Below are 72,089 nucleotides of genomic sequence, written 5' to 3' on the forward strand. Positions count from 1 at the left end.
AGATGACTCAACATAAGATATGACAATAATTGAATATTGAGTCATTTTACTCAAGAGATTGCCTAAATATAAGCAAGCACATGTCACTTGAACTAAAGAGATAGTTTCATTAACCAAGATGGTTCAAGAACAAGCATGTGAGGCAATAGGAAGATTCATCAAGGTCAAATCAATTTCTTGTTTTCAGAATCAATTTAGCTTAGATTCTATTTGCTTAAGATAATTATCAATAAGACGTGCTAGCTAAGTTTTAATCAAATTATCTTAAATAGTTGTTTCTATCAAAATTCAGATTGTTACATATGACTCCTCATCATGTGTATTCCGAACCACTTTTCGAAAGTTTTTTCGTTTTCTCTAGTTTCCGTAATTCGCGAAACTCGTGAATCAAAATGATAAACTATATTCTCAATAAAGGATCTAGTTTTAATAAGAATAGTATGAATTATATTTCTATAACTAGTATCTTTTCATTGAATATTCTATATGCATTGCTTGAATAGTAATATCCAAAGAAACACTGTTTTATCAGATTTGGCATATCTTTCATTGTTGAGAGCATAACATGTACAATTGAAAAACATGAAAGTGTGCAACATTTGATTTTCCTTTTTTTTTTTTGAGTTCACAAGGGATTTTCTTCAAACATAGATCAAATAGAAACCTTATAATATGACAAACTGTGATGATAGCATTAATTAAAAGTTACTATCACAAAGCATTGTTATTACACAAATTTTCAAAGGGTTCTATTTTTATGTTTTTATAACCCTATATGCAATGGTGTTCTTGGTGCAAGCACAATTGTATTCAATACCATTTTCTATATAAAACTTATCAACAACTTGGTTTTCAAAGCTGTGCCATGAATTTTCACAGTTTGCAAACCTTTTTCATTTGAAACCTTTTGTAAGTTTGTGCCAAAGCAGAAAATATTTCAATTTAAGTGCCAAGAATAAAACCAACGTTAGCTTTGAGAAATCATCCATAATTACAAAGTCAAGAAGCTTATCTCCTAGGCTCACTATCCTAGAGAACCAAATAAGTTCTTATGGAGAATTTTCAAAGACTAAGAGGTGGAAACAATGTTTTCATATTTCGAAATGATTCTAGTTTGTTTTTCTAGATGACATGCATAGCAAATTTTGACCTTGTAGAAATTAATTTAAGTAAGCCAATGACAAGGTCTTTTGAGATTAAGTACATACTAGTATGAGTTGATTTTATATGCCAAAAGTGGTTTCTTTAATCTTGGTATTCATAGTGCATATATTTAAAGGCATACCAAGTATACATTCTCATGTCTATGATCAATAAAAGATAATACCATTGATAAAAACTCTCCATCAAGCATATAGAGAATTCATAGAGTTATTCTTAATAAATTGATTAATCATTTAGCAACTTATCCAACAGTAAGTAAAGCATATTATAAAATGAAGTCATTTGATTATATTTTTTAAAATATTGCCTATATCACAAAATTGATTAATACCTGCAATTCATGTTTTAATTAGATACTAAGGCAAAGAGAATGATGAGATGCAAGGATTACTAATTTCATTATTCTTTTCATTTTAATTACTTTTCTTAAGTATATTTTAAGTTTCATTCTTTAATATATGTCTAGAGCACCCAATGTCTAAATTAACATCTTTTGTTGGAGCCTTGAGCGCTAGACACACCTGCAGAAAATATTCAGATTTTCAACTTAGGAACCCAAGCTCTTTTGGGTCCTTGTAGGTTAGCTATTATTGTTCCTTTTGAAACCCATATTTTCTTAATAGCTATTTTGTCCATAGGCTTGCAGATTTTAGGATTACAAGGAGTGTATTTCTGCATCCTCTTGTTAAATTTAACAAACATAGATTTAACATGAGTAGTAGATAAACTTACAATTTTCTGTTTTTGCCTATTAGGTTCATCAGAAAAATTAGAATCTATTTTAGGATAGATAGTGGAGGATTTAACACATATGTCATTAAGGAATTTTTGTGTGTACCAAGATTGATATCCTAATTCAGCCTTTTCAAATTCAGCTCTTTGATTATTTATCATTAAGTTCAGCTTTTCAGAGCTGATAGTAAATTTTTCAACTATAGGCTTAAATTTGTTAAATTCTTTAGTTAACCTTTCATTATCTTCTGAAAGCAATTTATTATTTTTCTGAATTATATCATAGCTTTCAGCAAGAGATAGATTTTTCTGATTTAGCTTTTTATTCTTTAAACTAAGCTTCTTATATTTTAAGTATAGATCAAAAAAAGCATTATGAAGTTCATCAAATGTAAAATCAGATTGAGCTTCAGTATGTACTTGATTTTTGAATGAGAAATCACTTCGTATTCGAGTACATACCTCATCTTCATGTGCCACAAAGCATAGATTTTCAATTTCAATTTGCTGCTCTTCTTCTTCGGAGCTAGTTTCAAATTCACTAGAAATGTTAGTGCATTTATATTTAACTTCAAGCATACTCCATATTTTCTTAGCAGTTATGTAAAAAGATATGTTATTAAGTTCACTATCATCCAATGCACAATATAGAATATTCATGGCTTTTGCATTTTGCTGAGCTATTTTCTTATCATGATTAGTATTTGTGTGTAGCCCATTGACTATGATACTCCATAAATCGTAGTCATGTGCTTGAATGAAAATGCGCATGCGTGCTTTCCAATGTGTGTAGTTTATACCATTAAATAGTGGAGGTCTATCAATTAATTGTCCCTCTCTTAGAAAACTATCTATTTGAGTTGTCATGATCTTTGGCTCTTTGACGGTTAGGTCAAAGTCACAAAGCAAGAAATTATAGAGCACCTGCTCTGATACCACTTGTTGCCCAAGGTGACAACCCAAGAGGGGGGGGGTGAATTGGGTTATTCTAAATTTTTGGTGTTTTAAAAGTTTTCTTAGTTAAGTGCGGTGGATGCTTTCTTAAATTATTTGAATGAATTAAACTAGAGCAAAGATGAAAGATAATGCAAGAATAAGCATAAGAACGTGCACAACACAAACACAACGATATATAGTGGTTCGGTGCACCCCAAGGCACCTACGTCCACTCCCCAAGCGTTTCCTTAGAAATTTTACTATAACCCCTCGGATTACAGTAGGATTGTTTTCCGGGCTCACAATCCAACACCTTTACAATTGGTTTTTCGGGATCACCAACAAACCTAACTATTGGTTTTACGGGCTCACCAACAACCTACGTTGGTTTTACGGGCTTACCAACAACCTACGTTGGTTTTACGGGCTTACCAACAACCTACAATGTTGGTTTTACGGGCTTACCAACAAACCTTACAACAAGAATAAATAACAAGGAACTAAAGCTCCTAAATGAGCAAATAAAACAATTATGAGCTACAAAGAAGAGTTTAGAATATAGTTATCCCTTTAATAAGGCTCTTCTCTTTTTTGTTAAGATTGCTTCACTCTTCAAGGGTTGGTGGAGCTCTTAATGTCTCTTGGAATCTGCTCAACCACTTTCTTTTCGCTCTTTGAATGAAGCAATTGAATGAAGCTTGCCTTGCTAGGATTTTCTCTTGAATGCACTTAATGTCTTTTCCAAAGCCTCCTTCCTCTGATGAATACTCCCTCTTAAATACTTCTCCAACCTCCAAATAGTCCTTCCTGACCGTTGGATTGAAGAAACTAGCCGTTTATAGCCATTGGAAGTCCAAAAAGCACTTCTGCACAACTAGCCGTTATGCTTCTGCCCGTGCTTGGGTCAACCCAAACTTTTCTGGGGTCGACCCAAACCACTGTTCATCAGACTTGGGTCAGCTCAAGCTTTTCTTGGGTCGGCCCTCTCAGAAAATACAGAACCTTGTATTTCAGCCTTCCTTCACTTGGGTCGACTCAACTCTTTTTGGGTCGACTCAAGGTTGGGTCGACTCAAGTTACATTTGGGTCGACCCTCTCAGGGATTCCAGAGAACCAGTTTTTGAATGACACAGCCTTTGGGTCGACTCAAGTTCAATTTGGGTCGACTCAAGGATGGGGTCGAGTCAACTTTTACTTGGGTCGACCCAAGTACTGTTCATCCGTGCCATTTCTGCAGAAGTGTGCCAGATGGTTCTTTGAAGTGCCGGGGTCGACTCCACCAATCTTGGGGTTGACTCTTTCCACTCTTTGCTGCAACTTAGAGTTAGATTCATCCATATAATTAATGAAATATACTCCAAGCAATTTTGCATATATATCATGGTAGTGCTACATACTCTTAACAATGAAAATTACTATCATCTCCTTGAGAGTACGTTTAACTTGAAACTTTGCCGAATTAGAATTTAGAATTCACTATCCCTTTTCTATCGCAAATTTTATCTCATTATTAATCATGAAAATATATCTTGATCACATTCTCCTAATGTATCATGAGTGTATCGAGGGTGTGCCATTTATCAATGATGTATCGAGTTAATTTGCATTTCTAATTTGATATGGCCTCAATGGTTGTGTTAATCATCAAAATAACATTATCATCCTTAGTCTTCAAACTCTCTTTTAAGCAAAAACCTCCAAAATCCTAGAAAGCCTTTCTGAGGTCGTGATTGATCTTCCAATGGTGAGAAGGAAGCAACTTACATCCGGATCAAAGAGGAAGAATATCACTCCACTAACAGAGAGGAGAACAAAGGCTAGGGCAGAGATAGAAATGAATCCACAATGGAAAGAAACGCCGCCACCTCAACCCATTACGGCCCCTCTATCACCTCCGTCCTCAGTTTCAAAACAAGGTCCCCTCTCCATAAGGAATGTCTTTACCGGAAGAAAAGTGGATTTCGAGTTATTAGAAAAAAAAACTTTCCATTAGGGCATAATCTAAAGAAGATGGGTTGGGAATATCTATGCTCACTGAATGTGCCAATCTACCCAGACCTGGTACGAGAATTCTACTATAATGCAAGATTTGGACAAGGACAAATCTCGTCCAAGGTAAAAGACATCCTTATCTTGATTATAGAAGAAACTTTAAGAAATGCACTTCGGATTTCAAATGATGGAGAAAATGGAGATCACCTAGAGAATAGGAACGAAGGGATTAGTACCATTCTCAATAGAAAAATCATAGAAGATTGGACTGAAATCAGTGTCAATCAACTGAATGCTGAGATGCAACTGCTGCATCACATGATCAACAAAATGTTCTTTCCGAAGATAGAAAAATTTGATCATGTCTCAGAAAGGGATATACTAGTAATGCATCATATTATACAAGGACTCTCACTGAACCTACCCTGCTTAATGATTAGATACATGGAAGCTCAAGGACAAAGAAAAGGAGCTTCACTTTCTTATGGTATGGTCTTAACTCAAGTCTTCAATTACTTCAATGTGAATCTAGAAGGGGAGACCAAGAAGGAATTACTGTACTCAGATGTATACAATGACAAATCACTGAAGAGAATAGGAATTGTCAAAACTGAGGGCAAATGGACTCATAAATGGAAAGAAATTCAAGATGAAAGTGGTCAAGACACTCCAACACCACTCAAAGGCAAAAGAATTCCTACTCAAGCACCTCCAACAGAGCCTTCAGTCAGTCAACCTCCTCCACTACAAAGGCCATCAGATCCTCCACTCAGACTTGAGAAGTGGCAGTTAAAGTCTATTGGAGATAACATTATAACAGCACTGATTAATTCTGGAGTCTGTTTTAGCAAAGTCCAACATCTCACTAACTTGACCCAAAAAGTAAAAGCTGAACTACAAGGTTTAAAGCAACTTGCAGCTAATCAACAAAGAAGAATGATAGCAATTGAAGAGCAACTAAGGACTCAAAGAACTTCTGTTCAAGGCTCTATCCAAGAACTAAAGGAAGAACATACTCAGTTTACTAACTCTATCTCTGCACTAAACAACAAGATTGAGAAGATGATAGAAGAGCCAAAGAAAGATTAGTCTGGACCTTCATCTTCAAAATCTTGAACCTAGACTGAACTTAGATTAAACCTAACCTAAGCTTAGACTGAAACCCATGTTTTCAAAACATAACCTTGTACTAAGCTAAGTTTCATATCCTTTTGGCACACTTGTATACTGATTAATACCAATTGTACCTTTTTGACTTTTCAAGTATCCTTCATTATCAATTGCAATGAATACTTACCTTTCTTGAAAAATATGTTTTCTTGGATTGAATGCTGCTCTGATAAATATGCTGAAAAGTCTGATACCCTCTCTCCTTAACACAACTATTAATGATTAAGCTAACAAAAAGAGGAAAATTGAAATCATTTTTTCTTCCTTTTGTTGATGACAAAAAGGGGGAGAAAGTTAATTGTGAAAAGAATTCCAATATGAGAAAGTTAAATAATTCCAATCTGAGAAATGAGAAATATGAAAAGCATTCAGAATTCCAATCTATACACTAAAGATAATATATAGGAAAAGATTTAAATTATAATATACAGATATGGAATGGTCTGCACTATGGTCTGCACTATTAAAAAAACTTAAGAAAAGAAGAAGGAAAAGGACTCTGCATAATTTAAATGTTTGTAACTGATAGGAGAAGATTTTTTTCTCTTTAATTTGTTGAAATTATGCATATATCTCTGAATGTTATATTTGCTCAGAACTTTATTATAAAATTCTTATAATTGCTGTGAAATTTATTGCAAAATTCTTTTAAACTCAATGGTTTTGTCATCATCAAAAAGGGAGAGATTGTCAACCCTAAAGGATGAATTTTGATGATTACAAAATACTTGAGATGATGTTATGTACTAATGATGTTGGCTTAATTGTGAAGTTTTATAAGTCAAGAAAAATCAAAAGAAATGAAGCACTGCAAAATCATTAGTTCTTCACAAACACTTCATTGGATATGTTCTAAAAGAAAAATGATCTTAAACTAATCCATGGAGATCAAAGCTGAAGTCTAAAGTTTTTTGTTTGAAAAACTTGAGTCAACTCCTAAGCAAAAAGAACAAGTTTGAGTTGACTCTCGCATGTTTTCATCAAGTGGCCCAGTCAATGAGTCGACCCTCGTATTGCAAGAGTCGACCCTTGTGTAGTTCAAATTAAACAGAAAGCTTTTACCGCCTGAGACAAAATTTGAAGAGTCGACCATTGTTCAAAATGAGTCGACCCCTATACTGTTGGGACCACAACAGGAAGCTTGCAACAACTTCTGTTTTCTTTTATAACAGAAAAGATTCCCATCAAAACGGAAAGAAAGAAATTCAAATCCTGCTGAGGAATTCGCCTATAAATTCGAGGGAACGTTAGAAGGAAAATAACAAGGATAGAGAGAAAAATTATGTCAAGTAAGAAAAGTTTCCACAGAAGAAAGGAGAAAAAAAAAAGCTAAACTGTTCATCATCCTCACTGGCACTCATTTGAATCTTATTCCTGTGAGAAAATCAGTCGAAGCTTCTCATTGCACCAAGAAGAGTTGCTGCTCAAGCATTGGGACATTCTTCCATAGCCATCTTCTTCATCGGCTTCAGCTTTATTTTTATTGATTCATTCTATATATTCTGAAGTTTTAAGTTTTCTGATTACAGCTTTCATTTATTTGGATTATCTGTTGCTGGAATAGTTTTACTCATTTGAAACGTTTAAAGGCTCTTCCAAGCCTTGGTTGGAAGTTGCTGAATTGGTAATATTCAGCAAGAAAAATAGTTTTTGGTTGGTTTATCTAAAAACCAACTGGGTTGTTTGTGAGCCTGGAAAAACAAACGGTGTAAAGTTTTTGGTTGGTTTTTCTGAAAACCAACTGGATTGTTTGTGAGCTCGGAAAACAAACGGAGATAGATTTTCGGTTGGTTGCCTGGAAAAACCAACTGAATTTTTGATTGTGAGCCCGAAAAACAATCAGGCTGTAATCTGCTGGATTATAGTGAAATATTAAGCTAGGCTTGAGGAGTGGACGTAGGTGCTGAGAGTGCACCGAACCACTATAAATCTTGGTGTTTGTGTGTGTGGTTTATCTCTCTTCCTCCACTGCTTATTTCTGATTGCTTTCCTCATCTTATTTACTGCTTCATTTGTACAATCCTATTTCCGCCGCTAAAACTGCAAGTTATCGAAAGATAACAATAACTTATATTCTTCTTACGTTTAATTTTAAAAGACCTAATTCACCCCCCCCCCCCCCCCTCTTGGGCTGCACCTCTGGGCAACAGATTGTGATAAGCTATTCTAAATACTTGCAATTAACTAGTAAGCTTTCTATGGGTATGCTGCTATTTGATGGACATAGGTCAGGATGCCTCTATGTCAGATGAGAAAGTGCTCTTGGAGCTACTGATGAGGCACCAAACCAACAAGATAGTGGCACACCCTAATAGGTCGATTGCATCTCTCAGCAAGAGGGAGTTGTTGATCCTACCAGCGATACTCAGATGGGACAATAAGAACCAAACTTAGGCTAGGTTATGCAAACCTAGTTGGTATGATGCAGATGCAACAGCTAGTGCAGCAGTAGTTGCTTCAACAGCAGCATGTGCAACAATAGCAAACGCAGCTGCACCATGCGCAACAACAACAAGAATGAGGGGAGCAGCGTGAGCAACATAATAATATAGCTAAGTGCAAGAAGCTGGCTCCTCCAGCTTTCAAGGAGACTATGGAATCTTTGGAAGTTAACAATTGGCTTATAGATGAAAAAAGCGTTCGCTATTCAAAGATGTTGGGACGATGAAAAGAGTCTATATGCATCATACATGTTGCAAAAAGAAGCATTCAACTGGTGGCGGATGCTAAAACATCAATTTGAGCAAGATGGAGAACCTCTCACCTGGGATAGATTTCGAAGAACATTCTATGATGAATACTTTCCTCGGTGTGTGATATTGCAGAAAGAGCAAGAATTTATTTATTTGGAGCAAAAAATATGTGAGTGGCCGAATATAAAGCTAAATTTATAGAGTTAGCCAAATTTGTTTCGAGATTGGTTGAGTATGAGCAAAATCAAGTGCACAAATTCGTGATGGGATTGAAAACTAAAATTAGAAGGAAAGTGGTACCCTATGAGTTGATTACCTACGCAATTGTGGTGAATAAAGCATTAATAATAGAAAGAAAAGTTAACGACACTTTTGCTAAAAGAGAAAGAAGTCAAAAGAAAAGAAATAGATTTGGTGAATCTAAAGGATGGAATAAGAAGTATAAGGATCCAGCTAAGAAGCCAGACAGTGATAATGACTGCAAAATTGAGAGTGAAAAATGTTCAAGATGTGGTCAAGATCATGAAGTTACAAACTGTCCCTACGTTATTAGTTCTTGTTTTGGTTCTGGTCAGAAAGGTCATAGAAAAGTAGACTGCCCATAAAGAAATGAGAATAAATCTACTTAGTCTAAGGAGGGAAGCCAAAAGCCAAAATCTCAAGGAAGAGTTTATTATTTGCTTAAACAACAAGATGCATAGGCTTCTAATAATAGGTATTATTGTTGTATCTGCTATTTATGCTTATGTCTTATTTGATCATGGTGCCACCCATTCATTCATATCCTCAGCCTTCGTAAAAAAATATGATATGTTTTGTGAACCTGTGACAACTAAGTTATATGTTGAGACACTAGTAGGAGGCATGTTCAGCACTGATATTATATGCAAGTCACGTAGAGTCAGAATAGGAGGAAGGGAGCTACTTGCTGATCTGGCCATATTTGATATGCAGGATTTTAATGTCATCCTGGGGATGAATTGGCTTGCTGCTTATCATGCCTTAGTAGACCATTATAGCAAAAGTGCAAACTTCTAGCAACTGGTGAACCAAAATTTAGTTTCATGGGAAACAAGGGAATTACCCCTCCACGTATCATCTCGGCTTTGCAAGAGGGGCAAATGTTAAAGAAAGGATGCAGAGGTTATGTGGCATTAGTAACTAACATGCGACAAGATGAATTAAAGATAGAGGATATTCTTATAGTGAATGAATTTTTGGATGTCTTTTCAAGGATTTACTAGAATTTCCATCGAACGGAAAAATTGAATTTATTATTAATCTAGTACCTGATTCGAGTCTAATTTCTAAAGCCCCTTATTGAATGGCCCCAGTTGAGTTGAAAGAATTGAAAGACCAATTGCAAGATTTACTGGATAAACATTTTATATGAACTAGTGTATCACTTTGGAGAGCTTTGGTACTATTTGTGAAAAAGATTTATGGAAGCATGAGACTCTGCATTCATTATAGAAGCATGAGACTTTGCATTCATTATAGAGAATTGAATAAGATCACTGTAAGGAACAATACCCTTCCTGAATAGATGATTTATTTGATTAGCTGCAAGGTGCACAGATTTTCTCTAAGATTGATCTTCGCTTAGGATACCATTAGCTGAAGATCAAAACAAAGGATGTACCTAAGGCTGCATTCAGAACTCGTTGTATTCGGAACTCATTATGAGCATTATGAATTCCTATTGATGACTTTTGGATTAACAAATGCCCTAGCAGTAGGGCTGGAAGTGGGCCGGCCGGGCCGGGCCACACCCCTACCCAAGCCCGGCCCGAAATTTTTTTCCGGGCTTCGGGCCGGGCCGAGGCCCGAACAATTTTACAGGAACGAGGCCCGAGCCCGGCCCGAGCCCATTTGGGCCAGCCCGTTTGGGCTTTTCTTTCATTTGACCTCTGAAGGGCTTTTTGAACCTTGTGTCATTTATTTTTCTCACATGACTTTTAGTTCAGTAATAAGGGACCCCTTAAGGTTTATCTGAGTGCATTTACCAAGATTCTCTCTGATTTAGTATCTGGAAGTTCTTTGCTTTGATGAGTTTACTTCGAATGTCATGCCCTTCTATTTCATATCCTTTATCATCTCAGCAACTTTTTTTTTTCAGTCCAATACATTTTTTCCCTGTCGCGTTGGTTAGATAGCTTATTGAATGGTTAATACATGCATCAAGTTATATGGTGCATCCCCTGGTTCTTGCCATAGCTTATATTGCTCTTAGACAGTTAATGTTTCTTCTTATTATTAGTCTACAGCTGCTGTCATTTCCATTTCTAACTAGCAACTTCTTGTGGTTGCAAGGTTTCATTGTTTTGTTGAACCTCGTTGTAACAGGAACTCCACCTGAAAATGAAAAAGGGGCAACAAAGAAGGAAACTAAGGAAGTACTGAAGCTAGCTGATGACAGGTTACTTGAGCTTTTTTAATGCTGCATCGAGTCAACCTTTGCGATGAAATTGCTAACTTCATCCTATTTGCTGTTGTAGCTTACAATACTTTCTGTTTGTGATGATGGCTTATGATCCATCTTATTTGCTGAGTAAACTGATTGAGCCTATGGAGCATGGAAACACTGAGTTTAAGTGCAGATGCACACACGAGGTTCTAGGCATATTTGCAGCAAGGCTGGGGCACACAAGTGGTCATTTTGTAATTATATGAGTATTTCCTATGAGTGAAACAAATATATGTTATGACGGAGGGTCCTTCTTCTGCACGTTCAACATTAAGGATTTTACTGTAGCCAAGATCCCTTTGCAGAAGAGAGGTTTTCAGCATGCTATGTTGTTCTAGAAATATATTTGAAGTTTCTTTATTTCAGGAAGGTTGGAAAACGCAAGGCTGCTATTAAGGCAGATAAGAGTAGCAAAAGACAGACCAAGAAGGAAAAAAAGGCCGAAAAAGATCCTCACAAACCGTTTGGGCCAGCCCGTTTGGGCCGTGATTTTATTTCGGTTCGGGCTGGCATTGGGCTCGAGCTTGGTCCAGGCCCGGGCCGGGCCAATGGGAAACCCGAGCCCGGCCCGAAATAAAATTGGGCTTAAGTTTGCAGCCCGAGCCCGGCCCAAAAATCATTGGGTCTAGCCCATGGCCCGGCCCGCAAGCGGCCCGACCCGATGGGTTTCGGGCCGGCCCGAGCCCACTTCCAACCCTACCTAGCAGCTTTTATGGACTTAATGAACAGAACATTTAAATCCTTTCTAGATCTATTTGTTGTGGTATTCATTGATGATATCTTAGTCTATTCAAAAGGTAAAGAAGAACATGAGGAACATTTGCGAAGCATACTTCGAATCTTAAGGAATGAGAAACTCTATAATAAATTGAAGAAGTGTGTGTTTTGGTTGGATAACATAGCATTCTTGAGGCATATCATATCCAAAGATAGAATTTCTATAAATCCAATAAAAGTAGAAGCTGTGGTACAATAGAACAGGCCAACCAATATTTCTGGAGTTCGTAGCTTTTTGAGAATGGTAGGTTATTATAGGTGATTTGTAGAAGGATTTTCCTATATAGCTGTAGCTTTGACTCGTTTAACTCAAAAAGGAGTTAAGTTTGAATAGACTAAAGATTGTGAACCAAGTTTTCAGGAATTAAAAGGACGATTAGTTACATCACCTATTCTTACTATAACCCTAGGTGATGAAGGATTCATAATCTATAGCAATGCTTCCAGGAAGGGACTTGGTTGTGTTTTGATGCAACATGGTAAAGTGGTGGCCCATGCTTCTATACAATTGAAATCCTATGAGCAAAATTATCCTACTCATGATATGGAGTTAGGGGCTATGATTTCACTCTTAAGATTTAGAGACCCAATCTTTGTGTTGTACAGTACGAGGTATTTACAGATCACAAGAGTTTAAAATACATATTCACCCAGAAGGAACTGAATATGAGACCAAGAAAATGGCTGGAATTATTGAAGGATTATGTTCTAACCATTAATTATCATCTTGGGAAAGCTAATGTTGTTGCGGATGCTTTAAGTAGAAAATCAATAGGAAATATAGCCACCTTAATTACTAATCAACGACATATTTTGGAAGATGTGAGGAGACTTGAATTAGAGATTCAAGTATGTGGCTCAGGGATTCAATTGGCTCATATGCAAGTTTAGCTGACACTTATAGAAAAGATTAAAGTTGCCCAAGGTAATGATTAGCAATTATTGAAGATTCGAGAATCAGTTGAATCATGGGATCAATCTAAATTCAGAATACATGAGGATGGATCTTTGAGATTTTAGAATAGAATTTGTATACTTATGTATCTAGAAATTAAGTAGGAAATTCTTAAAGAAGCTCAACAGTCTGTATATATAGTACATTTAGGAGGAACTAAGATGTATGTGGCACAATATTTAGTATGTCAATAGGTTAAAGCTGAATGCTGAGACTAGTAGGACTTCTTCAGCCTCTTGATATCCCAATATGGAAGTGGCAACAAATTACCATGGATTTTGTAACAGGGCTTCCGAAGACTCACAGTGCTAATGATGTAGTTTGGGTGATCATGGATAGATTAAGCATATAGATGTTACCTTATGAAGCATTATATGGAAGAAAATGTCGTTCAACAATTTGTTGGGATGTTATTGGTGAGCAAAGATTTTTAGGGCTTAAACTTGTACAATAGACAGTTGAGAAAATTCAGTTAATCAAAGAACAACTTTGAATTGCACAAAGTAGATAGAAAGGTTGTGCAGATAATAGAAGAGAATCAAAATTTCAAGCTGATGATTATGTATTCCTTAAAATATATCTTACAAAAGCAATTTCAAGATTTGGTATTCAAGGCAAGTTGAATCCCAGTTGGTTCGTTCGAGATTTTTGAAATAATTGGTAAGGTGGCTTGTAGACTTGCCTTACCACCTTCACTCTCCGATGTATACAATATTTTCTATATCCCCATGTTGAACAAATATATATCAGACCCAAGTTATGTTACAGAGCTTGAGCCTTTACTCATTATCGAAGATCTAACATATGCGGAACATCTAGTACGGATAGTGGACTATAAAGATCAAGTTTTGAGATGTTGTGTGATTCCTTATGTCAAGGTGCAAAGGAGTCGTCATTCAGAAAGAGAAGCTACCTGAGAATTGGAAGATGAGATGAAGCAGAAATACCACAACTCTTCAAAACTACAGGAGCAAAAATTTTGTGGACGATTTTTTTTAAGGGGAGAATTTGAAACCCAGGGACTGTGCCTAGTCCACTTGACTGGCTTAGACATTTTGAACTTGGTCTGCATGTGCGATGCACATGAGGGCAATCGGGATGAAAACTCCAATGGAGTCTTCTTCCACCCAGATTGTGATGCAGATTGAAAGTTCATCGCGATCTAGAGACCGTATGGATAAGGCTGGTATCATCTATTTAAAGATCTCCTTCTCCTCCTTCGAGTTCACTTGAGGCCGAGCTGCCGATCCCAAACTCCTCTTTCGGTTCTTCTTCTTCATCGATCAGTCACCGAAGGGAGCCAACGGACCACCTCTCTAGATGGAGGTATGTTCTCCTCTTCTTCTTCTTCTATCTTTCCTAACATTGTAGCTTGGATTTGCCTTATTTTGGGCCGGCAAATTACTGGGAAACTGCTCAAAACGTGGGAGCTCTATTTCGGTTTGTTTTCCCATGCCATCGGCTACTGGCCACTGGCTCTTGCCCACCGTTGGTCACCATCCCCAGTGGGCAGTCGTGGGTTCTTTGACCCCAAGCACCACCACAATCATGCTTTCCCACTTCCTTCTTCTTCCCTTGGCTAGAGAGAGAGACCTTCAGTACAGAAAAAGTTGGCTATCTTGACATTTACATGCCGACGCTAGGTAGAAGAGATGGTAATTTTGTCTCCAGCACCAAAATTTGCCGACACTTTAAAATAACGTCGGCGGTCATGACATTATAACGATGCTAGATAGCATCGTGAAAAACACGATGCTTACTAGCATCATCAAAGACCAAATGAAAAAGAGAAAAGTGATTAGACGACGTTTAAAAGCATCATCGGAATCTAAATAAACCCCCCCAATGACTCTTTCTCTAAAGCGTCATTGGAGTACAAATGAACCCCAACCCCAGCCCCACGATGCTTTCTCTAAAGTGTCATCGGAGGCCCATTTTTCCCCCACACCCACCCACATAAATCCCCCCTCCTTATCCCTAAACCCTCCAGCCTCCCCCCCTCTCGATCCCTAACCCCTCTAGCCAAACCCCCCCTCCTGTTCCCTAACCCCTCCAGTGCTATGGCCATGGTCTGCCTAGGGGGAGGAGATTATCTCCCATCAACTTCTTGTAAGGAAAGCTCCTCTCGGCTAGATCTCATGAGCCTTAAACTCTCCTCCCGATCTCGTTTTATTTTGTCCCATTTTGAAGATATCTTGTGTTTGAGTGGAAATTTCCATGATGGCGGTGACGATGCGTGCCAAGATCAATCGGAGGAACCACGGTAAGCTAGACATCATCATAATCTAGTGAGCTTCTCCTCCTCCTAATCGACTGCTCCACATCATTCGAGATTTCTCTTGCATATATTTCTCCGGTCTGAGCTCTTTTTTTTCTATTCTTAATAGAAATTTTGATCGTAGTGAGGAGATGCCGAATCCCTCCATTTGGATAGCCCTTCGGCTCTTTGTATATTAACCTTTTTCTTCTCCTCTATCTTTGTCTTTAACTACGTCGGCTCTTCCCGGACGTCTGGTGATCGTCTACGAGCGAAAGGTTAAACTTCTCTACTATTCGTCCGCTACTCTGTGTCTCTCTTCATTTGTCTCATCTGAGTGCGAGATTAACTTGATGTTCCTTCTTATAATTTCTCCAATAGGTTGAACGGAATGGAGAGCATGGATGGTGATTCGGAATACTGATGGGAATGGAGGCCCCCTCCCCTGCCTCTTCCTCTTCTTCTTCTCTCGCCTCTGGACGATCAGGGACCACCCCAGGAAGTCATCCTCAAGGCCTCTAGGGTTAGAGTTTTAAATAATTTTTTTTCAAAAAAACTAATTATAACAACGCTTATAGGTGTCGACCTATCTTTGGTTTTCGCCGACACTTATTAACGTCGACGGCTCCAAACTAGGCCGACGCTTATAAACATCAGACCAAAAAACTTTCCACTCCCACCTACCAGACGCTTTTGCGATGCTTTTCAAAGTATCGGCGCTAAAATTATAGATACTTATAAGCGTCGGTACAGGCTCTAAAAAGCGCCGGAAAAGACTATTTTTTGGGTAAGGCTTGTTCTCCCTTGCTCTTTCCTTTCTCTTCCTTTCTCACTTTCTCTCTCTTACTCTCTCTTATTTCTCTCTACAAAGTTTCTCACTTCTTACTCAAGGGCCAGACATGTTAATTGATCCAGCTAGACCCATGCCATCAACAACCAATTCCAGATCTCGGATTAAACCCAGACTGAGATTTTCTCTCTTCTCTATACTTTCTCTCTCTTATTCTTCTCTCTACTAGACTTTCTCTCTCTATTCTCTCTGGAGACGTTAGATCTAGCATGGTACCTTTCTGTGTGATCCTAGTTCAACCTTGTTGAGGGGTATTAATTTAGGATCGTCAGGTGGCATGCTAGCCCCTACGCGGGCTCCTGCCAAATATTATTAGATTTGATCATCCCGATCTCTATTGAACCATCAGTGCCCTAGTATGAGCAAGATTCGATAAATTTTAATTTTATCGAACTAATCGAAATGTTGGGCACTCCTACTTAGTTAGCCTTGTGAGGGTGTTAAAATTTATGTTTTTTTAAAATTATGATGAATTTTATAGAAAAATATAATTTTTGGATATTAGGCTCTAAGAAGAATTTTCAAAATTAATTAAATTTGTTAGTTGGACTAAGTTTGCAAGTAAGTAATATTTTATTTTTTCTAAATTGATCAACAATCATTAAATTATTATATTCATGACTTTGAGTAGTATTATTCATGATACATGAATTTGATGGATAGTATATTATTATGTAATAAATTATTATGTTGATGGATAGTATATTATTCATGATATGATCTTATTATGTATTTGATTGATTGATTTTGACACCTCATAATTTTAAAACTAGAATATGAGATCTATAACTATTTAAAATTTGACCCGGCTATGTTGAGAACCATGCCAATGCGAGCTAATATATTGGCACATGATTTATCCTAAAGGTTGGGTCCAAGATGATTAGTGACATACCACCAGTAAACCAGTGGTCTCGAAGGACTTTGTTGTAAAATGATGCGCAGCTAACTGCAAAAAGATTAGTCAATGTTATTATCCTATCACATGTTGATATGGTCATAGATCAAGATCGATAAGATGAATTGAATATTTAAAAAAAATTGAAATCATAAATAGAATTTAATATTTTTAAAAGAATTTGATTCTGCAAATTATTATCTATTTCATTGCCTAATTTATTTAGCTAAAGTTTACATTGCTCATTGGGTTGTCTAGCCCATTATATGATTTTTTTTTATAGATTTAGAGAACTAGCCTATCGGAGTTTTTCAATATGAAAGAGCAACTACAAAAACTGTGGCACAATTTATCTTAGATTAGAATTTATTTAAATTGATGTTTTACCTTAGACCAATGTTAGAATTGTGAGATATTGTAAGTTGAGTTAGTTAATAAAATAAAGTTTGCATATTATTAGCTAAATTATTCCACTGCATATTTATGATATCATGTTGAGATGCCTTGACGCAGTCGAGGATGGAAAGGTTGCGGAACTTGGAATGATGGTGGCTGATCTCTATATTTTTTTTCTTTTGTCTATGGCGGCTAGGGTTTCTTGTGGATGGAGAAAGGAAGAAGATAATGGATGGCTAGTGGGTTCAATGGGGTTCAATGGATGGTGGCCAAAATTGGAATTGTGCTTGATTGGACTAGGGGCGGATGGAGTTTGGTTGGAACCCAAATCAGATTGGGTTTGGGTGTGAGGCTTGGAGGCGTGAATGGGTTATAGAGTTCTAATGGGATTAGGATTCTAAGCTGGCATGAGCAAGGGATGGTGTGGGATTTGGGAGGATAACTATGGAATTGAATGAGAGAGTCTCACCCTCACTCAATCCAATGGTTGGCATGAAGAGGAGAAGGCGTGTCACCTATCCCCTTCAACCCCTCTTGGCGTCGCACCAAGGAAGAGAAGAATTTCCTCTTCTCATGTGAAAGGCTCTCAAAGCTTTCAAACTCAATTAATCAATCTCTATTCTAAATTTTTTTGTTCAATCTCTCTTTTATATAGAGCAAGAGATTGATAAAAGTTGGACTTTTACAATCTGAAATTTAGGACTCCAACTAAACATACACTCTTTTAAATTAAATCAAACAATTAACCAAATCAACTAACAAGCCAACTAAGGCTCCTATTATACTATGCTACAAAACTTTGGCCGGTTTTTTTTTAGTCCATGTAGCATCCACTTCATTCAACAAATCATGCTCATCTTCTATATATTTTCTCCATTGTGAAGATCCATATTTTCAGGACGATGCTTGGTTAACATTTTCACTATGATATAATATATAGTCATTCGAACAACTATGTGTCTTCTCATATCTAAGATCCAATTCTTTTACTTGTTTTTTGGCTTCATAAGAAGATGATGACAAAGTAATACCTTCCAAAAATACATTCTTTAATAATTGAAGCAGCATAGTCAAAAACTTGCTATCCACCCATTCAAATATTTTAAATAAAATAAATACACAAGAAAAAAAAAATCTTCAAAAAATTCTTACAACCTAGATATTATTCTTGATCACAATCTTTCACCAAATTTTGCTACCAAACTATCTGATCATTAGATGAACGTATATGTTTTTCAACATGTATAGAATTAGTAAATATAAGCTCATCACCTATTGCAGCTGCTTCTTATCCTCTACTGAAATTTGTTAAATTTTAATACCATATGCAAGAGCATCTTTGAGTAAGCCCTTTATATCATCTTCTTCTATAAAAATTTTTTCATGTTAGAGGATCCAAAACGAGAGGTTCGTTCTATATAGAAGGGTTGGTTACATAGAGACGACAATATGAACTCTCTATGAAATACCCATTCAGTATAACCCTTTAAAAAATCATTCCATACCAAATGTTCTTCAATAATTATTGGAACGAGAGAAGAACAATTAACATATTTTTGATATGGACATAAAATCATCTCATTTATATTAGCTTTCTCAAAAGCAAATTTAAAAAAATTCTAAACTTTATCCAAATTTTTTTTGCTGGTTCTTAACTTATTTATCCAACTTTTGTTCATTTTATTAGAATATTGATTGAAGTGCAACTTATCTAGAAAAGATAAACAAAATTTAGTACATTATGGTAGAAAAGATAAGCATTTAATAAAGATCTATTTGTAGGTGATATGGTAGATTTAGTACATTATGGTAGATTTTATAACACCTTATAAGCCACATAGGGCAATGATATCGATCAAATTATAATCCCTGGGTTTGATCCTTTGCACAAAAGTGATTGAGAAGAACTTTTCACGCAATTATCCCATGATTACCCAACAAAGGAATAACACAACCAACTGAACTGAATACAATAATCCGTGGGTGCAATCCTATGCCAAAAGTAAATTTAGAGCTTGTGCCTCTTGTCAGGTATCTCTCCTCTATGACACTTCTAGTTATCTATGTTTTGTATCCAATTTATATCTTCTTAGATATTTCCTACATTAGCTTGCAAAGCTTTACCTGGGACTTTCTCAGGTTATGTATGTATTGTGAATTCCGACACATTATGTCCATATTGGTGTGGGCAGTAGTGAGAAGAAAGGGCTAGGTTGGGCTAGGGATTTGGGAATATTAATGGATCCCAACGACACTTATTAGCGTGTGGTATTTTTGGCTTCCGACGATGCTTTCAAGTGTTATAACATAATGACGCTTTGCAAAAAGTGTCAGAAAAACTTCATATCTTATTGTCGAAGTTTTTAAGCATCGTCATATTCCGATGCTAATAAAAAACATCGGCAAATTTTGACGCGGTTTGTTAATTAACGACACCTATATCTAGCGTCGGCAAAATTTGCATCGAGATTCTTACTTTTTTCTATAGAGTATCTAAGTGTGGTGGTGATGGTTGCTGTCTATGGGTTATATTTAGATTGAACCCTAGATCACTCATGAATCAAGATACTAATACATGTCCTTAAACATGTAACGTGAGCAGAAACTTATGACAAGTCTATACCATGTGTGTGTACAGTAGAAGTCGAGTAATAAGGACCTACTTCAAAAACTTGAATTTACTATGATTCCTTACAAACAGGTGCATGCTTATCTTATTTCAAGCCTGCAAGGTACCTTCACTTGTTTGTTTCTTATTTTATTTTCTAGAGAAACTGATGCAGGCTTACCGTAAGAAACAAACATAAAACACTCATGATAATTTTATTCAAAGCCATCTGACAATCAAAATAGGATGCAATCCCGTGAACATGTAGAATTGCATGCTCACCTTAACTACAATCAGAAGGAGATCTTGGGCCTTATGGCAGAAGGAGGAGGAGGTCAGAGCAAAGAAATAGAGAAGAAGATGGGAAAAGAAGAACAAAGTGTCAGCTTTGGGTGTTGGCTTTAGGCGTTGGCTTCGTGCGTCAGAGTAGCGGATCCTGAGCTCAGGGCCAGCCCAATCCTTAGACAAGCTAGACGATCGCCAAGGCTCTAGCCAAAAAAAGGCCTACCGTAGGAAAGGCCTAAAAGACAAAATGAAAAAAAAAAGGTCTTATGTGAATTAGTCTTAGGCCGGTCCACTGCAGGGAAGACCTCAAAGGCAAAACATCTTAGGCCTCTAAATACATTGGGCTGCTCCTTTCTGAGCTTTGCAATAGGGAAAGAAAGAGGTTGGAGAAAAAAATCCGAAGGAAATGATAAAGAAGAAAACCACATGGACGGAGAGGGAGAGCAAAGGAGACGAGGCAGAGTGGGAATTAGACAACATTCCTTTTGTAATAGAAAATTGTTTGATCGAACCACTTCTTGCAACACCAAATGGTACACCCTTCACGAAGGTAGACAACATTCCCGTGCCATAATGACCTTATATGCCGGTGATGGTGTGGAGTAAAGAAGTTATCGCAAGAAGGCATGCTAAGTACTACTCAATATGACTGGTACTTTGAAGGGCAAGTTGTGGGTCCGCCAGAAGACTGATTAAATGGACCACTTTTATCGGAATATTATTGATCGTACCAGATTTATCAGCTGGTAGTGAACCTCAAACCGCGGAGAGAGAGAGAGAGAGAGAGAGAGAGAGAGACACACACGAACACAAAAAAAAAAATAAGAAAAAAAAAGAGAGCAATACAAACGCATCCCTTTATGGTTGGACTAGCCCACCACCGAGCTGGTGGATTCAGTCCAACCAATAATTTCTTGTGTATCATTGTAAAGATAAAAGTTTGATCAAGATTGAGAACAAAAACTAAGAAAATGATGCGTAAAGATGAGATAATTTCAGAAATTAAAATATAGAGGTAAAAATTATTTTCAAATGTAGTAGCAAGCTAATGTAGACAAATTATTCTGCAGAATCATACAGATAATTAGCTTCTTGAATGGTGGCAATGCTTCACCATTAGTTAGCAACATCATCATCGGCCATTTCTAGGAGCTTCAATACATGTGTGTGTGTGTGTGTGTGTATATATATATATATGTGTGTGTGTGTGTGTGTGTGTATATATGCAAATGTATATATATGTGTATATATATATATGTATATATGTATATATATACGTATATGTATGTGCATGTATGTATATATATGTATGTATGTATGTATGTATGTATGTATATATATATATATATGTATATATATATATATGTATGTATATATATATATGTATATGTACGTATATATATTGTATGTATATATATATCGCTATCAATGGGGGAAAATTCCTTCCTATCAAATTCTATGTTGCAATGCTTATCCAAAGAAAACCATGCATTACCTTTTCGGTTGAGTAAGAACTGCCCACTAGACATGCAAGAATCCAAAAGCCATTCAAAATCGACGCGTATTCATTAGCTGTTTCCACGTTGAAAACAAGTATTCAGACAATGCATGTGTCATCTTGGGCTACCAGCCATATAATCTTGGGCTACCAGCCATATAAGACATCCATTAGTTCCCATATTAGCTAGCTTAAGCACGTCTGACATGGGAGGAAGCTCCCTACGTTCAAGTCCTTACAAATCTTGCATTATAATAGAGGACAACTAACCATGAAATGATACACCTATTTCCAAAATGACTTGCACCAGAAACACATTCGCTGGACCATAGTGTCAACAACGCACAAGTTCAGAAAGAATCTCTTGTTTCTCTCTCTTTATATATTATGCAATATATAGTAGGATAAGAAATATATATACTTCAATTTCACTGAAATTTGATATGGTTTTTCCCCAAAGCCCAATAAGCATTTGCTTTCAAGATACACATGATTACATCTAGGTCGAGGTCAATCTTCCAACTCTATAGTCTGTCTTTAGTTGCTTGCTTTGATGTCATTGACCATCTACAATAATTCAATGCTTCCAATGACGCAGATGGGGATGGGAGGTTGCTGGTTTTGGGATAATGGCGGCTGATTATTTCTTTTGTTTTTATTCTCTTTTCAATGGAGGCTAGGGTTTCTTGTGGATGGAAGGAAGAGATGGTGAAGAATATGGCTAATAAGTTCAATTGGGTTCAATGGTTGGTGGCTGAAATTGGAGATTGTGTTTGCTTGGATTAGGAGAGGATGGAGTTGGGTTAGGACCCTAACTTGATTGGGTTTGCCCAGAGGGAGTTGGGAATGCGGAATTGGTTGGGACCCAAAGTGGGGTTGGATTTGGGCGTGAGGGCTAGGAGGATGTGGATATATAGGGTTTAGGGCTTCTAATAGGAGTTGGTTTTCTTAGTAAGGTAGCAAGATAAGGAAGGGATAACTAAAGAGGATGGGTGGAAGAATCTCACCTCCACTCAAACTCTTTAAGGGTTGGCGTAAAAAAGGAGAAGGAGTCTCACCTTCAACAACTTCTTCCAAAGCTTGGCGTCTCACCAAGAAGAGAGGATGGATTGTCGCACTCCAAGAAACAAGAGAATCACTCTCAATTTTTTTTCTAAACTCAAATCAATCTATCTCTAAATTTTATTCTTCAACGTCTCCTTTATATAAAGTAAGAGGTTGAAAAAATAAGGACTCTTACAACTAAAATTTTTAGAACTCCATCTAAATATGGACTCTTTTAAATCAAATCAATTATTTGACGAAATTAACTGACGAAATCAACTAAGCCAACTAAGACTCTCAAATAATCTAGGACTCCTCATGGCGCATGGAAAAGAGTCCAAATCAACTAGGACGCTTACCCAAATGTCATATGGACCAAATAGACAACTCCTAATTACTCAAGGAGATTTTATGGCGTTAGGACCCAAACTCTAATTGACTCAACACGCCAAACAAAAAAGACTCAATCTCCATATGACTCAACATGCCCAAACAAACAAAAAGGACTCAATGTGACTCTTGGGCGTTTGACAATTGGACTCAAAGGGGACTTGACACGGCCCAACAAATGGACTCGTTGTAACTTAACTCATGCACATGCTGCATCATAGTTGCTAGAACTCTTGAAACCTAATATGGTTTGGTGCTCACCCAAAGAGGGGACTCAATCTCCACTTATGCTCCAGGCTTGGGTTTATGCTCCTACATCGATTCCCCCTTGCTGAGAAGAACTCGACTCCATCGAGTTGGGGTTGATTTGATGAATTCTGGTTCAGGTGGGATCTGCCATCTTGATCGCACATGGGTGTGGGCTGATGCGCGCTAAAAGAGCCCTAGTGGAACTGGGGCTCTAGGCTGGTGTGTTGACGGGCCGCCAATTGGATGGCATGCATGGCTGCGGGTCTGATGCGCATGGGACATGGGCCCGGTGCGCATGGGACGCGAGTTCGGATGAATGCCGGGAGATGGTGCTTGCATGCGGCTATTGTGGCTGCGGCACTTCGTAGCAGCCTTGCCCGCAGGCATTGTGTGTGGCACCGCACGTAGATCTGTTGGTCGCTGCTTATGCTTCTTTCGGCTTCGACTAACAATCAGATCTTTCACCTCGAAATCAGATGGGAACACTTCTGAAATTTCAAAACCATCTTCCTTTGCAATCAACACAAACATATCCTCATCTTCATGGCTGGTCTCCTTGAATCGCCTCATAGTCAACACCCTTTGGATTGCTGAATTTTCAGGCTTGAATTCAGCAATCCGAAGTGGTCAGTATGGCTTGGGATGAGATTCCAGTTTTCGCATCATCTTATTCAACAACTTATAGGAGACGATGTTCATCCTGCTCATGCTGTTGATGATGAGGTTTATGGCTTTGTTGTTGTATTCGACACGGACATGGAAGATGACTTTTGGTGGCGCGGACAAAGGAAGGGGCAGCGATGGGGAAGAAGGTCTTGGAAAAGACGATGGTGGGGAAGAAGGGATTACCTCTGAAATTTCAGATCCGACTTCCTCACATTGATTGCAATCTGAAAGAATCCTGTGAACCTCGCAAACGAACAAATTTGAACCTTCTAGTTCCACCATATCGGTTTCTTGTTTGTTGCCTTTCTCGTCTTCTTCAATCTCAGTGGGTTGAGGAGGAATTTCATATGTCGCCGCGATCTCGTCTTGCTAGCAAACCAACTCAAATCACTGGTCTTTGGTGGGGCAGACATCAGCAAAGTATCCTCGGCCTCCGCACTTGTAGCAATCGAATTGGCCTCCTCTTTGCTGCATTGGATTCTTTTCTTATTTGCTGGTCCTTGTTGCTCCTCGATCCGGATATGTATTCATATTTGCAGAAATTTCAGATCTCATGAAAGGAAGATTACCTCGAAGAAGAGGAACGCCCTTGTTGCTGTGTTCTAGCGATTCTAGTCCAACTTGGGGGTGATGCTGACATCAATCTGCCTCCACACAAAAAGCATCCAACTTTTGATTCAAGGCAGCCATTTGATGGAGAAGTTCTGCCATCCCCTCTATCTCATCTTATTGTCGATCAATGTTGAAGAGGCGGTCACTTCTCGTACTCATGATGATGCAGGAACTTCGCTCAAGAAATTTGCTCTGATACCAATTGATGCAGATGGGGATGGGAGGTTGCTGGTTTTGGGAAGATGGTGGTTGATCCTTTCTTTTGTTTTTTGTTCTCTTTTCAATGGCAGCTAGGGTTTCTTGTGTAGGTAGAGATATAGTCTTTGTGTAATTGGAGAAAAAAAAGGAGATCTAAGGGACTGACGACCTTTCAAGAATGTCTCCCTCATCCCTTATCATACCAAAGTGACCATAGTCATGCCCTATTACTGACCTTAGATAGGATTGTGTCCGAAGGTATAGTGAAGACATTGATCTCCGCCCCCTCCTCAAGCAGAGAGGTACAAGTGGTAGATGTTGGAGAAATTATTACCTAAAAATTGCTATATTATTATTTTATAAAAGAATAATACACTGAATAAATTCAGAAGATTGAAAAGAGCTTGCCTGAATTAGAGCCATGTGATATACACAGTTTTAAGAATTTAATTCGCTCCCTACGTGCGGATTTGCGGCGATCTTGTTTCTAAGATATAATAATCCGGCTCAGTCCGATCCTCCTCTAATAAGCATAATTGATGGGAAAGTTTGATCCGACTTCTTTTAGTTATCCAGAAAAAATAAAAAAAATATAAAACGTAGAAAGTTGAAAAATAAAAAAAAATTGGTGCAATGTTGTAGAAATATGGCATTCCCACGCAAACCAAAATTAACGTCTTTAAGTTGGTATATTCATTTTTGAAAATTAATCTTTTTTAAGTTAAACTCCTAACAGTAGGTAGCGAGCTCGGATGGGAGAGAGACAAATCTTCCCCTCTGATCATGCCGATACTCATGGGAGGGCCACGCGGCACATCGGCAGTGCGCGTGTGGGAGGTGGACACATGTCATGTACATGACCTGCAGGAGATAAAAAAGCCTCAGCAATACGGCGGCATACTTGGTGCGGGTGCGCGCGGGAGGCGGAGATGGGGTATTTTCAAAGATACGGATACGCGGCGTTTTATTGGGGGTTACTGTGGCACGTGTATGGAGCCGATGATTTGGACAGCTCACCTCACCACGGTTAGTCCTCCCCAGTATACATTTCACACGCTAACCGAACGCCTCCCTCGCTCTCCCCTTAAAAAAATCCGATTTTTTCTCCTCCTCAAATCACGTCGATCGGATCCGAAAGCGGGAAAGCTTTTGATAGAATTCGATCTTGGGAATCCAAGTATACCCACTCAATGCGATCGGTGAAGGAGAGATTTGGATGAAAAATCCAATCTTGTAGGGTTTTTCTTCCCCAAGTTGTGATCTTTTTGCGAAATGGGTTGCTTCCCGTGCTTCGATTCCAAGGAGGCAGCGCAGCTGAATCCCGGAAACCGGGCGGGTGACAGGAGGGAGGAGCAGCCCATGGTGCCCCCTCGCGTCGATAAGTTATCTTCTGGTGAGTTGGATTCCTTGTGTTCCTACCGAACTCTTCATTGGATAGATCCGATTCAGAGTCCTGTAGCTCTTTATGCTGAGAATTGAAGCTCAGTCTTAGTTAATTCAATCCCAATTCACTAGAAAAGGAGCTTATATGTCTTTGATTAGATCTCACTGATATCTGATCTGATTCCAAATGAGGAAGCTTAGTATGTCTTTGCTACTTGCAGTATGAATTTTGAGTTTGATTGCTTAATTTTCTTCGGATAGAGTGGAGTAGATTAATTGGAATTACAAACATTTCAACGAGTTTAAGATTTATCAAGTATGAAGTCTATTAGATTCATTTTTGTGGATATATTATGAAGTTCAGGACTGGACTTACAGATCATGGGGTGCTGTTTGATGAGTTCCCAGTTTTCTTGTAGGTTGGAGATTTTTATCTGGATGTTTTGTTAAATTGCAGGAGCTGATAGGATGAAGACCAGAAGCAATTTGGATTTGAAAAGGGAATCATTGGGACCAAGGGAAGAGTCTGGTTTTAATATTTCAGCACAGACATTCACCTTTCGGGAGCTTGCAGCAGCAACAAAGAATTTTAGGCCAGAATGCTTTTTAGGGGAAGGAGGGTTCGGACGGGTCTATAAAGGTCGTCTGGAAAGCACGGGTCAGGTAATTCGATCAAATTGCATGAGAATTGTGGTATAACTCTTGATATATTTCTGTAGGCTTGAGGCAAAGCATAATGTGAACCAAGTATCACAGATTGGTTCAAAGCTCAATTCTTGAATCTATTAGCAAATACAAAAACGATAAGAAACATAAAGCAGTTGGTTGTCTGCGCATGCCACAGGTTGTAGCTATCAAACAGCTTGATCGGAATGGGCTTCAAGGAAATAGAGAATTTCTGGTGGAGGTCCTCATGCTTAGTCTGTTGCATCACCCCAACCTAGTTAACCTCATTGGTTGCTGTGCTGATGGAGATCAACGCCTACTCGTGTATGAGTATATGCCTTTGGGATCATTGGAAGATCACTTACATGGTATGATTTCTCTGCTCCAATTTGGTATTCTTATTTAAACTATCACAGATGATAGCAGTCATCCTTTGGTTGGTATTTTAAATGCTTGATGTCTTTTAAAATTAAGTTAAAATTATATATTCTTAGGCAGTTTTTTGTGCTTTATTTCTCTCCCTTTTCTGCCCTTTTGCTTTCTTGTGTCAAACTCAATGGTATCTCGAGTAGGGATACTCAAATTATGTTGTTGGCTCATGCTTGAAGCCCTTTTGGGTCCTCTATAGTACTAGTCTTTTAGAAAGTAAGGAAAAACTGAAAAGGAAAGACCAAAACAATAATATGAGTGCCGAATAATCTTAGTTGCAAATCTTGAGACTTTGCATTCTTACTCAGAAGTTCTTAGCATTTGGTTATTGGAACACTTTTTCTACTCGTCATGAGAATGAATATGTCCTTAATTCTATTTCCTTTATTGGAGTTAGCTGTTAAAAAGTTTGTACATTAACTGAAACTTTAAGTACAAAAGATAAATCACTTACAGATAGTTTTCAAGATGGTGAATGCTCATCTGGTTTTTATCACCAGGAAAGGCAGATGAAATGTGTCTTTTATTATTAGTGCAAATCATAAGTGACTGTAATGCCTATTTTTCTCTCCCTTCTACATATGTTGATCTTCTTTTAATTCAGATTATTTATTTGTTTCTTATGTATCGAACTAGTATAATTTCCTTAAAAGACACATTTCTATAAATTCTCAGAAAATAATCATATGGGCGAGCATGATTTGAATCAATCTTCATCTTCTTAAATTGCATTTAGTCTTCATGCTACAAGCATCTCAATGATGGTTCATGCTTTGCTTAACCTGTTCTTTGTGCTCTCTTCTTTTGAGTCTGTTTTTACTCTCAATGACATGTTTGTATGTAGAATAAGTGTAAGGACATAAAGCAAAAACAGCCGATGCTGTAGCTGCGGCTTGGTAACTCAATGCAAGTTCTTGTATTTGCCAGTTCAAGGCATATTATCTCTACTTCCATTTATTCTTACTAAGATCAGAAACAAAACAATGGTTCGCTACTATTTCCTATCTCTACCAGAACTACCTGTTCTAAATCTTCTGTATGCTTTCCTTTGTTCATCTTTCTGCACCCAAGGCATTAGACTTTTAAAGATATCATAAATGGAAACTTATGATGATGACTTAATTATCACTATATTCATTGGGTGGTTCTTAAAAAGGCTTACTGATAAACAGAAGAAACAGGTAAGTAATAGCAAGCCTAAGATCAATTTAACTATGTACCAGCTAATTCAGTGTGAAAGGAAAGCTTGGATATTCTTAAACTATGAACTTACTTTGGGTTCAAGAATAACAAAGACGACAAACTAGGATAATGTTTCTCCAACCTCATTCACCATAAAATCTCAACTTTCTCAAATGTTATTTGCATGCGCTGATGTGTTTGTTTTGTTCATCAATCTGCGACAGTCACCCTAAAATGAAATTCTGGTATGGGAAGTTTCTAAGATAGCCATTCTGGTATAAGTTCTAATAAGATTTTATTGAATGATTTTGATGATTGACTATCACATAGTATGAAACAGGCGTCAATTAATCAATGAACATTTTTATTTAATGGCCTTAAACTAATCAATGGCTCTTCTTGTTTATGTATCTACTGTCTATTAAGATGCACTTGAGCATAAAAATGTCGAATCCATTTATTTTGGGTTAGTCGTATGGGTCTACCTCTGTCCTGTTATCTATTGAAAGCCAAATCATTTGAAATTTCACCAGCTTAAAGTCTCTTTCCATGACTTCTCCTGTTTTTCGGAGCTTGAAGCTAAATTGAAGACGCCTCCTTGTTATGTTGTATCTGGCACTTGTCCTGCACTACTCTTTGATGATTTCTCTTTATGCTTTATTTGAAATAGTATATATCTTCTCTGATATATGTATTTCCTACCGTAACATCATGTCTACCATACAATCTTCTTAACATCCTCATCATTGCTAGGCTAATCTTTTCATTGCCTGACAATCTGGTTCCTACTGTAGAGTTGGTATTGTAGTTTTTTTAATAGAAAGTTTTCCAGTTTATTGTAAGGTAAGCATGCCATAGTTTAGTTGAGGAACTGGATAACGTGATGGTCAGGCAAAATCTGATCTATGACTGGATTTCACAAGATATGGCCTGCACTTTTATTTGAGAAAATTCTTTTGTTTGATAGTCATGTTAATTGCAATCCATGCGACTTTCTCGACTTTTTGTGTTTTTCTTGAGTTATGTGCAAGTTCTCTGACCTTTTTTTTTTCCCTACATAAGTGAATTGTGCATAAAACATGTGAGATTGTGAGAGATTATAATTATGCTCGGTAGCAGGGTTTTAGTTGTGAGCATCAAATGAGTAGGGTTTTTAAGGGACCTCAACCTGCCTCTTTCTTACAGATAAAGTGGCTGCTGATCCCCCTCATGTGCTATGATGGAGCTCTTTATTCAGTTTTCAAGAGAATCATGATACAGAAATGACAAAACTTTTTCGTCTCCTTTATCTAATGATTACTTGAGGAACCCAGTGTGACAGCTTCACGAGATTTTGTGCTTGTGCACAGTCTGATTTCTGACCATAACATTGGAGATCTGTAGCCTGCACAAATATGACATATGAGAATTGTATTTTAAGTTCTCCCATTGGTTTATAGTATATGCTTAAAACTGCAGAGTTCACTATGCTAGACAATGCTACTTCACCTCTTCATTAGTCTATCCCAAGTCTAGGGGACCTCTAGGAGAGTTTCATCCTTGGTTTCGTGACCTTAATTTACTTAACCAATATGGTAGGTCTACATTCCCATCAATCGGCTTTATAGGTCTTCTGTGCTGTGTTACTTGGACACTTGTGTTCAGCTCCAAAAGTCAATGTCTTATATGTACACGAGTCGGATACATATCAGGTACCCGAATACTTATGTTCTTTGTAGTCACTTTTAAATATTAGAAGAGATTTCAACCATTCTATTAATGAGTTTGACCTATTCTTTTAGTGCTACGAGTGAGTATTTATTCTTTTTATGGATTGGTCAGGGATGTAGATAATGAAACAAGTTTACAACAAATTATTTTCTTTTATCCTTAAGCTAATTCGGATGTTTGAATGAGAAAGATGTATGTCGAAAGATTTTAACAAACAATATCTTTGGATTTTTTTCTTTGTAATGTTTAAACAACCAATATTCAAAGGTATAAATATATAACCATATTTTATTCTAATATCTCTGTATCTCCCTTTTTCCCTTCAGAGCCGGACACTTGGTTACCTCAGAATTCTCATGTCCATGACACATTGCTCATACGTGGCCCCTCTTTTCTCTAAAAGTAACTTGATCAGAGTTCTCTACTATTTTTTGAGATTGATGTGACTAGCCAGAAATGTTATCAAGCTTATAGGACCATAGCTTGACCACAATGCCAAGATCAAATAGATAAGAGGGCTTGTTGGAGATTTTTTCTTTTATTTGCCTATAATATCAGAAGTTTCTACCCTGTGCCATCAGTGTCATGGTTCTGCTAGAATGCATGCTTAAGATATTGTCAGTTGCCTGCTCTTTGATTCACTTCGCATATCGTAATCATCACTTTAACAGATCTTGATGTTTGCCAGTTCATCTGAAATATTCCTTTCCCAATAAAGTTAATAGCAACTCTGGTTTCAATTAGTCAACCAAAAGGTCTTTCAATTTTGTAAGATATAAGAAGCAAGTGTTTTTGCTTGCCGTACTGGGAGCTTGTGATCAAATATGTTGATGATTCTTCTGCAGACCTCCCACCTGGTAAAGAACCATTGGATTGGAATAGAAGGATGAAGATTGCTTCTGGTGCAGCCAAAGGGTTGGAGTACCTTCATGATAAAGCTAACCCTCCAGTCATATATAGGGACTTCAAATCATCCAATATATTATTGGATGAGGGGTTTCACCCAAAGCTCTCTGATTTTGGGCTTGCCAAACTCGGTCCTGTTGGTGATAAATCTCATGTCTCAACAAGGGTGATGGGAACCTATGGATATTGTGCTCCAGAGTATGCTATGACTGGACAATTAACAGTCAAGTCCGATGTCTATAGTTTTGGAGTTGTATTATTAGAGTTGATCACTGGAAGGAAGGTCATTGACAGTACCAGAGCACATGCGGAACAAAATCTTGTTTCATGGGTAAGCTTTTCTCGTCTGCTTGTAGTAGGGTTTACTAAGCCACCTGCTTTACTGATTAGATTTTGAACACTTCCTAATTTTCAATTTAAAAATGATGCAGTCTGGTGTCTGTACTCTGAAATAACTGTTGTCTGTATTTTTCGTTGATTTATGTATTACCTTTGTTAAGTATGATAAGGCAACTTACCCGGCAATGACTGGCAAGCTAATTGATTCTGCCAATTTATTGGTTTGAGCTTGTCATTCAACTAATATTCCAAAAGTATCAATTTGTGTCAACAAACGAGTCATTCACCTTTTTCCACTGGGGGAAAATAGAAGCCTCAAAGGAAGAGGTGGGGAAATCATGGAATTTGATATTTACATAAAGGTAGTTCAATACGACTCTTTTCTATAATTTTCTAATTTTTTATATCTTTTCTTAAACCAGGATTTCTGTTGTTAAACCACATAGACACACAAAATTATTGTGATTTTTGCAGTATACCAGAACAGACACTTAGGATCATCAATTCGACAAACACAAGGTAAAACCATCATGAAGACAGACCAACATTCATGACTGGTTCAGTAAGATGTCACCATAAATGGGTGCTGTAAACATATATGTAAATGGACTAGCACTGTGGGAGATCAAGTGATGAATAAATTGTGTTAAGGAAGACCACATAGCCTTGGCAAGATGAGGAGCTTGAATATGGTGCTATGTGTTTAATCTCTATTGGAGGTTGTGAGCAGTAACAAGGGAGAAATTAGTTGTGGGAGGACGCAACCATAACAGTAATAAGCACAGAGAAAAGTAACCATTATATTGCATACTTATGTAGTAACCAAAGTATTACTGGAACCTAGATTACTTTTTATTACAGTTCCCGTATTTAGACTTAAGTTACTCAAGTATTGCATGAAAACTTAAAATTTTCCTACTCATCAGTAAAAAATCATCTTGCCTACATTTATATCTTTGCAGGCTCGGCCCATGTTCAATGACCGAAGGAAACTCCCAAAGCTAGCTGATCCAAAGCTTCAAGGGCGATACCCCATGCGTGGGCTCTGCCAGGCCCTTGCTGTGGCTTCAATGTGCATTCAAGAGGAAGCTGCCTCTCGCCCACTTATCGCTGATGTTGTGACTGCTCTGTCCTACTTGTCCTCCCAGGCTTATGATCCCAGTGCAGGACCTAATTATAACAGTAGATATGGTGGGGAAAGGAGTGGTGGCAATGAGAAAGGTGGCAGGATGCTTGTGAAAAATGAAGGATCCGGGCATGAGCGGGGACTAGACATGGAGAAAGAGGACTCTCCAAGGGAGGTGGTCGGTATCTTGAACAGGGATTTTGATCGCGAGCGAGCTGTGGCGGAGGCCAAGATGTGGGGAGAGAATTGGCGGGAGAAGAGACGGGCTAATGCTAATCTGCAGGAAAGTTACGATGCTGCGAGCGGAAATGGGTAGGCGCAGGCTTGAACACTTCTCGTTCCATTTTTTATCTGTAGAAGAGAGATGAAACCATGAAGTAAGGAACTTGTTTAGATATTAGCTTATCATTTCCTTTTTCCTTTTCGCTTAACGTGTTAGATGGAAGGGAAGAGGTGGGAGAGTTGAGTATTTAATTTCTAGAGGGAGCGAGGCTTTATAGTGGTTATGAGTGGTAATCCCAGACAAGTTATTTTGCTTATGAATTTTTTTTTTTTAAAAATATGTATGATGGAAGAGATTTGTATAATGTATAGTCTTTTGTTTGCTTCTTCTGGAGTTTCAACCATCAGAAGGTAATCTTTGCATTCCACTTCTGTGGCAGAAGGATCTGTTCTTAGTATCAAAGCTTCTGATGCTGAAGGTGCAAAGTTGGCAGGCTTTTATGGGCGAACAGTGGACAGAATACATTTTCTTGACCTCTGCAGATTGTCATACTTCTTGATATCTAGGTCCTATTTGGGGGAGCTTTTGGAGGGCCAGAAAGCACTTTCTGGCCCTCCAAAAGTACTTTTAGATGAAAAACTGTGTTTGGTAAATTTTTTAAAAATCTGTTTCAGCTTTTGCGGAAAGCTGAAAACAGCTTTTGGGAGGAAGCTCCAATTTGGAGCTTTTGGGAGGAAGCTCCAATTTGGAGCTTTTGGGAGGAAGCTGTTTCAGCTTTTTCGGAAAGCTATATTTTTTACCAAAATACCCCCATTTAAAAAAAAAAATTTCTCCCCCAAAACCGTCTCACCGCCTGTTCCTCTCCCCTCCTGTTCCTCTCCCAACCCACCTCCCAACCCACCCGCACCCCCCTCCCCCTGCCGCCCGCCTGTTCCTCTCCCAACCCACCTCCCAACCCACCTGCACCCCCCCTCCCCCCCGCACCGCGGCCACCGCCGCCGCTGTGCCTCCCTCTCCCCCGCCGCTGCACCCCCTCCCTCTCCCCCGCCGCCGCACCCCCTCCCTCTCCCACGCCGCCGCTGCAGTGCCTCCCTCTCCCCCGCCGCCGCATCCCCTCCCTCTCCCCCGCCGCCGCACCCCCTCCCTCTCCCACGCCGCCGCTGCAGTGCCTCCCTCTCCCCCGCCGCCGCATCCCCTCCCTCTCCCCCGCCGCTGCAGTGCCGCACCCCCTCCGGTGCCGTCGGCCACCGAGACTGCCGCCAGCCACAGCCCCGCCCCCTCCCGCGGCCGCCGTGGCCTGGCCTCCTTCCGGTGTTGCCCGCACGGGAGGAGAAGAACAGAGAAGGGGGCAGAGGAAGGAAGGAGAAGAAGAGAAGAAAAAAAGAAAAGGAAAAAGAAGAAGAAAAGAAAAGAAAAGAAAAGAAAAGAATAAATAAATAAATAAATAAATATTTATATAAATGAATGAATGAATGAATAAATAAATAAGATAATAAATAAATACATTTCAATGGATAAAATAATAAATAAATAAATGCATAAATAAAAATATATATACGAATGAACGTATAAATAAATAAATAAAAAGAAAAATAATGAGTGAGTGGCAAATAATCTGATCCTTATGATATTGATAAGTATAGTGATCAATTTGTCGCCATTGCAAATAGTTAAATAAAGAGATAATCTATTAAACAGATAAATGGTTATTTATTGTTGTATTATACTATAAATATATTATTATATTACATTATATCATAATACATTAATATGTAATGTTAAATAATTTAATATTATGTTATATTATGAGAAATTAATTTATACTAATAATATATTATTTTATACCTTTATTATTGTATTATACTATACATATTATATTATATTACCTTATATCATAATACATTAATATGTTATTGAAATAATTTAATATTATGTTATATTATGAGAAATTAATTAATACTAATAATTATAATATTTTATATCTTTATTATTGTATTATACTATAAATATAATATATATTACATTATATCATAATACATTAATATGTTATGTTAAATAATTTAATATTATGTTATATAATAGAAAATTAATTTACTCTAATAATTATATTACCATTATGCTATGCTATGCAATATCATATTACTATATTATAATAATAATATTTTATATTACAGTAATATTATACTATATCGTATATTATGTATTAATATATGTTATGTTTTATCATGCTCTATTGTATAATACTATGCAATGTCCATTATGGTAATTTTGTCATATAAAAGTACTTTCTCAGTTTGTTTACCAAACATATGTTAAAGTGCCACAGCACTTTAAAAATATAGTTACCAAACAACAAACAGCTTTTTATAATAGCTCTACTTCAGACAGCTCTACTTCCAACAGCTCTACTGCCAACAGCTCCTCCAAACAGGGCCCTAGTATGCTGCCCTCACCTAGTGTATTTAATGCCAAATTTCTTTTTTTCTTTTTTTTTTTGGCTTGCTGCAGTGAATAGTGGTTGTAACATTAACCATTAATCTGTTGTCTAACTCACCTCCTACTGAAACAATGAGACATTTGAATTTTTCGCTTGGAAAATAATTAGTCATAGCTTATATTTGCCTCTTTCTCCTTTCTTGAAGGAGACTATCCTAATCATCGATTTAAAATAGCTAAATTGATTGCCAAAAGTTATCTCTCGGCCATCAATTTTTTTTTTTTTTTTTAGGTGGTTGGCACTCAACTTTATAAGTACCTATTTATATATGTCTCCCATCATTTCTCTGTAAAGTTTACTCATTTTAATGTTAACTACCAAGAGATGACTAAGTAATCTTCAGCTACCGAGTTTCTTTTTTCCTTTGTTTTTTCTTGCTGCAGTTAATAGTGGTTGATAACATTAACCATTGATCAATTATCTAACTCACCTCCTAGTGAAACAATGAGACATATTTGAAATTTTCACTTGGAAACTAATTAGTCACAACTTATATTTGCCTCTTTCTTCTTCCGAGGAGACTATCCTAATCATTGATATAAAAATAGCAAAATTGATCCCCCAAAGTTATTTCTTGGCCATCAATTTTTTTCTTTTTTTTTACTTTCATGTGGCTAGCACTCAAAATTTAAGTACATATTTATATATATCTCCTGTCATTTCTCTGAAAAATTTACTCAATTTGATGTTAAAAACCAAGAGACAACTAAGTAATCTTCAAATGTCAAGTTCATTTCTTCTTTCTTTCTTTTTTTTTTTTTTTTTGTAGAAGTGAATATTGCTTGATAACATAATCCATTGATTTATTATCTAACTCACTTCCTACTAAAACAATGAGAGACATTTGAAAATTTCACTTGGCAACTAATTAGTCATAAGCTTATATTTGCCTCTTTCTCCTTCCTTGGGGTAGACTATCCTAATAATTGACTTAAAATAGCTAAATTGTTCGTCCAAAGTTATCTGTCAGCCATCAATTGTTTTTTAAATTTGTAAGTAGGATTTTGATATATCAGTCAAAATTATAGCCAATAAGCCAAGATTATAGCCAATAGCCAGTATGTCCTTATTAATTTTTACCACATGGGGGCCTATTGTTATGCATACCTTCTTTTCACTTTAGTGTTACCACTCCTCCGATGTCATGGATAGTGGTAATTACTGGCTAGTTACCAACTTCAGACTCTGCTCCACTAAAAGCTTTGCCATAGGCCCGATAAATATTGCCCCCTTTGATCTACACTCCAGTTACTTGGTCTGTATCCTAATGCTTTAGCCTGAACCTATGGTATTTTGGTTTGCATCCCTTCATGTATCAGCCTGCATCTTTGGTGTATTAGCTTGCACCTTTAGTATATCAACTTACATCATCTTGGTTTATCATCCTGCATCCTCATAGTGTTTTGGCCGTCATCTTTGGTGTTTTGGCCTACTTTTCTGATATTTGATTTGAGATTGGCATTCTTCTAATAGTACTTGGCATACTAGCCATGTATGTTGGTGAGTCGACCCTGGTGAGTCGACCCATTAAGATAATGAGTCGGCCCCACAATGGCCATAAGCGAAAAGCAGAGTGCAGCAAAAACAAGAGCTATTTCGAGTGATCCTTGAAAATCATGAGTCGACTCCTAAAGAAGTTGAGTCGACCCCTATAGAAGTTGAGTTGACCTATCTGCACCTAACAATAGTAACGACAAGTTTTTCTATAAATAGGAATGGCCATTTTTTGTCTCACAATGGCTCTTTCAGCCTATCTAATGGCTATTTTAGCCTATCTAATGGCTAGAAATATCTTTCAATCACTTCTTGATGGTATAAATATATGGGAACATCAAAAAAAAAGAAGGAGAATAAGTTAGGATCTTTGAGCAAAAAGAAAAGGAGAGAGTTGGTGAAAGATTACATCCTCCATTATTGAGAGAGTTGGTGACGAGCATTCAAGGCCTAAATCAAAACTCCATTTATTCTTTGTCTATTTGTTTTTAAGGAGCTGTAATTTATTTTGGTATATATCTTTTTTATACTATACTGTAACAAGTTTCAAGAATTAAATTTTTCTCTCTTTTCTTCTCCTTCTCCTCCTCCGGCAATGGATTTCGTTCTTGTTGCCGGAACTGTACCAGTCAGCCGCTGGGGTGGCTCGAAACGGCTGGAACTGTCCGGTTTGGAAAAATTCCGCCGACCCTGGTTTAACCTTTGTTTGAAGTGATCTAATGAAAAAAAAAGCAAAAAAAAGAGAAAAATAAGGAAAAAAGAAAACTTGAAAGTCCTGTTTTCATGTTAAAGATAGGAATTTTTGTGATCGAGAGGATTAAATTCACTTTTGATAGAGATGCTGCCTGATGCTTATCTTGTTTTGTAGCGATTGTTTTGAGGACGAAGACAGCTAGCATTTATTGGATCTTGTTTTTACCTTGCATGTCTTGTGCGATCGGTTGTGTTTAAGGAGGCCCCGCATTTGGAGTGTTAACTAGTGTTGGAGTTTTTCTTTTGGAAACTGGAATTTCTAGTGTTACTACTAAATGGCAATCCTTCGTAATTCCACTAAGAAGGATGACATGAACTTGTTCATTGACTTTGTCGAGTCTTATTGACCATCTTAATTCCCACCAATGTGCTGACTCAGTTACCATTCTAATTGACACAACATTTCTAATGGCTGAGTAAATTTTGTAATATGGCTGTCCTATTCTACTTTGCATTGACTCGACCATCACTCAGAATAAGACAGGAATTGGTCAGACAATGCTACAAATATTAAAAGACATGCACTTCTGCATGAGTTTATTGCTGTCACTTTATATTTGTATTTATAGAGGGTAGACACAAGCTTAAATTTTCTTGGATGTCTGGAAATCCTTTTTTTCTAATACTGTCTCAGTTATACCAAGGATGTTAGACAGGGAATTCACAGCTTTCATTAATCTAATATAACAGCTGTTTTTCCTTTTTCTTTAAATTTAACTATTTTCTTTTAGTTTTTTACAATGCCAAAGAAATATTCCTGACATTTCTTATGCCGTCTTTGTAGGTTTTTATCCTGTTTACTTCTTAGATTCCCAAAACAAAAACAATGAGAGGCATAGTTGATGGGCAAACTCTAGTGGACATGCTTTTCAAACTCGATAATTCACAGCAGACTATAGGGAGTATCCTTTCAGCCTTGTCAGTATAGGCTCAGTTAGGTGGTCAACATAAAATGTTTTGTTGGCGTCCTGAAGCTCTTTTGTTGATCACAATTAATCTTGTATTAGATGATATATGCTTGTTGATTATGGCTGCTAATTTATTGGTTGTGATGAAAATTAGTTACTATCCCCCTTCTGAATTTACCATGGAAGCTGTACATGTTCATTAATTACTCATGTAATTAATTCCATGCCTGATATAGACCATGACGGTGTGGTTTCTATAGTTAAATGTATTTGCTAGTTATTCTTTTGAATGTCTCTCTTGTGATGTTGAGCTTGCAAATTCCTTGCATCCATGTCTGTTAGCAGAAAATAAATGTGTGCAAATTGAGTTTGATAAGAGTCATAAGATCATGTTTGCCTGTAGCAATTGATCTATTGATGTGATGCTTACTACCTCTCTAGCATCTATAGTGTTACCAAAAAGAAATAAAGTTGTAGATCTGAGAGTCTTTTTTTATGGACATCAAGAATATCTTTATTAAGTACTCTTTCCGCATTGCGCATTTAGTATCATCTGGGTAAAGTGATCTCGATGATTGAGTCTCTCCAAGTTGGTTGTTTGTTAAAGGTTCATGTAGAGTGTCTATTCCCATGCCAATTAGTTATCTTTCAACTCGTGGCTAGGGCTATTAGTGGGCATATAGGAAGATGGTTTGGAGTTAAATATTTTGGCCAAAATTTACTTCGGAGAACTTTCAAACAAAAATTTTCATGTTTAACTTGTTCAGGATCCATTTTTATAATGCTTTCATTATAACTTCGCTAAAAAGACCACTTTATCTTTTACCTCATGGCTAGGGATTGTAGCGAGCATACATGTAGATGGTTTGAGTCAATATTTTAGTAAAAATCTTTATGGGAGTTAATATAAAAAATTTACATCTTTATTTTCTAGATAATAGACTTTTGTAAAGCTTTTATGCTCCATTCACTTAATGGTCCTAGGAAACTTTTGCTTTAATCATCTGACCACTAGTGTTGTGTACATGCAATGCACAAGACCTTGGAAAGAGTCTGAAATGCTCAAAGGAAAAATAAAGCTTGGGATGGGCCTTTACTATTGAGAAAAAAATAACAAATGGAGTCCAAACTTGGGATGGAGTTTAATTGATAACTGCAAGAAGATATCTTAGGAAGAACTGATAACTGGAATCATTGTTTACTTATGATTTAAATACTGCAAACTGGTGATTATATTTTGTCTTTGGGAAACGATTTGGCAGCAATGCTAGTTTCTGATACCTGACCTCCCATGTGGAAGGAATTGGGATATCCAGCTTCTGTTTTAACAATTTTCAATTCTACAAATACCCTTAAGCCTCTCTGTCTCCAAGACTTTCTCTGCCCGCTTGCAACCCCACCCCACTCCACCACCTTACCATATCTTGCCTCTCTCCCAGAAATTTACTAATGGTTGTACCAGTTCTTACTTCTTAGAGAATACTGCTGCTGACTTCATTTACTTTGTTATGCATCACATAAATAATTACATGGGAAAATTTAAGTATATGTTTGGAATATAATTTTTAAGTGATATCATGAGATTCTAGCATTTTCTATAGTTTTGTTTCAAAGAGTTATCTTCATTGGGTGAAAATTGGCAGGTGAATGATGGTGGTTTGGGTCAGTACATTATGTTCCATGTATTCCTCTATTTTTGATAAACAATTATTTTTCTCTTTTTTTCTTGCTGTGTGTGTGTGTGTGTGTTTTGGGGGGGAAAGGGAGGTCTTATGTTGATCTTATGGGTGGAGATGCACCGGGCTTGAAGCAGAGTATGGATGCTGAAAGTGAGTGAGAGAAGGGGGAAGGAGAATTTTATTCCTTGGGCAAATGGAAGGGGAAAACAAACAGGAAGGAGGTAGGAATTTAAGCTTTGGGGAGATCATATGAAGAGAAAAGGTGAAGAGGAGGCATGGGGTCCAAGGTTTAGGGAATTATTATGTCGAGGAAAGGGGAAATGGATGTATGGGGTTTAACAGGGAAGTAGCAGGAAGGCCGGTAGAGCCTAAACACAAGGGAACATAGGGTAGTTTGTGTTCATGATGAGCAAACTAGGGTTGTCAAATGAACAAGCTGTCCATAAGAAGTTTGTGTTCTCGAAATTTATCTAGATTTCGGGTCAATTGATAAAATGGCCAACTAGGTGCCATTTTTTTGAGCTCGAAAAATAGAAAAGCGGAACATGAACTATAGCCAACTCATTCATGTTTGACTTAATATAGCTCAAAATGTAAGTCGTTAAATTAATAATTTTTGTTGTACTAGGGTTGGGCACATGCACATGTGTAGATGTTGGAGTACTGCAGTCGGCTCTGATCCTCAACTTAATATAAGTTTCTATTGATCCAAAAATTTGGTAAATATACTCTCAAAGTTTAAGAAGTGCAGTCGTCTTATTTATTATCCTCTAGTGCGTATTCAGTTATTCAAAATGAGAAGAGTTAGAAGGACATATATTCACCCCAAATGCTTGGGATCAGAGCTCCTAAGTTCATCTGTTTGCCCACCCTCATCTCCTTTCATAGCATGCGAATGCAGCGACAGGTCAAAATTGTTCCCCTTTCTTAGGATGTTGAGCATGACTGAAGATTCCTACTCCTCTATATCATCCATAGTGGCCTCTTCCTCTAATCGCCCATAACACCTTTTCAGCCTTCCTCTCAATGAGTAATGAGCTAGATTGAACCAAGCTCTCTCTAGCTTGATAATGGATAAGTCAAGCTTGAGGGAGGCCATTATAGCTTGTGATGAGCTCGAGCTGGGATCCGTTTGCTCATATTTGGCTTGTCTACAGCTCTAGGTGCCATAGTTATTGGACCTCAACTAGAAATTGACCTGACTAAGGGGCTAGGTCATTGGGTTACTAGTTCAACCACTGGGTTAATAGTTGAATCTAGTAGCAGGGAACTTCTACTTAGGGTAATGAACTTACCTCAAACCTCCATGAAAAATCAAATTTGCACATACTTCTTAGCACTTCCTTAGTGTTAGAATATTTCCTTGCACATGTCCGCATCCATATCTTCTCCTACAACCCTCCTCATTCTAGCACCTAAAGGTTAGACTTACAAAATATTTCGAAACTTTCAAAGCAATTTTAAAAACAGAAAATATATAAAAATTTATGTAAAGATAAATTCTTATATATTCTATCCAATTAATGTCTCGCTCAATTTCTTATCATACTAATTTCTTACTTATTTCAAGATAATTTCTTATCCTGCCCCCCAAAAAAGAAAGAAGAAACTACCAAAAAATGGAAAAGGAGCTAGAGAACTTACATATTCATGCATAATATTAGAGAACACCAGGTAACTGCTGTGTGACACAAAATTAGGTAAATTTGTACAAAAGTTATAGCCAAAGAATTCTGAAAATGAAGACAATCAGAGATACGTTGGTCAGAGATATGTAATGTTAGGCATAGTTTAATCTACAACAGTAACATGTTAAACCTTAACTCATAAAGAAAGTTTCTTCTCTTTTTTGCTCAGATCACCACTGTCCTATCCCTTCTAAATGCGAAGAAGAGATGCATGGAAGGGTCCCAGTGATGGTGTCCTGCAACTTGTCAAGGTACTCGGGTTCTTGGCTGATGGGCTGTTAAAAGCAGATTAAACAGAGGTTTATTTCTCCACATCAATATGTCTATTATCTCAAGGAATAGGTTTTTCCCCATCCAAAATTCTTAAACCTAGCCATGACAATAATATTTGAAAACCGATAATATGAAGGAAGTGGGTTTCAGTGGAAGGTGTTGATAACAACGGCAAGAGGGAGTGAAGCTGGAGCTAGGGTTGGATGAGGTCGGGATAGATGTAGAGAGTAATAATTGAGAAGGAGATAGGTATCAAAGGTGGGTGAAGTGCAGCAGAGGTGGAGAAGCTTGAGGTTCTCTCTCTCTCTCTCTCTCTCTCTCTCTATCTATCTATCTATCTATCTATCTATCTATCTATCTATCTATCTCTGAATGCCTCTAAAGATGGGTGAACTGCTTTAAAACATGGACAGGTTGCTGGTCTGTAGAAACCCTAGCTGATTTAAATGTTTTTTCCAATTGTCATGTATGATTGGTTTGATTACTTGACCATCTTGTATGAGTTTGAAAACACTGGAATATGCTCTGTTTTGTCCTCAGAGAATGACAATGAAAGGATTGTGAAATCATATTTCATAAATGATTAGTGAATTATCTAAGTATTAGCTAAGGTGGGGTATGGAAAAAATAGTTCTATAAATGAAATTATAGGCATTGAAAATGAGGCTGAAATGGTTTTGGTGTACAGTTATGGGATTAAAGAAACATTGAGATTAAATAGTATCTTTTCAGTTTTTTTACCAAGCACTCTAAGAGAAATAAATACAAAAGAATAAAGAACTATATCTTAAGGCGTACATGTGATAAGTGTTTGAGTTGAATCACTGAAGTAGAGAGCCTTGAAAATGGTGCAAAATGTTTGTCTGAGGATTGAATGAGTTGCTAATATGACATGGAAAACCATGGGTTGTTTGTCTTGATTTGGATTCTTAATTTTGTTACCTGGGTTTTTGAAATATAGGAAAAAGCTAAATGGTTGTAGTACCATTTATAAGTAAACTATTATGGTTTTAGATTTTATGCTCTATATGCTAGGAAGTTATGATAGATAGTGATAAAAAAAAATATATCTATGATATGTTAATTCAGCAACCAAGTGCTTCACACTGTGATTGTCAACCATTCTGGTATTTTTTTTCCCCATTTTTGTAGGCATTCCATGGAAAATCATAGAGAAAAGCAAAAGAATCTACGTACTTTTTTGATGGCATCATGAAGATATGATGTAAAGAATGTAGATATCTACAAGAATACATTTCATTTTTTGAATATTATGAAGGAGCGGTGAGCGGTAGCTAGCGCAGTCAAGTCAATTTGGGAGTGTGCAGACAGGTGCGTATAATTATGACCGGGGAAGGACTACCAGATGATCCTTATTACTTTGATAGGTCTGTTCTGGATGGTGGTATGAGGGGAGGCGCGGGTTTTGTTATTTGAGATCCGTCTGCCAGGGTCATGGCTGCTGGTGGCAATCAGTTATTTGATACTTCGGTTTCATGCGCAGAGCTGAGTACAGCCTGGGCGGGCTTTCGCTATGCCCGGTGCGTCTTACGGGCTAGGTCTATCATCCTGGAGGGTGATTCAGCCACCGTTATTAGTTGGATCCAGGGGGATCCAAGGGGTGGCAGGTGTGACCATCCCTTGCTCCGTGGCATTTGGGTCATGGCAAGGGATGGATGGGCCTTTCAGGCCACGCATATTTACCGTGAAGGTAACGGTGCTGCGGATTGGGTAGCTGCGTTTGTAGCTTGTCACTCCGGAGGTACCTTATGGTATGGTGTTGGGGAGCTGCCCTTGGCACTCTGAGGTATTCTATTTTTTGACTTTATTGGGTCTATCCGCTCACGCCGGGTATGATCGACCCATACTAGCGCAAAAAAAAAAAAAAAAAAAAAAGACTACCAGATGATCCTTATTGTTATTTTTGGAATTTAAGAAGAAATGGATCCTAGAACTTTTAATATCATAAACATCAACTTGCTTGGGAGTAGGGGTATTAGAGATTAGGCCTTGTGGTTGGCTAGATTGCAGGGATCTTAAGTGCATCGCAGGATGCAGGGTCTTTACTAGATTTTTGGTTGCTTTCTTATAGTTCTCTGTCTGTTCGGCATGCTCTCTTGGTGACTCGGGCTCTTCTATTTGAGCTGTCTAGTTGTCAGTTGTTTGCGGCTTGTCATACATCATGCATATTAATTTTCTCCTAGAGAATTCAGGTGACTACGCACCCTACACTCGCCATCATGGATTCTGTTAAAAGGGGGATTTCTCTCTTAGTGCTGTTTCTTGATTAAAAGGGTCTTCTATGCTGCCCTTGGAAATGTCATAGGTACATGTTTGCTTAGGATATCATAGGACTGCAACCAAATTAGACCATTGAGTCTGCATCATAGAGGTGACTGATGCTCTTCCATAAATGAGCTTATGTTTTTGCATGAGGGTTTACAGAAGTGCTGATTTTGTCGAGCAATAGTCTACTCTTAGGCATTCTTATAGGATCACGTCGTCAGATAATTAATAACATATGAACAATTAATATTATGAATTTTGTGGAATCAGGGATTGGAATATTATGAATTATGTAGAATCAGCTAATGCAAAGGAAAAATATATCACATTAATAGCTGTTTGTGGAAAAATATATAATTCTTAGCAAAAAAAGAGAGAAACATATAATCCTCTCCCTAAAGCAACTTTTATCAGCCTCTGTGAGATCATGCAATTCTATGTCACTGTGGTGCGCCACAAGGATGGCCTGATGAATCTTGATTTTGTATCCTTTCCCCTTCATTCATTTTGAAGTTTTTTGACAAAGCAGAATCATGTTACAGTATTTCAACAATTTACTTGCATCACTTTGTAACACTTGTTATCACTTGTTATTAGATATCACTAAATTAACGGTATCCACTTGCAAAGCATGCCAAGCATCGCCATTACCATTGTGTTTGTATGTTACCAGCCTTTAGTCTTCATCTCTTGGATAAGCCTAGTTGGACATAACTAAGGTCCACAATCTTTCTACTTGGTACTGTAGTGGTATCTTACCGGTTGGGAATGGTATAGTCAGTACAGTACAGTCGGTACAATATGGTATGCAAGCTATATTGAAATGGTTTTCTAACAATTTTTTTTTTTAATCTCGCTACACCTCAATATAGGTTGGTACATCTTGATAAGGATAAGTATACACCTTGGCATGCTTTAGTATGAGGCGGTATGGAGTTTATTACCAACCCAAACTTGAGTCTCGTATTTGTTCCCATCCGGTATGGTATGGAATGCCTTATATTGGGCGATACGAAGGGGTATGGCAGTCCCAAACATGACCTTAATATCCTTAACACAATGAAGCTCTGTTGCATTGGTATATATTTAAGAAGAATCAGGCAAGAGGCAGAAACATGGGACCAAAAATTTCATTAGTTGCTATGGAAAACGAGTCTTGTTCCTATATTTTGAAAATGATATCTTGCAGAATAGTTGACAAAAGGGTTTGGAATTTACTAGTAAATTATGGAAGGTTCTCCCGGATGCACTTAATCATGTACATGAGAATGGAGATGAGTTTGGAAGAAATCTTATACTAAGACTGGTATGTATAATTATGTCACATGCCTATCCTTGACATATCTGTTCTCTGGCTTCATACCTGTGTACTTGACTTTTTGGCAATGCAAAGTGCTCACACCCCACCCTTCTATACTCCTGTCAAAATATTTGATACATACAGCCAATCTAAGCATATATGTATATATTTCAGTATGCTTGTACTGTTGTACGTGGTCTGCTTAAGCTTGCTTTGGTCATAAGTTCATATGATGCTGGCAAGAGAATAATGATAAACCGATAATCTGACAGGAAGAGATCTACATCTTCAAAACTTCAGGCGGTGAGGAGATTAAAATCTCTATGGAGAAACATCTTTATTTCCGCCCCTTAAGTCTTCTTTTTAAGGGTATGAAAATGCCATGCTCTTACTATGTAATCATTATTTATATTTCTAATCATTATTGTCTGAACTAGTTCCTAGTTTCCCGTTCTGATACATGCATAAACATGTTCAAATGAATGGCTAAGCTAATCCTACTCTTACTTGACCTGTATCTTGAACTCATATGTTCAAATCTACAGTGTTTAATCTCCAATAGCCACATTTACTTTCTGGCAGCAATTTCTTTTTGATGATGCAATTGCCTTGCTGAATTTTTCCTTTTGTTAGCTTTTCGTAGTTTTTACATATATTGCATACATGTTCAGTGAAGTAGGGAATTTTCTTATGACATACATGTCTATGCAATAGAAAACAGAGAAATTTGTGGCAAATGGTGAAATTAGTGCTATGTTTACGCAGAGGAATTTCTTAACCTTCAAAGTTTAGACAAAATTAGCCAATACGCGTGCAAACCTGTAGATTCTAGCATGTAGAAACCAAGGAAAAGGTCCTTCAACTTTTGGGGTGACATGTTAAAGCACTAAAAAGGGTTTCACCATAAGAATAGTTATATAATCCATCAAAAGAATAGAAATATCATCAAGGATTATGTAAATGAAGATCTAAATGAGCAGCGATCATGCACTAATTAGTTCAATATAATTAGCACACCAATCCAAGGATGAAGATGGGAAAGGAGAAAGATCGTGAATGGTAAGGTACTAAAGTAGAAAACTGTTTTATTAAAGGGCAGAAAAAGGAATGCTGAAGGTCTGGCCATGACATGAGGGACGGACTGTGCTTCTACCAAGCCTCGTGTATGTGCTGGGCAAAGAGCAGAATCAAATGGTGGGTGGGTTTTGGTCTTGCTGTGTCCAAAGGAACGTATTGGAGGAAGCTATATGGAGCAGAAGAATGGAATTGGTGAATAAGGGGGAAGCTTGGAATGTGAAGGACAGAGGAGTAGTGAGGTAGATATTTGAAAAATGACTTGAATGTAGAGTGCAGGTAGCTATCAGTCTTTAGGGGCAGCTAAAGGTTTGGATTGGTAAATTATGCACGAGGCATCAAGGTTTGCTATTCCGGTACATAATATCTTATACCGGACATATTGTACTATACTGGTACTAGGTCGGTATGCGCTAAGCCAATGTATGCCAAAACAACCCTCATACCAGGTATACTAATAATGTATCAGCTTGTGTTATTGGTATCAGATCTGATATTGAGAGTACGAACCTTATTTGGTATCTTATTCTTATTAACCCTTAGTTCCTAATGGTTATTTTTCTAGCTAGGTCCGTCCATGAACTTTCTGAATATAGTACATCATACGGTGCACGTGCTAGTTATATGACACTTGATGTGGACACCCTTAATGTTTAGGCTTACGTTCACCCCATTGTGACATAGTTATTAAATTAATAAAAAGAAATGCATCAAAAATGGGGTTAGCCATAGGAACAAACTCCAATATGTACACAGGCTTGGAAGCACATGATATCATCAGACTGCCCACATCATTTGACTTTATTACTTTTTGAATTGAAATGAAATTTATTTTTTAGTTTAGGTTTGTTCAGGTATAAAACTGATAGAATACATGAAAGGAAGCATACTTTCAGTAAACTGGCAGAACAAGAAGATACTAACTTACCTATCACCAAAATTAAAACATAATAAAAGTTTGCAATTGTCTGCCCATTTGATAACAATAAATTTGAGATAGCGGTCATCGTTTGATATCACTACTGTTCAGTCAAGAATAGGTCATGTTTCAAATTCTCTTATACTAGCACTAGCCTTTTTTTTTTTTTTGCTGAAACGGAATTATCTTACATAACGTGTACGGATACAACCAAAAAAATCAAAACCAATACATTCCGAAGAGCACTAAGCAACTCCGTCTCTTCCACCCATAGGTGGTCCTCCGAGTGATTGGCAATAAAAGTAGTCACCCAATCCACAGCCCCATTGGTCTTTCTAAACACATGCTTTGCCTGAATCACCATCCCATCACGGCACATGGCCCAAATATCTCTCAGCAGCGAGTGGTAATCGCCAACCCTTCCTGAAATCTGCAGGATCCACCAAATAACTGTCGCAGAGTCACCCTCCAGAAGGACCTCTCTCCCCTGCAAGGCACACCATACGTAGCACAATTTAGATCATGCCGCTCTCAACTCTTCCTCTGACATCGAAGTATCAAATAAGTGGCAATCCCCAACCGCAATCATCTTGAAATTCGAGCCCCTAACAATGAAGCCCGCGCCTCCCCTGCCGCCTTGCAGGATGCATCCATCTAAGTTGACCTTAAAAAAACTCAAGGGTGGGGGCTTCAGGTGAAAAACACCAAATGGAGCATTCCATGAGCAGATGAGAAGCTTCAGATGTTTCGAGCTATCAAAAGTCCATCCAACCGGATCGCCTGAGAGGCCTCCACTGCTAATAGTTATGCCCTCTCCATCACTACCCCCGGTGGGGGCACCTCTCTCCAAATATCCATGCATTTCTCGCTAGCCAGATCTAATAAGTAGTATAGGTTGCCCGCACTGCTTTTGGTATGGACTGCAAAGGTCCGGCCAAACGTCGAAGAAACTGAAGAAAGGACGCCGAATGACACCAAGCTCCGTCGGAAACCCTGCTCACCTCCAAATCCTCCTAGCCTAGTGGCACTAGAAGATAGCATGGTTCAATGCAGCACCAGTCTGACACTCAGGGCACCGGGGATGGATACTCATTCCTCTTCCATACAGCAGAAGTCTCGTCAGTAGCCTACCGCAAACGACCTTCCAAAGGAATAAGGCCACTCTAGGGTGTAGCCCAAACTGCCATATCCATCCGAAATCCACGCGCGACTACCCTCCATCTTGGACAATGCAGCAAACGTCGGCCACTTTGATTCTAGATCTGCAGCACGAGCTCCATACCCTGATGTCAGGGCAAGGATGCCCCAGAACTGGGAGCGACAGAATCCGCTCCGCAAGTGGCTCCCCAAACTTCTGATCAATCCGGTAGGTATCCCACCCCCCACCTCCGGAAAGAAGGTCACACACTCGGAGTCCATCCCCAGCCTCGACACTAACTAGGGTCACCCAACGCCGCAATGGGAGCTCGTCCACCTATGCATCCTCCACTATGTCCCCCCTCCAGCCATCACTAATCAACCATCTATATCTAGATAGGACCATAGGCAGATACCTGCAAATCTCGTGCCAAACTAGTGATGCCCTCCAACCCCCAGATGGGGTCACATTGCTGCCAACGGGGCCATACCGGATGACCATCATCCGAGTCCAAAGAGACTGCGGCTTCAAAATAACCCTAGCAGCATGCCGAGCAATCAACGCCTCCCTTCTGCCCTAGTCAGTTGGCCTACCGACTCCCAATCCACCAGATGTACCCCACGGCCACCGCCCTACGTTCCCCAAATGAAGCTTCGAGAAAGCCTCTCAATCCTCATACATCATCTTAGGGATAGCGGTGTTAGACATCAGATAGATAGGCATGGAGCAAAGTACAGATCTGACCAGAGTAACCCTTTTCATCATGGTAGCACTAGCCTTCACTCATAAGTCATGGACCAACAGCTGATTGAAAGCAGCATGTGTTGAATTGCAGATCAAGTTTATAGTCTAGCCTTTCTAGATTGTTGAAACTAGATAACCATAATCATAACCCTGCCGTAACCTTTTGTGTCCAACTTTATGGATTGTCAATGTCCAAGAATTCCTGTTTAGGTCTTCCTCTAATGTTATATTAAACTCATTGTATTACACCATTTACGAGCAATGACCTAGCCAATCCATACTCGTTTCTCACTAAAACAGTACACACGATGATGTCTCATGAACAGAAACCTAGCCAATACTTGCCCGCTTCTCACCACAATCAGCTCTACTGGAGACTAATTGCTATAAAGAATATTTAGAACTCATCCTCATCCCGTTGGCGAAGTTAAAGGAGATCCCTCGACCAAATTCTGAAGATGCAATAGATACGAGGCTTTATAAGCCACTGAATAGATAACTCTAAAAGAAAGACTCCTTTGAGAAGTGACTACAGCTTCGTCTCACCATTTACTCCTTGACTGACCAAATGTACATTTTCTTAAACTCATACATGTGAATTGCACTAATAGCCAAATCTCTTTCTTTAACCATGTAAGCCAACATCATTCCTATCCAATGTATAATAAAACATGAAGGTCCTTTACTTTCTTGCTAAATATGCATTATTTTGATGGTCCTCTAGTCTGTTCAGCATTCCTTGTATGTCTTATATCACTATAATTCAGATTTTTCTATACTTGATAATTTGTTTTGTATGTCCTTTACCTTATCACTAAATATGCATTTATTATTTGTGAAGTGAATGATGATACGTTAAAGTAGATATAGAATGAATGCAAAATAAAAAACAAAATATAATACAATAAAAAAAATTTATAGTAGTTCGGTGCTAAACTCTGCATCTGCGTCCACTTCCTAAGATACATATTGTCCAAAGATGACAACCCAAGAGTACGAGAGGAGGGGGGTTAATTGAGTTATAAACTTTTTACAAACTTAAACAATGATTAGGTAAAACTAAATTAAACATAAGTATGCACATCGAAATAGATAATAAATAAATGTACAAGATAAGAACAAACACAAATAACTCAAACATAAAGATTTTATAGTGGTTTGTTTCCAAATGTAGCCCCTTCGTCCACTTTCCAAGGCTTGCTCTTTGAAAATTTCACTATAATCTAGAAATAAGATTCCAACATAATTATTTTCCAGGCTCACAACTTAATCTAGTTGATTTTGCCGCCAATCAACCAAAACCAAGCAGTTTTGTTGGTACAGCCAGACCAACCCCAACTTTTAAAATTTAGGAACTCCTTGTTGATTTTTAAGTTCAACAAAACTTTGACGATTTTCTAGGGCAATCGACCACAACCTAACTGTTTCTTGGGTACAACCAAATTTTACAAAGTAGCTAATTTTTCACGGTGTCAACTATACCAAGAACCCCATATGAAATTTTCTAATCTCGTGAACAAAAAAAAAGATAGAAAATTAAATACAAAATAATCTTTAAGTCGGATATATGTTGTTGTAGCTCAAGTTTGATTGCTCTGAAAGTTGGAATCTTGGTCAATAGAATCACTACAAGAAAATACATATTCAGCGACTAAGATTCTAGTCGCCGAATAACCATATTTGGTCGCCGAAACCTTTTCATGACTAGAATACGCTTCGTCGCGGAACCCTAGTCACTGAAAGGTTTTGGCGACCAATATTGTGTGGTCACCTAAGGTACACTAACAACGACCAATGGTTGGTTGCCGAAGAAAATTTTCAGCGACCAAATCTATTGTTGCTAATTTCAATGCCAACCAAATAGTTGGTCGTGGAATGTTTGTCTTCTGCTACCAAAAAAATGGTCACTGAATGTCTATTTTTCCCCACCAATAGTTTGGTCGTAGAATGTATTGGAATGCATTGGCAACAAACATTTTTTGATGGCAGAATGTATTAACTTGTGTTTAATTAATAATTCAAATTATAAGCTTAATATTTATTTTTGGGCTCGTTCCAAATCCTGTACAATCAGCACAGCCTATTCATTATCCATATTGCACAATACATTTGCTCATCCAAATAGAAGTATACACAATGTTGGAGAATCCATAATCATTAATTATAAATATCATTATCTATAAGTCTAAAGTCAAGCATACCTATTAACCATACATCACAATGTTTCATCCATACCATATGTTAAGGTGATAATCATCACCAAACACATCAAAATGTAAATTAAAAATCCCAACATATTTGATTACATTGTACTTTAAAAATATTAAAAACATACATATCAAACTCCTAAATAAACAGTCTACGAGGTCTTAAGGGTCGACGGCATCATTATCTCTACGAGTAGAAGTATCAGCAACCTGCAAGAAAACAAAAAAACTTTAGAAACTAAGAATACGAAAATTATTATGCTCGTACAAGAATATACTATAATTACATAAAATTTTCATATAGATTTAGTTATTTACCGGAGGGGCAAATCTCTGCAAAAAAGAAGAAATATGGTCAAGCTGATCTTGCAAAGTATGTATCTTCAACTCTACATCTCTAAATCATTTTTCTCGGGGCATATTGTTACCTGGTATGCACAAAAAAGAATCAATATTAGTTAAATGATAAATTTATACAAAATGAATTGCTAATAAAAGAAAATACAATAATTCATTCAACCAGATAAATTAGCATATGCAGGAAAAAGACAAGCAATAATGTGTTAATTTCCAAACTTCGACAATCTAAGCAATAATGCAGGTAAAAGACCCGAGATTCATTTATATTGCTTCATTTGCCAAATACTCATGTGTCAACTGTTCCAATAATATCTGAAAAACATCTTGAAACATTGCATTAGGTCAAGGAAAAGCATGATAACAATCAGAATCTAGATAGTTATAATACATGTGTGCAAGTCCCTCCTCGTCCCCCCAACAAAAACATGCACACACACATTTGAAAAAATAAAAATAAAAATAAAAAAACCATAGTTGATTTTTATCTCTGTCTAACTTCTATAAATACATACTAAATCTTGGAGTAAAGATGATACCATTGCTTTCTTTCCAAGTAGAGGAATTACGTGTGGAAAGAATGCCAAGCTGCCCTACTTGATGTCACTTTCCAACATTAACAGCACCATAGATGTTGAAAGCAAAGGCAGATGAACAACGTTTTTCTTTTCCTATCTTATTTGCTCTTGATGTTGTGGTGGAATTCAATGATTGGAAGTTGAAGCTCTCTCTAAATATTTGAAAGCTCTGTTTGAAGTGGGTGGAGGCTTTGAATGGTCACTTCTCAAATTGATGGTCAAATTGAAGCATTAGAAGTGGTGGTTAACTTATATTCCTTTTTCTTTAGCTCATGCATCCACTCTTCTTACTCTTCTTGTCATCTAATTCAATTTAAAAGCTTTTATAACTTAAAAAGTTGTTGAAGAGTCATTTCTAGATGTTGAAGAGAAGAAAATAGCCGTTGGAAGATGTTCTGTGTTTGCAGAAAAATTAGTCGTTGAAGCTGATATGCGTAAAGGGGTCGACTCTTGATGTCCTGGGGTCAATTCTTGAAGTCTTGGGGTCCTAAGTGTCTAAAAATGGTTGTCTTCTATTTTTGGCTAGTGGCTTTTTCGGGTTAACTCCTAGAATTCTAGGTTCAACTCATCTTCACTTGTGGTCGACTCTACTATAAAAGCTCCCAAAATACTTTAAATACCTCTTCAACTTTAAGATTTGTTCTTCTAGGCTTCTCTATGCTTCTGTAACCTTTCAAAGTCACTAAGCTCTCTATAAAACAAATTAACTACTCCAAGAATACAAAATCATTAGTATTATACTCAAATATTTTGTACACATCAAAATCAATCCATTGGATCAACAATATCTTCTTGAAAATTTTATTATAATCTTTTCAAAAATTACAGCCTAATTGTTTTGTTCGGGCTCATAATCCACTTAGTTGATTTTCTCTGGAAAGCAACCACAAACCAACCCTATCAAAGTTTCTCTAGAAAGAGACACACCCTCAATAATCTTTGTGGGTGTGCAAGGTCTATTAGCTATGATATTTCACATGTCCTAGTCTAGTGCTTGAATAAACATGCACATACATACTTTCCAAAAAGTGTAATTGGTACCATTAAACATAGAAGGTCTATTCATTGATTGAACCTCGGTAAGAGAGGTACCAACAGAGGGCTGCCATAGATCTTTAACTCATTGACAGTTAGGTCTATAGGAGGCATGAGTAGCAATCTCTAATACCACTTGTTGCCCAGCTATGCAGTCCAAGAGCGGGGTGAATTAGGTTTTTCAAAAACTTTTACTAAATACAGTAGAATTAAATGCTTGATAGAAGAATATAAATTTCAGCAAATGGCCAATTAGTAAATATGCAAGAGATTAAATGCAAGTAAAACAATCATTTATAATGTCTTTGTAATGCTCAAACTCTTGTTTTTCTTTGGTGTTCCATACATTTATACTCTTTCAAGATGGTTGGAATACTTTTCTAGCTGTTAGATAGGTTATAGAAGTATTGTGAGATCAAAATATCTATTTTCAGGAGTCGACTCATGACCTTCAGGAGTTATCTCGAACTTATTGTAGCGTTTGCTGCACTCTATCTTCTATTGTGGCCATTATGGAGTCAGCTCTCTTAATTTAGAGGTCGACTCGTCAGATGACTGAGGTCGCCTCATTGCTTTTAGAGGTCAACTCTTCAACATACTAAGTTTTACGGCTTTCTATATATCTTCTAAATATGGCCGTTTAGGGGTCAACTGATTGTTTTCTAGGGTTGACTTTTGTTTGTCTAGAGTCACCTTGTGATTTTCATGGGTCGACTAGCCAAAGCGATGAATCTTCCAACTCTCTATCTTTCTCCTATGGCTATTTAGGAGTTAACTTGCTTTTTTCTAGGATCGACTCTTTCTAGACTGGAGTTAGCTCGTGTACTCCGTGGGTCGACTCATTAATGTAATAAATTTTTTGGCTTTCTATCTGTCCTTTTAGACTCTTTTAAGATTGACTTGGGATCTGTTGGAGTCGGCTCGTGAAAGCATATCAGTCAGCGATAGTGTACCAGGGCCGACTCATTGCAAACTTGGAGTCTACTCTTGATGTAGTAGAGGATGACATTTTCTGTGCATGTATGTGAGCTTCCGAAGAATATTTTCATTGCCTTTTTGGAGTCTAACTTCTTGATGAGGAGCTCCTCATGGACAATCTTCTTTTGAGGGTAGCTAAAAGCTTTCTTTTTTGGTTTCTAAAATTAATCAATTAAACTCAAAGCAACAGAATTGGTCAACTTTTGACTCGACTATTTTGCCTCATCAAAATCAACCCTTTAGGATCTACAAAGAACATTCATGGCCTTAGAATTTAACAGCGCTATTTTTTTATCAAACTCATCCTATTCGCCTTCGGATTGGGAAGAGACACACCATCAATTTTTTTTATGGGTGTGTGAGGACCATTAAATATGACACTCCACATATCATAGCCTAGTGCCTAAACAAAAATTTGCATGTGTGCTTTCCAATAAGTATAATTTATGCCATTAAAAAATGCAGGTTTGTTTGTGGATTGTCCCTCGGCAAGAGAGGTTCTCTGCCATAAATCTTTAACTCTTTGATTGTTATGTCATTGAGATGCTTGAGTACCAATGCTTTGATACCATGTGTTGTCCAGCTATGCAATCCAAAAGAGGAGTGAATTGGACTTTTCAAAAATTTTAACAGCAGAATAAAACTCGAAGATTGTATTTGAGTTGCAACAAGTAATTAAGAAATGTAAATATAAAAGATATCAATGTAGTTAATATATGCACCATAAATACAACAAAATTTATAGTGGTTCAATGCCAACCCTGCCCCTAGATCTACTCTCTAAGACATCCTTCTTAGAAATTTTTGCTATAATCTTTTCAAGATTATAATCCAATTGTTTAGCTCGGTTCACAATCAACCCAGTTGAATACAATTTAATCTTTTCAAAACCACCACCGAGCCTATCCCGAAGCTCAATACAATTTAATCCAAGATTTGGATGGACCTTTTTGCAAGTTTTAGTCTCTGAAATTTATCACAATAGAGTATAGAGAGTAATATGTAACACAATAAAATACCGCTCCCTAAAAAAATATAAAGAAACTCATTATCTTCACGGGTCGACCCTCCAACAAACTAAATTTTAATACTCTCTATCTTTTTTTCTGTAGCCGTTTAGGGTCGACTCATTTGCTTCTTGGGTCGACTCTTATTTGATTGGAGTCAGCTCGTGTTTTTCATGGATCCATTTGCCAATATGATGAAATTTACAACTCTCTATCTTTTCTTTGTGGCCATTTAGCAGTCGACTCGTTTGCTTCTAGGGTTGACTCTCATTTAATTAAAGTCAGCTCATATTCTTCATGGGTTGACTTGTTACTATGATGAATTTTATAGCTTTCTTCGTATCTTCTAAGACTATTCTGGGGTCAATTCGTGATTTGCGGGAGTCGACTCGTAAAGGCGTATCAGTCTGTATCAATGTGCTAGGGTCGACTCATTGTAATATAAGGGCCGAATCTTGAGATAGCCCAAGTTAGAATTTTCGGTATGTGCATGTAAGCATTCAAGGGTTGCTTCAAGTCTTTTTTTTGGAGTGGAGTTTTTTTGTGTATAGCTTTGGATAATTAATTTTTATTTAAGAGTTATTGAAAACTTTTATTTTGACTTTCTATAAATATTCAAGTATACTCAAGGCAACTGATTAGTAAACTTTTTACTCAAATATTTTACATCATCAAAATCCAGCCTTTAGGGCGAATACTATATTTTCAGCCCAAACTAGAACTGATTCTCATCAATTCATTCCTTGTAGAATACAACTTCATGAATTGACATGTCTTGTTCCAAAAAACAGGTCACGCGATCGAGTCTTCAAAGGAACCGCTTCAGATGCAAGAGATGTATCAAGACCAAAGTGGAAAGGGGTAGATGCTCTAATCCACGGCATATCTATCATAGATGTCACCCACACCAGCTCAGAAAATTGCGTCCTATCCTAATGAAGCCTACGGAGTTGCCCTTGTGTGAACAGAACACATGCAAATTAATCAAGCACAGATGTTGCCAACTCGAGTGATGGCATGAGCCGCCAGCTTTCCCGACACTCACTATTGTGTTTTATTTTGTTTGCCTTGGTTGATGTCATGCTTGAAGGGTCTTAATCACTTCCTTTATAAGAAAGGATTACGGGACTGCATGTTGCACGAATTTTAAAACATCCAACTTCTTTTATCATCTATCTGCACAGTTTTTGAAGCGGCTATTGTGCATGCAGTAGTTGGCATTTGGAAAGAGATGAATCATTTTGTCACGCGGAAGATACAAACCGAACACCATAAGAAAAATCCATCATGGCTGTTGGTGGCACTTTCAAAAGATCGACAGCGTCACCTTTTGAAACCATCTTTATAGGCCATTTTAATGACTTCTTGGGCCATAACCCATGCATGCTCTCTTCTCGTCCATGTATGGCTCCCGCACGGCTGTCTCTTGCCCTGCCTCAGGACGGAGGAGCCAAAATAGGCAGCATTATGAAGCCGGGCCCCACCAGCTTCTCGTGTGGAGGGCCTATATGCTATTCGCAGCTGGCAACCGTTGGATTCGATCACCGACCTCATAATGGCCTCATGATTATCACATGAAGCCCATCCTTATTCCTTGACTGCATGAGGCATGACAGCACGTGATGGAAACATAAGAATGACGTTTATTCATTATATTTGCAGTGCCAGAATAGAGTTCTGGCACTTTAGGGCCCTTGTTCCTCCGTACCTGGGGAAACGACATTAGACAGCCAAGGGTAGCCGAAAAATTCTGGTGAGAGAAATACGGGAGCCGCATATAGGACAAGAACAAACATAGTTGGTTGGTTTTAATATAGGGCCCTGATTCAAGCCTAGTGTTCTTAAAACCAAAACTAACTGGGCTTGAAGAGCTCAAATTTTAATATAGGGACTAAATTGAATATAGTTTGAGACTAGGCTCCCTTTTAAATTAATTAGAACTGATAAGGATTAATTATAAATTAACTAATTGTGTTTCTGGGCCTGAATACAAATGGGCCCAGTAATTGAATCAGGCCACGGGCCTGATCCAGAAACCAATTAAACTTTGGGCCTGAATGCAAATGGGCCCAGACCTGAACCAGAAGCTGGATCAGACCTGAATCAGAGGTTGAATCAGATCTGAACCAGAAGCTGAATCAGAGTTGAACCAGAAATTGAATTGGGCCATGGGCCTGAACCAGAAATTGAACTAAGTTATTAAGAAAGATAGTAATTAAATGAAGTCGAATGTGTAATTAACAAGTAATTTAATGATCTTGTTAGGTATTGGAGAATTGACAGTTGGTGAGCAAATTAAGGTAAGTAACTTGTCTTAATCTTATTATGGATCATGTATCACGTTTTATAAGATGAAAAAGTATTATTTATGCAATTGGAATTATGTATAAGAATTGTGAAAAAAGTACCTAATATAATCTTATATTTTATCAAATACTTGTGATTACTTGATTGTGAAATTGTATATGATTATTTATGTCTTCACAAAATTAAGATCAAGCATGTGTTAGCAAATGATTACATGATTTTGGATACATAGCATCCATCATTATTATTATTATTATATTATGTACACATGATTATGATGTTATAGAAAGATGCATAGAAAAAAATAAAATTTTTAGCATGATCATGAATTTTATTCAGCATGATGCCATTATTCACTTTCCAATGTATCGATGAGAAAAGATTTATGAAAAGCATGATATGTTTTAAAGAACTCTCAGATTGCTATGTACGACCCCCGCCAGTGGGTAACAGTAACTAGGCATACGACCCCAGCCAGTGGGTAAAAATAACTCGGCTTTACGACCCCCGCCAGTGGGTAATAGTAACTGGAAGATAGACCCTGCAGTGGTAAAGGCCTTGCCGTGGGAATAAGAGCGGCCATAGCTACACTACCATCTGAGAGTATGAATTTCAAAGTATAGAATAATGGCAAAAGTTTTATGATGCATAATCATATTTATGAAGTTGCATGAATGGACATGCATAGTTTTATGACTAGTTGGATTATTTGAAATGTTTACTTTATTACGAGCACAGATTTTAAAGCATGAATAATAACAGCACAGATTTTAAAGCATGATTAATGATGAGTACGGATTTCAAAGCAAGAATAATGATAAGTACGGATTTTAAAGCAGTGAATAAAGACAAAAGGTTTACATCTGGTTTGATTATAAGAAATGCTTACTTTGTTACAACTGTTAGTTTCTTAAAATAATGCACTAGTATGAAAAATATTATGCTTGATCTGATAAGATTATGCATTGTTACTTACTGAGCTTTATAGCTCATATCCATTTATTTATGTTCTTACAGATGAATAGGAGATGCTAGAAACAAGGAGCGTGACATGCTTTAGGGTTATGGGGAAAAGAAAATGAAACATTAAATGTTGCTATTTTTAGATGCTTTGTAATCAATCTTTTATTGATGAATATTTGATAACATTTAAGAATATAATTGTTCATAATTGATTTGAAGTTTTGAAGTGGCTGCGTGTTATTGCGGGTAAAGGTTTGCAATAGCACGGCCGTGTCATGATCCGAATTCGGGGCGTGACAATATTTATGAAGTTGCATGAATGGACATGCATAGTTTTATGACTAGTTGGATTATTTGAAATGTTTACTTTATTACGAGCACAGATTTTAAAGCATGAATAATAACAGCACAGATTTTAAAGCATGATTAATGATGAGTACGGATTTCAAAGCAAGAATAATGATAAGTACGGATTTCAAAGCAGTGAATAAACACAAAAGGTTTACATCTGGTTTGATTATAAGAAATGCTTACTTTGTTACAACTGTTAGTTTCTTAAAATAATGCACTAGTATGAAAAATATTATGCTTGATCTGATAAGATTATGCATTGTTACTTACTGAGCTTTATAGCTCATATCCATTTATTTATGTTCTTACAGATGAATAGGAGATGCTAGAAACAAGGAGCGTGACATGCTTCAGGGTTATGGGGAAAAGAAAATGAAACATTAAATGTTGCTATTTTTAGATGCTTTGTAATCAATCTTTTATTGATGAAATATTTGATAACATTTAAGAATATAATTGTTCATAATTGATTTGAAGTTTTGAAGTGGCTGCGTGTTATTGCGGGTAAAGATTTGCAATAGCACGGCCGTGTCATGATCCGAATTCGGGGCGTGACATTTAGTGGTATCAGAGCCGAGGACGGCTCTTGTCCGATGGTGGGAAGGGTGTAAGGCCCAATAGTCCCACATCGGAAAGACTCGTTCCAAAGCCTGGGCATATGAGACGGGTGTCTCCAAATCCTGCAGACGCGTTTTGGGTGGAAAACAAAACCGGGGAGGGGTGAAGGACGCTTGCGTGAAGCTCTAGAACCGGACAATATCTGGCAGGAAAGCCCCGTGGTCCCCCCTCATGTGGCCCCCACGTGGGCACTAGGTGCCTCACGTGCCTCGCAGAGGCGGGGGCGTGACATTGGGTGAACGACGCTTGCGTGAAGCTCTAGAACCGGACAATATCTGGCAGGGAAGCCCCGTGGTCCCCCCTCATGTGGCCCCCACGTGGGCACTAGGTGCCTCACGTGCCTCGCAGAGGCGGGGGCGTGACACATAGGTCCAACACAATGGAGTCAAACCAGCCATTAGCACATGTCACTAGGTTCAGTCTGACCAACCCATTCATGCTTATTTTTATTATTTTTTTATTTTTAAATGCATATGACGACTAGAGCTGTCCAACCCCATTAGGCTCTAGTAAGGTCCATGTAGCAAGCTTTCAGCCAAGGTATGATGTGAAACACCCCCTCGGACTTAATTACTCGAACCAGACTATGCCATGAGGCTAGACTTGTCATCATAAGAATTTTTTTTTTTGAATCATAATTATGCAAGAAGAGAGAACGTAGACTGAACCATATAGATATTTTTATTATAAATGTGACTGCATCGTGACTATAGGTCAACCAAGGTCGGATCATAAGGTACCTAAGTAATCTAGCCGGAATATTCAACCTCTATCTTTATGTGAAAACCAAATCATGAACCTTATGGTACGAACAAGGATACTCGTACTTCTTTTACGGATAAGACTAAGAAAAATGTAGTTAACAAATATGAACTCCTGAGGCCTTCCTATTATTATTAAGTACACGTGCGAGGATCTAATAATAGGTCTCTGATCAGTCATAATATACATGCGTTTCTTGCCTTAATAGTTGCACAAACTCAATATGAAAATATATGTGTATTTGCTCAGAAAAGAAAGTAATAGAATAAATCAAATGCAAAAACAAAATCTCTCTCTTTTTTTTTCTTTTTTTTTGCAAAATATTTTTCTTCCCCAACTTAAACATTTCATTGTCCTCAATGTAATGGATACAAGAAAACGATATATGAGAGAAAATAGAGAAAATAATATTGGAGAGAAGAGTAATACCCTGAGCTGTTGATATCTAGAAAAAAAGACCTATAAAATAAGAAGAAAACTAGAAATAAAAGAAGAAAAAAATATAATTCTACTAATATACTCATACCTTTGCCGTCATACTCAGTCATAAGAAGGCTCCCCCATGGAAAAGGAGTCCTCTTCATCTGCAAAATTCTCAAGAAAAGATTTTAACCTGTGTCCATTTACCTTGAAGATTCTACCATCTCGTGGATTCTCAATCTCAACCGGCTCCTGTGGAAAAATAGTTTTTATAATGTAAGGACATGTCCATCTCGATCGTAACTTGCCAGAAAACAGATGTAAGTGGGAATCGTATAAAAGAACTTTTTGCAAAGGCTCGAAAGACTTTTTCAAAATTGATTTATCATGTAAGATCTTCATCCGTTCTTTACAAATTTTAGCATTTTCTTAGGCTTCTCTACAAATTTCATTAAGCTCGTTTAATTGCAACTTCCTAGCTAGACCGGTATTTTGCAATTCAAAATTCAATTTTCTAATAGCCCAATATGATTTGTGCTCTATCTCTACAGGTAGATGATACGCTTTTCCGTAGACTAGCTGGTAAGGAGACATGCCAAGAATGGTTTTGTATGCAATACGATAGGCCCATAATGCATCTGATGGTTTCAAGGACCAATATTTTCGTTATGGATTTACCGTTTTCTCTAAAATATGCTTGATCTCCCTATTGGCTAACTCTACCTAGCCACTAGTTTGCGAATAATATAGGGTAGCAACTCTGTGAGTGACACCATACTTTTTCAATAAGGTCTCGAGTGGCTTATTACAAAAGTGCTTTCCACCATCACTAGTTATGACTTTAGGCATCCCAAATCATGAAAAAATATTTTCTTCCAGAAATTTCAAAACAGGTTCGTGATCGTTGGTCCTACAAGCGACAGCTTCTACCCATTTGAACACATACTCAACACCCACTAGTATGTTCTCATGTCCGAAAGATGGTGGGAATGGGCCCATGAAATCGATGCCCCAACAATCGAAAATCTCGATAACGGTAATGGGCTGAAGAGGCATCATTTGCCTACGAGTTAGACTTCCAATGCGTTGACATGGATCGCATGTTCTACAGAACTCGTGGGCATCTTTAAACATTATAGGCCAATAGAAACCACATTGCAAGACCTTTGCAGCAGTTTTCTTAGAGAAAGTGTCCACCACAAGCACTAGTATGGCAAAAAGAGAGTATGCTTTGTATATCATGTTCTGGTATGCATCGTCTAAAGATTTGATCATTGCAATACTTAAACAAATAGGGTTCGTCATAGTAATAATTCTTCACCTCGCGCAAGAAATTTTTTCTATCTATCGACCCCTAATGCTCCAGAATCCGGTTTGTGATAAGAAAGTTTACAATGTCAACATACCATGGCATAGTAGAAAGTGCAAACAACTACTCTTTGGGGAATGAGTCCTTGATGGAAAACTGTGGCACCAAATCATGAAAAACTAGCCGTAATAAATGGTCAGTAACCATATTTTCTACTCTTTTTTTATCTTTGGTAGTGATATCAAATTCTTGGAGTAGAAGTATCCATCGTATTAAGCATGGTTTGGCCTTTTTCTTATCCAGGAAATATTTTAGCGCTGCATGGTCCGTGAAGATAGCAATAGGAGCACTAAGGATATAAGAATGAAATTTATCTAATGCAAACTCTACTGCAAGCAATTTTTTTTCGGTAGTGGTGTAATTCATTTGAGCATCGTTTAAGATTTTGCTTGCATAGTAAATCATGTATGGCTTATTATCTTTACGTTGTCCTAGGAGAGCTCCTATCGCATAGTCGCTAGCATCGCACTTAATCTCAAAAGGTAGCGACCAATTGGGTGGTCGCACGATGGGTGCAGTGCTAAGCATAGACGTTAACTTTTCGAATGCAACTTGACAGGTTTCAGTCCTATTGAATGGTGTATCAAGGGCTAGGAGGTTACACAATGGTCGAGCTATTACACTAAAGTTTTTGATAAACCTCCTATAAAATTCGGCGTGACCCAAAAATGATCTAACATCTCTAACTGTCTTAGGTGCAGGTAGCTTAGCAATTAAGTCGATCTTAGCTCTATCAACTTCCATGCCCTTCGATGAAATAATATGTCCTAGGACAATTTTCTTTGGTACCATAAAGTGGCATTTCTCCTAATTTAGTGTCAAATTCTTCTCCATACATCGAGCTAAGACTGCTTGTAAATGTGACAGGCAATCATCAAATGAGTTGCCGAAAACGAAGAAGTTGTCCATGAACACTTCCAAAAACTTATCGTTTATGTCTTCAAAGATGCTGAGCATGCATCTTTGGAATGTTGCAGGTGCATTACACAACCCGAATAGCATCCGTCGGAAAGCAAATGTGCCAAAAGGACAAATGAAGGTAGTCTTTTCTTGATCCTCTGATGAAGTCTCAATTTGGTAATATCTGGAATAGCCATCGAGAAAATAATAAAAATCGTACCCTACAACTCTCTCCAACACTTGGTCTAGGAAGGATAGAGAAAAGTGATCTTTCCTTGTGACCAAATTCAGCTTTTGGTAGTCAACACACATGCGCCAACTCATCGGGACACGAGTTGGGACCAGTTCACCTTGTTCGTTCTCTACTACCGTCAAACCGGACTTTTTAGGAACGACTTGAGTATGACTTACCCACTTGTCGGAAATTGGGTAAATAATACCCACATCAAGCAACTTGAGGATTTCTGCCTTAACCACATCCCTCATCGTAGGATTCAACCTGCGTTGCATTTGCCTTGTGGTTTTAGCATTTTTCTCCAAATATATTCGGTGCATGCAAATTAAGGGGCTAATCCCCTTCAAGTCAGCAATAGACCATCCTAGGGCTCCTTTATGATTCTTTAGAACACCAGGTAATTTTTTTTCTTGGTCATGATCAAGATCAGACGAGATGATTATAGGAAAAGTATCCTCGGGTCCAAGAAAGACATACTTGAGTTCCTTCAGTAAGGGTTTCAACTCGAGCTTAGGTGCTTGTTCATGGGATGGTACTATCTTTACCTCTCGAGGTGGCAGCTGCTCAAAATCTTCTACTTTTGGTATCCACCCATTGATTATCATGTCATTCGAACAATCCACACTAGGTATGACCAACAAATCATCTTCATCAGTGCCATTAGAACACCAATCAATTAAGCCATCGCCGGATAAGTCGTTAAATGCTTCAGCTAACAAATATTCTTCTGCAATAGTTTCAACCCAATCAACCTCCTTACTCTCTTCGGGATCGTTGGGTTGCTTGCACACATTAAAAATATTCAGTTCCAAGGTCATGTTACCAAAGGAAAGCTTCATGACGTCATTCCTACAATTAATCAATGCATTAGAAGTTGTAAGAAATGGACGTCCTATAATGACCGAAATTTGAGACTGTGAATTTGAAGCCGGATGTGTATCCAATACGATAAAATCGACAGAAAAGTAGAACTTGTCTACTTGGACCAATACATCCTCGATAATTCCCTCGGGATCTTGATTGACCTGTCAGCTAATTGCAAAGTGATGGAGGTTGGCTTCAACTCACCTAAACCAAGTTGCTCATATACACAATATGGCAACAAATTCACACTCGTCCCTAAATCTAACAATGCTCGCTCTATCCTAAAGTTGCCTATGATGCATAAGATGGTTGGGCAACCCGAATCCTTATATTTAGAAAGAATATTGTGCTGCAAAATAGCACTCACATTTTCAATTAAAAATGCCTTCTTCTTAACATTTAATCGGCGCTTGACAGTACACAAGTCCTTCAAAAATTTGGCGTATTAGGATACTTGTTTGATTGCATCAAGAAGAGGTATGTTGATCTTTACCTGTTTAAAAAGCTCAAGAATTTCAGAATTTGGTTCGAGCTTTTGCAACGGCCTTAACCGTTGTGGAAAAGGTAGGAGAAAAGGGCATTCGACTTTCTCGGTAGAAGTTGGGACCTCAACTTTTTTTTTTGTCCTTTTCATCAGCTTTGGGCACATCAGAATTAGAAGTGACTTGCGGTCTCAATGGGACAGTCTGATCAATGACTTTTCCATTACGCAAAGTCATGATGCTCTTTGCATGCTCTGTATGCGAACTAGAAGGAGCCGTATTATTGCTACCATACACTTGTGGGTTAGGTTGGGGTTGAGCTGTAAGCTTACCCTTTTCCTGAGTACTTAGGACGGTAGTCAACATTGACAATTGGTTTCTTATATCTTCAAAATTTCGAGTATTTTGAGCATTGATATTGGCTTGACCTTGTAGAAAAGATTGTATAGATTGCAAGGTATCCTCGATACTCGGCTTCTGAGAGGACGGTGATGTAAAAGTAGGACGTGTAGGTGAAGAAGCTGGATGGTATGACTGCTGAGGATGATTATTTTTTCACCTAAAATTCGGATGATTCTTCCAACTAGGGTTATAGGTATTCGTGAATGGATCATTATAAGGCTTATGGTAGGAGTTCATAGCATTTGCTTGATCGTGCAATACTTCCTTGCATGCCGGTATGGTGGGGCAATCTGTGGTGGTATGACTAGACATGTTGCAGATCCCACAACACTCGTTTCTGAGCTCTATGGTCTTGACAGGCTCAACCTTCCTAAGTTCAACTTCTTCTATCTTCCTAGTGAGGACTGCCATTTTAGCATGAAGATCATCCTCAGTTCTAAAGTTAAAGGCCACCCTGTACAGAGCTAGTAGGCAAAGACTTATTGTTTCTATCCTCGTTATCCCAAAGTTGGGCAGTCTCAGCAAGGGAATCCAAATACTCCCATGCCTCATCAAGCTGTTTTTCTAAAAATCTACCATTGCACATGGTGTCTGCAAATTATTTCAACTGTGGAGATAAACCTTCATAGAAAAAGCTAATAATTCTCCAAGTTTCGAACCCATGATGAGAGCATGAGAAAAGAAGGTCTTTAAATCTCTCCCAACATTCATAAAAAGTTTCATTATCTTTTTGTTGGAAATTGCTGATATGCCTTTTTAGAAAGTTGGTCCTTTGTGTGGGAAAGAACATTTTCAAAAATTCTCTCTGCATATCTTGCTAAGTTCTTATTGATCTAGGTCGCAAGAAGTTTAGCCATATTTTAGCCTTATCCTTTAGAAAGAAAGGAAACAACATCAGCTTGAGGACATCCTCGGTGATGTTCGACACTCTAAATATAATGCTCAATTCTTTAAAGTCTTTCAGATGAAGGTAATAACTCTCAGACTCTAATCCTTAAAATTTTGGTAGCAATTGAATTACCCCTGGTTTGATGTCAAAATGTCCTATATTATCAGAAAAAATCATGCATGAAGGCTGACTAGTCCTAATGGGTTGTAAGTATTGTCTTAAAGCCATAACAGGAGATTCATGTTCTCGATCGTGGTGACTTTCCGCATCTTCATTTAAATCAGCCATCTCACAAGGTGTGAGAAACTGCGAAGGAATTTCAAGATTGTGTCCCACAGAATTGTCACAAAATGAACGACTTAATCGATCGGTGTCGTCCCTATTTCACTTTAGCATACAATTTTTTTATTATTTTATTTTATTTTATTTTATTTATTTATTTTATTATTATTTTATTATTATTATTATTTTAAAAAGCTGAAACTTACCTAAACTAAATCTCTAATTAAATCTGAAAGTACACTAACAATTCAGCCGCCCCCCGGCAACGGCGCCAAAAACATGATGCATTTGCAAAACTGCTCTTCCAAATGCAGGAGAATCGCACAAGTAGTATAACTCGGAAGTCTGAGGTCAATTCTTCAAGGAGTGGTCTATGTATTATTAGCGTAATTTTAGATATAATTTTATATGGTTTTTAGGAATTGAAAGCAGAGAATAATAAGTAATTAAACAAAGTTTGAGAATATGAAGAATGCTAGGGATCCAGAATCCCCCTTGACACTATTACTTTCAACAAATAAATTCGGCGATTCTTGATTAAGTATTAATTAGATAAAACAGTTCTAATCATGGAGTATATAATTTGAAAACATGAATTCAACGTCCAAGTATTTATCGTGCCTGTTACGTCTACGATAAATCAAACATCGAAACAATTCATGCCTCAATAAATATAAACCATACAAGATCTATCTAATAAATAAGTATGCAAGAATCAGAAATATATTAATAGATGTAAATCAAAGAGAATAATCGTTCAGAATTAACTTGAAGAAAGTAAATTGTTAAGGGTTCATCCATCATCCTTGACCAAGAGAATTAGCCTCCCATTACAAACATCAACTTCTCCTTTTTTTTTCTTCTTCTTCTTTTCTCTTCCGAAATAGAGTATCCTCTGGGTTTCTTTTAGAATGAGAGCCCCCTCTTTTAGTCGAGAGCCCTCCTCATATAGTTCACGAGAGCTCTCGAGCCAGCGATGTTCCCTGATCTCTAGCGATGGAGATCGATGGAGATCGATGGATGGATGCTGATGCCGAAGGATGAAGACGCTTGGATGGTTGATCTAGAAAATGCTCGAAAGCGGAGGGAAGCTGATTCGGAAGGGAATCAATCGACACGCCGAGGATCGCACGCGGACCGCTGGGAATGCGTGAGATGGACGCTCGGGACGAGATGCGAATCTGGAAGACGCACGGATGCGCGTAGACTCCAGGAATGGTGGAAGGTTGAGATGAAACTAGGACGCGGATGCTAGGATGAGATGCACGGGTGCAGGTCGCCCTGTGACACTGGGACACGCGGATGGATGAAGCTGCGGACGCGAATGAGAGCTGATCACGGATGCTGGAATCGCGGACTCGGAAGCTGGAACTTTGCTGGGATGAGATGCAGAAGAGGCGTGCGTTCATGAGGAGCATCCTAGCCGGTTGCGGGATATGGGAAAGCTCAGACGACTGATAGTTGGATCGCGAAGATCGCTAGAATCATGCGTGATCGCTCCGGATGAGATACGCAGAAGCTGGAAGGCTGATGAACATGGACGTGGAGGATTGCACGCGGGAGAAGGCTGATGCAGAAGGAAGGAGCATGGACTCGGAAGAGTGGATCTGGGACACGAAGGACGCTTCATGGACGGCTAGATCGTGAGCTCCTTTAAATGGATGAACGGGATGCTGGGAATTGGTTGCAGTGAACGCGGACGGCTGAACTTAGCCTCCTTCTAGTGTGCAACTGGGGTTGATCCATGCAGTTGGGTCCTCTCTGATCTGGTTGAGCTAAGCTTGCTATATCCTTCTGTGCCATGACCTGATCTAGGCACTCTGCTGTTGGCCTGCGGTGATGCATTTTTCTAGACCCAATATGCATTTTAGCTTTGATTTACAGTCACCTATACCCAATAAAAATTCAGCAACATTATAATTATCTTGTTAGCAATTATACTAATTTAAGTGGTATGTAGATTGCACTTTTGTGCTCTCATCATCTATGTTATGGATGAATGGTGGAGTTCATTCATTAACAGTAATCCAATCCTAGAGGCTCTTTGAGATCTATGTGGTAGGTGATCCAACGGTGGCATTGCATGAAGGAAAGTGAATCCTTCTTTCATGTGAAAGATGCATCTGGATACTTAATACTATATATGAGCTTTCAGAATCGAGTGCATTTTAGATTTTGTAACTCATGATGTCGGGGCATAAATAGTCAACTGGGCCTTTAACATCAAAGTATATTTCATCTAAATTATATATATATATATATATATATATATATAAATTTTTTAAAATGTACTGCATATATCTTGTACATTTGTATGAAATACTGTTATCATACTCTTATTTTATGGCTTTCCTGCCATCTTGTCGTGCCGGCTTGGTACTCTGAAAAAATGGGAAGTTGGATACACCCTCCAACATGGCCGCAGCATTTCCAAATTCAAAATAGCAAGTCAACGAGCATAACGTTGACTCAGGGAGATGCCGTCACGTTCGTTTTCTCTTCCTTTTTTTTTTTTTTTAAGAAAAAAGAGCGGGTGTGGGAGGCAGCAGTACGAACCAAAGGAAAGTAACGTGCTCTCTTTTATTTTATGGCTCATAATCACACTCAAAGCTTATTGGTTTTTTGGGTGAGCAATAATGATTAAAGAAAGGAGGGGTTGGCTTTTGCATGCCCCCATGACACCAGGAGACCACCAGACAAAACGTCCTGACACAATTCTTCCTTTCCCGTCTTTTTCTCCATTTTCTGTGTGATATAATTATTATTTTACAAGCTTTTGCCCCCCTCTCTTTTTTTTTTTTTTTTTGGTACGCCTTTGCCTCCCTCTTCGGTGATGATCTACTTTGTTCTTCTCCCCACCTGGTCGTCAAAAGGTGCGTCCAAGAGCCGTCTGTTGATAACTACTCTCAAACAAATACCTATTTGTAAATTGCCGAACTTAAAAAAGCGTAATAATTTGTGAAAGCAAACAAACTAGCATGAGCTGGGGAGCATGCTTCCTTTTACACTTGTTTATATCTAGCAAGTTTAGCAAGTGTCTTTTTTCTGGAATCAGCATAAAGCAGCTAAAGAGCAACTTGTTATGGTGACAAGCTGGCAGTGCATACTTTGTTTAGATTTTCCAAATTGCATTAAACTTCATCCCAAGATGCTGTAGCTTTTCAAGATAGTAGTTATTAACTTGATAAAATATTTAGAATTGAGCGCATGTTTAGTTGAAAAAAATTGAGCACGGAAATAAAAATAAAAATTATTGACTTTCATCTCAACTATCATGTTCGAAAGAATTTCTATGTCTATTCTAAAGAAAAATAAAAATTATTTAATTTTTTAAAATTCAATCTTGTTCCTTCACTGGTATTCAAATTCTATTTTTATTTTAATTTTAATCATAAACCAAATGCGTCGAAAAATATCGCTACTCCGATTTTTATTTCTCTTTATTTTGATTTTAATTTTAATTTCGATTCAAATTCTGAGGGAATGCATCTTAAAATGATTTGCACTTTATCTTCCCCTTGGCCTCTTCTTTTTATATGTGCAGATGGGGCAGAGCTTTCTTTCTAATATTTATTGATAGATTTTTTATTAATTTTTTAATGAATAAATATGGTATAAAAAGATGGGAATGATCCGTACCGCCGCCCGTGCCCGGATGACCTGCCAGATCCTGTTTCTCTTTTGTATTCACGGAACAGCCACCGACCATCTCGCCTTGGGAAAGACCGCGTCGGAAGGTGCTTTTGTTTTCTCTCTCGCTTTATTCTCGTGGGTGGCTGGCCGGGGCACCCCTTTTGCTCTTCTTGGCCACCGTGTGTGGGTGTACTCTTGATTCTTGAGTCACCACCTTTTCCAGTCTTATCACCAACCACACATCAGGTGGTTGTCAACAACTCCTGAACCAATGGCTGCAATACCACCCTTGGGACAGGATCTTGGGGATGAGAAATCTCTCACACAAAAAGAACGAGTTTTAAAGAAAAAAATGATAATTTTTTTAAAAAATGTAAGAATAGTAAGACAACCAAGATCTCTAATTGGAACATGCATACAAAATTCTTATAATTTATTTTGATATTAAAAAATATAAGAATATTTGTTGCTGTCGTTCTTCGAATCATTGATATGGATTGCTCCCGTCAATCTGCAAATTAGCAAGTCGAGAACTTATCAGATCTAGCTTTGGTTTGACCCCCCAATATTTAAGTCAGAAAGACTTTGATGATGGAAGAGATAGAGAAAAAAATCCCATAGCAAAATCGAAGAAGTTAGAGTTCTTGCCTTTCATGCAGAGGTTTGGATCTATTTATAGCTATAAAATTCGGAGTCTCCTAGAAGTCATGCTTCAACCACCTAAAGTCATGTAATAACGATTGAGGGATGTGCTATAATCATCTAAAGTTGTGTGGTAATTGTCCAAAATCAGTGTTGTAACATTCTAGAGTCATGTTGTAACTGTTTATGGCCATACTGCTGTAAATGACTTTAGGGCCTCTATTATAGGCTTTAACTTTTGCATAGTGGAAGGAGCATGCTTTCATATGAAGTAGTAAGGTCGTTGCCCAAGATAAGAGAGCTTTGGATAGCCTAGGATGGTTGCCAAGCTGAATAGTTATTTGGCCGTTTTATGAGACTTTTGTCCTGTTTGGGGGAGCTGTGGGCAGTAGAGCTGTCTGAAGTAGAGCTGTTATAAAAAGCTGTTTGCTGTTTGGTAACTATATTTATAAAGTACTGTGGCACTTTAACATATGTTTGGTAAACAAACTGAGAAAGTATTTTTGTAGGACAAAATTACCATGAAAGACATTGCATAGTATTATACAACAGAACATAATAAAACATAACATATATTAATACATAAATATACGATATAGTATAATATTATTATAATATAAAATAATATTATTATAATATAGCATAATAGTAATATAATTATTAGAGTAAATTAATTTTTGATCATATAATATAATATTAAATTATTTAACATAACATATTAATGTATTATGATATAATGTAATATATATTATATTTATAGTATAATACAATAATAAAGGTATAAAATATTATAATTATTAGTATAAATTAATTTCCTATAATATAACATAATATTAAATTATTTAAAATAACATATTAATGTATTATGATGTAATGTAATATAATATAATATTTATAGTATAATACAATAATAAAGGTATAAAATATTATAATTATTAGTAAAAATTAATTTCCCATAATATAACATAATATTAAATCATTTAAAATAATATATTAATGTATTATGACATAACGTACTATGATATGATATTTATAGTATAATACAATAATAAAGGTATAAAATATTATAATTATTAGTATAAATTAATTTTTCATAATATAACATAATATTAAATTATTTAAAATAACATATTAATGTATTATGATGTAATATAATATAATATAATATTTATAGTATAATACAATAATAAAGGTATAAAATATTATAATTATTAGTGAAAAATTAATTTCTCATAATATAACATAATATTAAAT

The 72,089-nt window shown here is 37.5% G+C and overlaps 1 protein-coding gene, 1 long non-coding RNA gene and 1 other non-coding gene across 3 annotated transcripts; all 3 read left to right on the plus strand.

Moving 5' to 3' along the window:
* The first annotated feature begins 11,043 nt into the window (after nucleotides 1–11,043).
* LOC120112265 lies at nucleotides 11,044–11,575 on the plus strand. The gene is made up of 2 exons (XR_005513744.1): nucleotides 11,044–11,106; nucleotides 11,521–11,575. It is a non-coding gene; the product is annotated as an uncharacterized LOC120112265 (long non-coding RNA).
* Nucleotides 11,576–25,879: 14,304 nt separating this feature from the next.
* LOC103695918 (serine/threonine-protein kinase PBS1-like) lies at nucleotides 25,880–33,187 on the plus strand. Its single transcript, XM_008777365.4, has 5 exons — nucleotides 25,880–26,230; nucleotides 26,678–26,883; nucleotides 27,065–27,254; nucleotides 31,053–31,444; nucleotides 32,415–33,187. The coding sequence occupies exons 1-5, from the start codon at nucleotides 26,110–26,112 to the stop codon at nucleotides 32,892–32,894; spliced, it is 1,389 nt and encodes a 462-aa protein (XP_008775587.2). The 5' UTR covers nucleotides 25,880–26,109; the 3' UTR covers nucleotides 32,895–33,187.
* A 32,858-nt stretch (nucleotides 33,188–66,045) lies between these two features.
* On the plus strand, nucleotides 66,046–66,154 carry LOC113461147. The gene has a single exon (XR_003383213.1). It is a non-coding gene; the product is annotated as a small nucleolar RNA R71 (small nucleolar RNA).
* Nucleotides 66,155–72,089: the final 5,935 nt, after the last annotated feature.

This window comes from Phoenix dactylifera, chromosome 10 (genome assembly GCF_009389715.1).
Source record: "Phoenix dactylifera cultivar Barhee BC4 chromosome 10, palm_55x_up_171113_PBpolish2nd_filt_p, whole genome shotgun sequence".
Taxonomy (NCBI): domain Eukaryota; kingdom Viridiplantae; phylum Streptophyta; class Magnoliopsida; order Arecales; family Arecaceae; genus Phoenix; species Phoenix dactylifera.

Coding starts and splice junctions, on each gene's coding strand:
- LOC103695918 (XM_008777365.4), top strand. CDS start 26,110: ATGGGTTGCTTCCCGTGCTTCGATTCCAAGGAGGCAGCGCAGCTGAAT. Junction 26,231..26,677: donor CGTCGATAAGTTATCTTCTG/GTGAGTTGGATT, acceptor GTTAAATTGCAG/GAGCTGATAGGATGAAGACC. Junction 31,445..32,414: donor AACAAAATCTTGTTTCATGG/GTAAGCTTTTCT, acceptor ATATCTTTGCAG/GCTCGGCCCATGTTCAATGA.